The sequence below is a fragment of the Kogia breviceps genome, chromosome 7 (genome assembly GCF_026419965.1).
Source record: "Kogia breviceps isolate mKogBre1 chromosome 7, mKogBre1 haplotype 1, whole genome shotgun sequence".
NCBI classification, from domain to species: Eukaryota; Metazoa; Chordata; class Mammalia; order Artiodactyla; family Physeteridae; genus Kogia; species Kogia breviceps.
Genome location: NC_081316.1, coordinates 95064677 through 95135223, shown reverse-complemented (window position 1 = coordinate 95135223; position 70547 = coordinate 95064677).

Here is a 70547-nt window from a genome sequence, read left to right as displayed (position 1 = left end):
CTTCCCAATCCGTGCGTGTTCTCTTCGAATGGAGAGGGTAGTTTGCAGTCTGCGAAGCACAGACATGGCCCACAGCGCTGCAGGAGTGCCATCTCCAAAGTGAATGGGAAGCTGCCCTCCCTCGAGTGGGTAAAAGCCTAACCACAGCCCTGAAAGCACGTCACCGTGTGCAAAAGAAGAACAGAAAACGGACATTTTTCCCTGCACGAAAAGGGCTCTTGGTTCCTCAAACGGAAAGGCAAGCTGTCAAAAGTAAGTCAGTATTGGAGAGAGGCAGAAGGCTGTACTTGGCAGAGGCTAGGGTAAGAGGTTCCTCCAAGCCGCCTTCTCAAAGGGCATAGAAGCTGAGGCCTTCTCCAGCGGCCTCTCCACCAGAGTCTATCCACAATAGGAACACCTTGAAGCTGGCTGCGAATGCACAGCTTAGGAGGAAAGCAGTACCCGCATGCTACGAATGTGATCTCTTGATGGTGCCCCAGAAAGGAACTCTGGCACTTGTACTTCCCAAGTGAGCTTAGCTGCACAACGTTTGCCCCACAGTGGCGAGCAGAAACATTGCTAGTGGCCAGTGAGCCACCCCATACACCGGGGCAGTAGCACCACACACATCTCCCAGAGAACAGAGACTTCCCAATCCGTGCGTGTTCTCTTCGAATGGAGAGGGTAGTTTACAGTCTGCGAAGCACAGTCATGGCCCACAGCGCTGCAGGAGTGCCATCTCCAAAGTGAATGGGAAGCTGCCCTCCCTCGAGTGGGTAAAAGCCTAACCCAGGCCTGAAAGCACGTCACCGTGTGCAAAAGAAGAACAGAAAACGGACATTTTTCCCTGCACGAAAAGGGCTCTTGCTTTCTCAAACGGAAAGACAAGCTGTCAGAAGTAAGTCAGTATTGGAGAGAGTCAGAAGGCTGTAATTGGCACACGCTAGGGTAAGAGGTTCCTCAAAGAAGCCTTCTCAAAGGGCATAGAAGCAGAGGCCTTCTCCAGCGGCCTCTCCACCAGAGTCTATCCACAAAAGGAACACCTTGAAGCTGGCTGCGAATGCACAGCTTAGGAGGAAAGCAGTACCCGCATGCTACGAATGTGATCTCTTGATGGTGCCCCAGAAAGGAACTCTGGCACTTGTACTTCCCAAGTGAGCTTAGCTGCACAACGTTTGCCCCACAGTGGCGAGCAGAAACATTGCTAGTGGCCAGTGAGCCACCCCATACACCGGGGCAGTAGCACCACACACATCTCCCAGAGAACAGAGACTTCCCAATCCGTGCGTGTTCTCTTCGAATGGAGAGGGTAGTTTACAGTCTGCGAAGCACAGTCATGGCCCACAGCGCTGCAGGAGTGCCATCTCCAAAGTGAATGGGAAGCTGCCCTCCCTCGAGTGGGTAAAAGCCTAACCCAGGCCTGAAAGCACGTCACCGTGTGCAAAAGAAGAACAGAAAACGGACATTTTTCCCTGCACGAAAAGGGCTCTTGGTTTCTCAAACGGAAAGACAAGCTGTCAAAAGTAAGTCAGTATTGGAGAGAGGCAGAAGGCTGTACTTGGCAGAGGCTAGGGTAAGAGGTTCCTCAAAGCAGCCTTCTCAAAGGGCATAGAAGCAGAAGCCTTCTCCAGCGGCCTCTCCACCAGAGTCTATCCACAAAAGGAACACCTTGAAGCTGGCTGCGAATGCACAGCTTAGGAGGAAAGCAGTACCCGCATGCTACGAATGTGATCTCTTGATGGTGCCCCAGAAAGGAACTCTGGCACTTGTACTTCCCAAGTGAGCTTAGCTGCACAACGTTTGCCCCACAGTGGCGAGCAGAAACATTGCTAGTGGCCAGTGAGCCACCCCATACACCGGGGCAGTAGCACCACACACATCTCCCAGAGAACAGAGACTTCCCAATCCGTGCGTGTTCTCTTCGAATGGAGAGGGTAGTTTGCAGTCTGCGAAGCACAGACATGGCCCACAGCGCTGCAGGAGTGCCATCTCCAAAGTGAATGGGAAGCTGCCCTCCCTCGAGTGGGTAAAAGCCTAACCACAGCCCTGAAAGCACGTCACCGTGTGCAAAAGAAGAACAGAAAACGGACATTTTTCCCTGCACGAAAAGGGCTCTTGGTTTCTCAAACGGAAAGACAAGCTGTCAGAAGTAAGTCAGTATTGGAGAGAGGCAGAAGGCTGTACTTGGCAGAGGCTAGGGTAAGAGGTTCCTCAAAGCAGCCTTCTCAAAGGGCATAGAAGCAGAGGCCTTCTCCAGCGGCCTCTCCACCAGAGTCTATCAACAAAAGGAACACCTTGAAGCTGGCTGCGAATGCACAGCTTAGGAGGAAAGCAGTATCCGCATGCTACGAATGTGATCTCTTGATGGTGCCCCAGAAAGGATCTCTGGCACTTGTACTTCCCAAGTGAGCTTAGCTGCACAACGTTTGCCCCACAGTGGCGAGCAGAAACATTGCTAGTGGCCAGTGAGCCACCCCATACACCGGGGCAGTAGCACCACACACATCTCCCAGAGAACAGAGACTTCCCAATCCGTGCGTGTTTTCTTCGAATGGAGAGGGTAGTTTACAGTCTGCGAAGCACAGTCATGGCCCACAGCGCTGCAGGAGTGCCATCTCCAAAGTGAATGGGAAGCTGCCCTCCCTCGAGTGGGTAAAGGCCTAACACCAGCCGTGAAGGCACTTCACCGTGTGCAAAAGAAGGACAGAAAACGGACATTTTTCCCTGCAGGAAAAGGGCTCTTGGTTTCTCAAATGGAAAGACAAGCTGTCAGAAGTAAGTCAGTATTGGAGAGAGGCAGAAGGCTGTATTTGGCAGAGGCGAGGGTAAGAGGATCCTCAAAGCAGCCTTCTCAAAGGGCTTAGAAGCAGAAGCCTTCTCCAGCGGCCTCTCCACCAGAGTCTATCCACAAAAGGAACACCTTGAAGCTGGCTGCGAATGCAGAGCTTAGGAGGAAAGCAGTACCCGCATGCTACGAATGTGATCTCTTGATGGTGCCCCAGAAAGGAACTCTGGCACTTGTACTTCCCAAGTGAGCTTAGCTGCACAACGTTTGCCCCACAGTGGAGAGCAGAAACATTGCTAGTGGCCAGTGAGCCACCCCATACACCGGGGCAGTAGCACCACACACATCTCCCAGAGAACAGAGACTTCCCAATCCGTGCGTGTTCTCTTCGAATGGAGAGGGTAGTTTACAGTCTGCGAAGCACAGTCATGGCCCACAGCGCTGCAGGAGTGCCATCTCCAAAGTGAATGGGAAGCTGCCCTCCCTCGAGTGGGTAAAAGCCTAACCCAGGCCTGAAAGCACGTCACCGTGTGCAAAAGAAGAACAGAAAACGGACATTTTTCCCTGCATGAAAAGGGCTCTTGGTTTCTCAAACGGAAAGACAAGCTGTCAAAAGTAAGTCAGTATTGGAGAGAGGCAGAAGGCTGTACTTGGCAGAGGCTAGGGTAAGAGGTTCCTCAAAGCAGCCTTCTCAAAGGGCATGGAAGCAGAAGCCTTCTCCAGCGGCCTCTCCACCAGAGTCTATCCACAAAAGGAACACCTTGAAGCTGGCTGCGAATGCACAGCTTAGGAGGAAAGCAGTACCCGCATGCTACGAATGTGATCTCTTGATGGTGCCCCAGAAAGGAACTCTGGCACTTGTACTTCCCAAGTGAGCTTAGCTGCACAACGTTTGCCCCACAGTGGCGAGCAGAAACATTGCTAGTGGCCAGTGAGCCACCCCATACACCGGGGCAGTAGCACCACACACATCTCCCAGAGAACAAAGACTTCCCAATCCGTGCGTGTTCTCTTCGAATGGAGAGGGTAGTTTGCAGTCTGCGAAGCACAGACATGGCCCACAGCGTTGCAGGAGTGCCATCTCCAAAGTGAATGGGAAGCTGCCCTCCCTCGAGAAGGTAAAAGCCTAACCACAGCCCTGAAAGCACGTCACCGTGTGCAAAAGAAGAACAGAAAACGGACATTTTTCCCTGCACGAAAAGGGCTCTTGGTTTCTCAAACGGAAAGACAAGCTGTCAAAAGTAAGTCAGTATTGGAGAGAGGCAGAAGGCTGTACTTGGCAGAGGCTAGGGTAAGAGGTTCCTCAAAGCAGCCTTCTCAAAGGGCATAGAAGCAGAGGCCTTCTCCAGCGGCCTCTCCACCAGAGTCTATCCACAAAAGGAACACCTTGAAGCTGGCTGCGAATGCACAGCTTAGGAGGAAAGCAGTACCCGCATGCTACGAATGTGATCTCTTGATGGTGCCCCAGAAAGGAACTCTGGCACTTGTACTTCCCAAGTGAGCTTAGCTGCACAACGTTTGTCCCACAGTGGCGAGCAGAAACATTGCTAGTGGCCAGTGAGCCACCCCATAAACCGGGGCAGTAGCACCACACACAACTCCCAGAGAACAGAGACTTCCCAATCCGTGCGTGTTCTCTTCGAATGGAGAGGGTAGTTTGCAATCTGCGAAGCACAGACATGGCCCACAGCGCTGCAGGAGTGCCATCTCCAAAGTGAATGGGAAGCTGCCCTCCCTCGAGTGGGTAAAAGCCTAACCACAGCCCTGAAAGCACGTCACCGTGTGCAAAAGAAGAACAGAAAACGGACATTTTTCCCTGCACGAAAAGGGCTCTTGGTTCCTCAAACGGAAAGACAAGCTGTCAAAAATAAGTCAGTATTGGAGAGAGGCAGAAGGCTGTACTTGGCAGAGGCTAGGGTAAGAGGTTCCTCAAAGCAGCCTTCTCAAAGGGCATAGAAGCAGAGGCCTTCTCCAGCGGCCTCTCCACCAGAGTCTATCCACAAAAGGAACACCTTGAAGCTGGCTGCGAATGCACAGCTTAGGAGGAAAGCAGTACCCGCATGCTACAAATGTGATCTCTTGATGGTGCCCCAGAAAGGAAATCTGGCACTTGTACTTCCCAAGTGAGCTTAGCTGCACAACGTTTGCCCCACAGTGGCGAGCAGAAACATTGCTAGTGGCCAGTGAGCCACCCCATACACCGGGGCAGTAGCACCACACACATCTCCCAGAGAACAGAGACTTCGCAATCCGTGCGTGTTCTCTTTAAATGGAGAGGGTAGTTTACAGTCTGCGAAGCACAGTCATGGCCCACAGCGCTGCAGGAGTGCCATCTCCAAAGTGAACGGGAAGCTGCCCTCCCTCGAGTGGGTAAAAGCCTAACCACAGCCCTGAAAGCACGTCACCGTGTGCAAAAGAAGAACAGAAAACGGACATTTTTCCCTGCACGAAAAGGGCTCTTGGTTCCTCAAACGGAAAGACAAGCTGTCAAAAGTAAGTCAGTATTGGAGAGAGGCAGAAGGCTGTACTTGGCAGAGGCTAGGGTAAGAGGTTCCTCAAAGCAGCCTTCTCAAAGGGCATAGAAGCAGAAGCCTTCTCCAGCGGCCTCTCCACCAGAGTCTATCCACAAAAGGAACACCTTGAAGCGGGCTGCGAATGCACAGCTTAGGAGGAAAGCAGTACCCGCATGCTACGAATGTGATCTCTTGATGGTGCCCCAGAAAGGAACTCTGGCACTTGTACTTCCCAAGTGAGCTTAGCTGCACAACGTTTGCCCCACAGTGGCGAGCAGAAACATTGCTAGTGGCCAGTGAGCCACCCCATACACCGGGGCAGTAGCACCACACACAACTCCCAGAGAACAGAGACTTCCCAATCCGTGCGTGTTCTCTTCGAATGGAGAGGGTAGTTTGCAGTCTGCGAAGCACAGACATGGCCCACAGCGCTGCAGGAGTGCCATCTCCAAAGTGAATGGGAAGCTGCCCTCCCTCGAGTGGGTAAAAGCCTAACCACAGCCCTGAAAGCACGTCACCGTGTGCAAAAGAACAGAAAACGGACATTTTTCCCTGCACGAAAAGGGCTCTTGGTTTCTCAAACGGAAAGACAAGCTGTCAAAAGTAAGTCAGTATTGGAGAGAGGCAGAAGGCTGTACTTGACAGAGGCTAGGGTAACAGGTTCCTCAAAGCAGCCCTTTCAAAGGGCATAGAAGCAGAGGCCTTATCCAGCGGCCTCTCCACCAGAGTCTATCCACAAAAGGAACACCTTGAAGCTGGCTGCGAATGCACAGCTTAGGAGGAAAGCAGTACCCGCATGCTACGAATGTGATCTCTTGATGGTGCCCCAGAAAGGAACTCTGGCACTTGTACTTCCCAAGTGAGCTTAGCTGCACAACGTTTGCCCCACAGTGGCGAGCAGATACATTGCTAGTGGCCAGTGAGCCACCCCATACACCGGGGCAGTAGCACCACACACAACTCCCAGAGAACAGATAGTTCCCAATCCGTGCGTGTTCTCTTCGAATGGAGAGGGTAGTTTGCAGTCTGCGAAGCACAGACATGGCCCACAGCGCTGCAGGAGTGCCATCTCCAAAGTGAATGGGAAGCTGCCCTCCCTCGAGTGGGTAAAAGCCTAACCACAGCCCTGAAAGCACATCACCGTGTGCAAAAGAAGAACAGAAAACGGACATTTTTCCCTGCACGATAAGGGCTCTTGGTTCCTCAAACGGAAAGACAAGCTGTCAAAAGTAAGTCAGTATTGGAGAGAGGCAGAAGGCTGTACTTGACAGAGGCTAGGTTAACAGGTTCCTCAAAGCAGCCCTCTCAAAGGGCATAGAAGCAGAGGCCTTCTCCAGCGGCCTCTCCACCAGAGTCTATCCACAAAAGGAACACCTTGAAGCTGGCTGCGAATGCACAGCTTAGGAGGAAAGCAGTACCCGCATGCTACGAATGTGATCTCTTGATGGTGCCCCAGAAAGGAACTCTGGCACTTGTACTTCCCAAGTGAGCTTAGCTGCACAACGTTTGCCCCACAGTGGCGAGCAGAAACATTGCTAGTGGCCAGTGAGCCACCCCATACACCGGGGCAGTAGCACCACACACAACTCCCAGAGAACAGAGACTTCCCAATCCGTGCGTGTTCTCTTCGAATGGAGAGGGTAGTTTGCAGTTTGCGAAGCACAGACATGGCCCACAGCGCTGCAGGAGTGCCATCTCCAAAGTGAATGGGAAGCTGCCCTCCCTCGAGTGGGTAAAAGCCTAACCACAGCCCTGAAAGCACATCACCGTGTGCAAAAGAAGAACAGAAAACGGACATTTTTCCCTGCACGAAAAGGGCTCTTGGTTCCTCAAACGGAAAGACAAGCTGTCAAAAGTAAGTCAGTATTGGAGAGAGGCAGAAGGCTGTACTTGGCAGAGGCTAGGGTAAGAGATTCCTCAAAGCAGCCTTCTCAAAGGGCATAGAAGCAGAGGCCTTCTCCAGCGGCCTCTCCACCACAGTCTATCCACAAAAGGAACACCTTGAAGCTGGCTGCGAATGCACAGCTTAGGAGGAAAGCAGTACCCGCATGCTACGAATGTGATCTCTTGATGGTGCCCCAGAAAGGAACTCTGGCACTTGTACTTCCCAAGTGAGCTTAGCTGCACAACGTTTGCCCCACAGTGGCGAGCAGAAACATTGCTAGTGGCCAGTGAGCCACCCCATACACCGGGGCAGTAGCACCACACACAACTCCCAGAGAACAGAGACTTCCCAATCCGTGCGTGTTCTCTTCGAATGGAGAGGGTAGTTTGCAGTCTGCGAAGCACAGACATGGCCCACAGCGCTGCAGGAGTGCCATCTCCAAAGTGAATGGGAAGCTGCCCTCCCTCGAGTGGGTAAAAGCCTAACCACAGCCCTGAAAGCACGTCACCGTGTGCAAAAGAAGAACAGAAAACGGACATTTTTCCCTGCACGAAAAGGGCTCTTGGTTCCTCAAATGGAAAGACAAGCTGTCAAAGTAAGTCAGTATTGGAGAGAGGCAGAAGGGTGTACTTGGCAGAGGCTAGGGTAAGAGGTTCCTCAAAGCAGCCTTCTCAAAGGGCATAGAAGCAGAAGCCTTCTCCAGCGGCCTCTCCACCAGAGTCTATCCACAAAAGGAACACCTTGAAGCTGGCTGCGAATGCACAGCTTAGGAGGAAAGCAGTACCCGCATGCTACGAATGTGATCTCTTGATGGTGCCGCAGAAAGGACCTCTGGCACTTGTACTTCCCAAGTGAGCTTAGCTGCACAACGTTTTCCCCACAGTGGCGAGCAGAAACATTGCTAGTGGCCAGTGAGCCACCCCATACACCGGGGCAGTAGCACCACACACAACTCCCAGAGAACAGAGACTTCCCAATCCGTGCGTGTTCTCTTCGAATGGAGAGGGTAGTTTGCAGTCTGCGAAGCACAGACATGGCCCACAGCGCTGCAGGAGTGCCATCTCCAAAGTGAATGGGAAGCTGCCCTCCCTCGAGTGGGTAAAAGCCTAACCCCAGCCCTGAAAGCACGTCACCGTGTGCAAAAGAAGAACAGAAAACGGACATTTTTCCCTGCACGAAAAGGGCTCTTGGTTTCTCAAACGGAAAGACAAGCTGTCAGAAGTAAGTCAGTATTGGAGAGAGGCAGAAGGCTGTACTTGACAGAGGCTAGGGTAACAGGTTCCTCAAAGCAGCCCTCTCAAAGGGCATAGAAGCAGAGGCCTTATCCAGCGGCCTCTCCACCAGAGTCTATCCACAAAAGGAACACCTTGAAGCTGGCTGCGAATGCACAGCTTAGGAGGAAAGCAGTACCCGCATGCTACGAATGTGATCTCTTTATGGTGCCCCAGAAAGGAACTCTGGCACTTGTACTTCCCAAGTGAGCTTAGCTGCACAACGTTTGCCCCACAGTGGCGAGCAGAAACATTGCTAGTGGCCAGTGAGCCACCCCATACACCGGGGCAGTAGCACCACACACAACTCCCAGAGAACAGAGACTTCCCAATCCGTGCGTGTTCTCTTCGAATGGAGAGGGTAGTTTGCAGTCTGCGAAGCACAGACATGGCCCACAGCGCTGCAGGAGTGCCATCTCCAAAGTGAATGGGAAGCTGCCCTCCCTCGAGTGGGTAAAAGCCTAACCACAGCCCTGAAAGCACGTCACCGTGTGCAAAAGAAGAACAGAAAACGGACATTTTTCCCTGCACAAAAAGGGCTCTTGGTTTCTCAAACGGAAAGACAAGCTGTCAGAAGTAAGTCAGTATTGGAGAGAGGCAGAAGGCTGTACTTGGCAGAGGCTAGGGTAAGAGGTTCCTCAAAGCAGCCTTCTCAAAGGGCATAGAAGCAGAGGCCTTATCCAGCGGCCTCTCCACCAGAGTCTATCCACAAAAGGAACACCTTGAAGCTGGCTGCGAATGCACAGCTTAGGAGGAAAGCAGTACCCGCATGCTACGAATGTGATCTCTTGATGGTGCCCCAGAAAGGAACTCTGGCACTTGTACTTCCCAAGTGAGCTTAGCTGCACAACGTTTGCCCCACAGTGGCGAGCAGAAACATTGCTAGTGGCGAGTGAGCCACCCCATACACCGGGGCAGTAGCACCACACACATCTCCCAGAGAACAGAGACTTCCCAATCCGTGCGTGTTCTCTTCGAATGGAGAGGGTAATTTACAGTCTGCGAAGCACAATCATGGCCCACAGCGCTGCAGGAGTGCCATCTCCAAAGTGAATGGGAAGCTGCCCTCCCTCGAGTGGGTAAAAGCCTAACCCAGGCCTGAAAGCACGTCACCGTGTGCAAAAGAAGAACAGAAAACGGACATTTTTCCCTGCACGAAAAGGGCTCTTGGTTTCTCAAACGGAAAGACAAGCTGTCAAAAGTAACTCAGTATTGGAGAGAGGCAGAAGGCGGTACTTGGCAGAGGCTAGGGTAAGAGGTTTTTCAAAGCAGCCTTCTCAAAGGACATAGAAGCAGAAGCCTTCTCCAGCGGCCTCTCCACCAGAGTCTATCCACAAAAGGAACACCTTGAAGCTGGCTGCGAATGCACAGCTTAGGAGGAAAGCAGTACCCGCATGCTACGAATGTGATCTCTTGATGGTGCCCCAGAAAGGAACTCTGGCACTTGTACTTCCCAAGTGAGCTTAGCTGCACAACGTTTGCCCCACAGTGGCGAGCAGAAACATTGCTAGTGGCCAGTGAGCCACCCCATACACCGGGGCAGTAGCACCACACACATCTCCCAGAGAACAGAGACTTCCCAATCCGTGCGTGTTCTCTTCGAATGGAGAGGGTAGTTCGCAGTCTGCGAAGCACAGTCATGGCCCACAGCGCTGCAGGAGTGCCATCTCCAAAGTGAATGGGAAGCTGCCCTCCCTCGAGTGGGTAAAAGCCTAACCCAGGCCTGAAAGCACGTCACCGTGTGCAAAAGAAGAACAGAAAACGGACATTTTTCCCTGCACGAAAAGGGCTCTTGGTTTCTCAAACGGAAAGACAAGCTGTCAAAAGTAAGTCAGTATTGGAGAGAGGCAGAAGGCTGTACTTGGCAGAGGCTAGGGTAAGAGGTTTTTCAAAGCAGCCTTCTCAATGGGCATAGAAGCAGAAGCCTTCTCCAGCGGCCTCTCCACCACAGTCTATCCACAAAAGGAACACCTTGAAGCTGGCTGCGAATGCACAGCTTAGGAGGAAAGCAGTACCCGCATGCTACGAATGTGATCTCTTTATGGTGCCCCAGAAAGGAACTCTGGCACTTGTACTTCCCAAGTGAGCTTAGCTGCACAACGTTTGCCCCACAGTGGCGAGCAGAAACATTGCTAGTGGCCAGTGAGCCACCCCATACACCGGGGCAGTAGCACCACACACAACTCCCAGAGAACAGAGACTTCCCAATCCGTGCGTGTTCTCTTCGAATGGAGAGGGTAGTTTGCAGTCTGCGAAGCACAGACATGGCCCACAGCGCTGCAGGAGTGCCATCTCCAAAGTGAATGGGAAGCTGCCCTCCCTCGAGTGGGTAAAAGCCTAACCACAGCCCTGAAAGCACGTCACCGTGTGCAAAAGAAGAACAGAAAACGGACATTTTTCCCTGCACGAAAAGGGCTCTTGGTTTCTCAAACGGAAAGACAAGCTGTCAGAAGTAAGTCAGTATTGGAGAGAGGCAGAAGGCTGTACTTGGCAGAGGCTAGGGTAAGAGGTTCCTCAAAGCAGCCTTCTCAAAGGGCATAGAAGCAGAGGCCTTATCCAGCGGCCTCTCCACCAGAGTCTATCCACAAAAGGAACACCTTGAAGCTGGCTGCGAATGCACAGCTTAGGAGGAAAGCAGTACCCGCATGCTACGAATGTGATCTCTTGATGGTGCCCCAGAAAGGAACTCTGGCACTTGTACTTCCCAAGTGAGCTTAGCTGCACAAAGTTTGCCCCACAGTGGCGAGCAGAAACATTGCTAGTGGCGAGTGAGCCACCCCATACACCGGGGCAGTAGCACCACACACATCTCCCAGAGAACAGAGACTTCCCAATCCGTGCGTGTTCTCTTCGAATGGAGAGGGTAATTTACAGTCTGCGAAGCACAATCATGGCCCACAGCGCTGCAGGAGTGCCATCTCCAAAGTGAATGGGAAGCTGCCCTCCCTCGAGTGGGTAAAAGCCTAACCCAGGCCTGAAAGCACGTCACCGTGTGCAAAAGAAGAACAGAAAACGGACATTTTTCCCTGCACGAAAAGGGCTCTTGGTTTCTCAAACGGAAAGACAAGCTGTCAAAAGTAACTCAGTATTGGAGAGAGGCAGAAGGCGGTACTTGGCAGAGGCTAGGGTAAGAGGTTTTTCAAAGCAGCCTTCTCAAAGGACATAGAAGCAGAAGCCTTCTCCAGCGGCCTCTCCACCAGAGTCTATCCACAAAAGGAACACCTTGAAGCTGGCTGCGAATGCACAGCTTAGGAGGAAAGCAGTACCCGCATGCTACGAATGTGATCTCTTGATGGTGCCCCAGAAAGGAACTCTGGCACTTGTACTTCCCAAGTGAGCTTAGCTGCACAACGTTTGCCCCACAGTGGCGAGCAGAAACATTGCTAGTGGCCAGTGAGCCACCCCATACACCGGGGCAGTAGCACCACACACATCTCCCAGAGAACAGAGACTTCCCAATCCGTGCGTGTTCTCTTCGAATGGAGAGGGTAGTTCGCAGTCTGCGAAGCACAGTCATGGCCCACAGCGCTGCAGGAGTGCCATCTCCAAAGTGAATGGGAAGCTGCCCTCCCTCGAGTGGGTAAAAGCCTAACCCAGGCCTGAAAGCACGTCACCGTGTGCAAAAGAAGAACAGAAAACGGACATTTTTCCCTGCACGAAAAGGGCTCTTGGTTTCTCAAACGGAAAGACAAGCTGTCAAAAGTAAGTCAGTATTGGAGAGAGGCAGAAGGCTGTACTTGGCAGAGGCTAGGGTAAGAGGTTTTTCAAAGCAGCCTTCTCAATGGGCATAGAAGCAGAAGCCTTCTCCAGCGGCCTCTCCACCACAGTCTATCCACAAAAGGAACACCTTGAACCTGGCTGCGAATGCACAGCTTAGGAGGAAAGCAGTACCCGCATGCTACGAATGTGATCTCTTGATGGTGCCCCAGAAAGGAACTCTGGCACTTGTACTTCCCAAGTGAGCTTAGCTGCACAACGTTTGCCCCACAGTGGCGAGCAGAAACATTGCTAGTGGCCAGTGAGCCACCCCATACACCGGGGCAGTAGCACCACACACAACTCCCAGAGAACAGAGACTTCCCAATCGGTGCGTGTTCTCTTCGAATGGAGAGGGTAGTTTGCAGTCTGCGAAGCACAGACATGGCCCACAGCGCTGCAGGAGTGCCATCTCCAAAGTGAATGGGAAGCTGCCCTCCCTCGAGTGGGTAAAAGCCTAACCACAGCCCTGAAAGCACGTCACCGTGTGCAAAAGAAGAACAGAAAACGGACATTTTTCCCTGCACGAAAAGGGCTCTTGGTTCCTCAAACGGAAAGACAAGCTGTCAAAGTAAGTCAGTATTGGAGAGAGGCAGAAGGCTGTACTTGGCAGAGGCTAGGGTAAGAGGTCCCTCAAAGCAGCCTTCTCAAAGGGCATAGAAGCAGAAGCCTTCTCCAGCGGCCTCTCCACCAGAGTCTATCCACAAAAGGAAGACCTTGAAGCTGGCTGCGAATGCACAGCTTAGGAGGAAAGCAGTACCCGCATGCTACGAATGTGATCTCTTGATGGTGCCGCAGAAAGGAACTCTGGCACTTGTACTTCCCAAGTGAGCTTAGCTGCACAACGTTTGCCCCACAGTGGCGAGCAGAAACATTGCTAGTGGCCAGTGAGCCACCCCATACACCGGGGCAGTAGCACCACACACAACTCCCAGAGAACAGAGACTTCCCAATCCGTGCGTGTTCTCTTAGAATGGAGAGGGTAGTTTGCAGTCTGCGAAGCACAGACATGGCCCACAGCGCTGCAGGAGTGCCATCTCCAAAGTGAATGGGAAGCTGCCCTCCCTCGAGTGGGTAAAAGCCTAACCACAGCCCTGAAAGTACGTCACCGTGTGCAAAAGAAGAACAGAAAACGGACATTTTTCCCTGCACGAAAAGGGCTCTTGGTTTCTCAAACGGAAAGACAAGCTGTCAGAAGTAAGTCAGTATTGGAGAGAGGCAGAAGGCTGTACTTGACAGAGGCTAGGGTAACAGGTTCCTCAAAGCAGCCCTCTCAAAGGGCATAGAAGCAGAGGCCTTATCCAGCGGCCTCTCCACCAGAGTCTATCCAAAAAAGGAACACCTTGAAGCTGGCTGCGAATGCACAGCTTAGGAGGAAAGCAGTACCCGCATGCTACGAATGTGATCTCTTGATGGTGCCCCAGAAAGGAACTCTGGCACTTGTACTTCCCAAGTGAGCTTAGCTGCACAACGTTTGCCCCACAGTGGCGAGCAGAATCATTGCTAGTGGCCAGTGAGCCACCCCATACACCGGGGCAGTAGCACCACACACATCTCCCAGAGAACAGAGACTTCCCAATCCGTGCGTGTTCTCTTCGAATGGAGAGGGTAGTTTGCAGTCTGCGAAGCACAGTCATGGCCCACAGCGCTGCAGGAGTGCCATCTCCAAAGTGAATGGGAAGCTGCCCTCCCTCGAGTGGGTAAAAGCCTAACCCAGGCCTGAAAGCACGTCACCGTGTGCAAAAGAAGAACAGAAAACGGACATTTTTCCCTGCACGAAAAGGGCTCTTGGTTTCTCAAACGGAAAGAGAAGCTGTCAAAAGTAAGTCAGTATTGGAGAGAGGCAGAAGGCTGTACTTGGCAGAGGCTAGGGTAAGACGTTTTTCAAAGCAGCCTTCTCAATGGGCATAGAAGCAGAAGCCTTCTCCAGCGGCCTCTCCACCAGAGTCTATCCACAAAAGGAACACCTTGAAGCTGGCTGCGAATGCACAGCTTAGGAGGAAAGCAGTACCCGCATGCTACGAATGTGATCTCTTGATGGTGCCCCAGAAAGGAACTCTGGCACTTGTACTTCCCAAGTGAGCTTAGCTGCACAACGTTTGCCCCACAGTGGCGAGCAGAAACATTGCTAGTGGCCAGTGAGCCACCCCATACACCGGGGCAGTAGCACCACACACATCTCCCAGAGAACAGAGACTTCCCAATCCGTGCGTGTTCTCTATGAATGGAGAGGGTAGTTTGCAGTCTGCGAAGCACAGACAAGGCCCACAGCGCTGCAGGAGTGCCATCTCCAAAGTGAATGGGAAGCTGCCCTCCCTCGAGTGGGTAAAAGCCTAACCCCAGCCCTGAAATCACGTCACCGTGTGCAAAAGAAGAACAGAAAACGGACATTTTTCCCTGCACGAAAAGGGCTCTTGGTTTCTCAAACGGAAAGACAAGCTGTCAGAAGTAAGTCAGTATTGGAGAGAGGCAGAAGGCTGTACTTGGCAGAGGCTAGGGTAAGAGGTTCCTCAAAGCAGCCCTCTCAAAGGGCATAGAAGGAGATGCCTTATCCAGCGGCCTCTCCTCCAGAGTCTATCCACAAAGGAACACCTTGAAGCTGGCTGCGAATGCACAGCTTAGGAGGAAAGCAGTACCCGCATGCTACGAATGTGATCTCTTGATGGTGCCCCAGAAAGGAACTCTGGCACTTGTACTTCCCAAGTGAGCTTAGCTGCACAACGTTTGCCCCACAGTGGCGAGCAGAAACAGTGCTAGTGGCCAGTGAGCCACCGCATACACCGGGGCAGTAGCACCACATACAACTCCCAGAGAACAGAGACTTCCCAATCCGTGCGTGTTCTCTTCGAATGGAGAGGGTAGTTTGCAGTCTGCGAAGCACAGACATGGCCCACAGCGCTGCAGGAGTGCCATCTCCAAAGTGAATGGGAAGCTGCCCTCCCTCGAGTGGGTAAAAGCCTAACCCAGGCCTGAAAGCACGTCACCGTGTGCAAAAGAAGAACAGAAAACGGACATTTTTCCCTGCACGAAAAGGGCTCTTGGTTTCTCAAACGGAAAGACAAGCTGTCAAAAGTAAGTCAGTATTGGAGAGAGGCAGAAGGCTGTACTTGGCAGAGGCTAGGGTAAGAGGTTCCTCAAAGCAGCCTTCTCAAAGGGCATAGAAGCAGAAGCCTTCTCCAGCGGCCTCTCCACCAGAGTCTATCCACAAAAGGAACACCTTGAAGCTGGCTGCGAATGCACAGCTTAGGAGGAAAGCAGTACCCGCATGCTACGAATGTGATCTCTTGATGGTGCCGCAGAAAGGAACTCTGGCACTTGTACTTCCCAAGTGAGCTTAGCTGCACAACGTTTGCCCCACAGTGTCGAGCAGAAACATTGCTAGTGGCCAGTGAGCCACCCCATACACCGGGGCAGTAGCACCACACACATCTCCCAGAGAACAGAGACTTCCCAGTCCGTGCGTGTTCTCTTCGAATGGAGAGGGTAGTTTGCAGTCTGCGAAGCACAGACATGGCCCACAGCGCTGCAGGAGTGCCATCTCTAAAGTGAATGGGAAGCTGCCCTCCCTCGAGTGGGTAAAAGCCTCACCACAGCCCTGAAAGCACGTCACCGTGTGCAAAAGAAGAACAGAAAACGGACATTTTTCCCTGCACGAAAAGGGCTCTTGGTTTCTCAAACGGAAAGACAAGCTGTCAAAAGTAAGTCAGTATTGGAGAGAGGCAGAAGGCTGTACTTGGCAGAGGCTAGGGTAAGAGGTTCCTCAAAGCAGCCCTCTCAAAGGGCATAGAAGCAGAGGCCTTCTCCAGCGGCCTCTCCTCCAGAGTCTATCCACAAAAAGAACACCTTGAAGCTGGCTGCGAATGCAAAGCTTAGGAGGAAAGCAGTACCCGCATGCTACGAATGTGATCTCTTGATGGTGCCCCAGAAAGGAACTCTGGCACTTGTACTTCCCAAGTGAGCTTAGCTGCACAACGTTTGCCCCACAGTGGCGAGCAGAAACATTGCTAGTGGCCAGTGAGCCACCCCATACACCGGGGCAGTAGCACCACACACATCTCCCAGAGAACAGAGACTTCCCAATCCGTGCGTGTTTTCTTCGAATGGAGAGGGTAGTTTACAGTCTGCGAAGCACAGTCATGGCCCACAGCGCTGCAGGAGTGCCATCTCCAAAGTGAATGGGAAGATGCCCTCCCTCGAGTGGGTAAAAGCCTAACCCAGGCCTGAAAGCACGTCACCGTGTGCAAAAGAAGAACAGAAAACGGACATTTTTCCCTGCACGAAAAGGGCTCTTGGTTTCTCAAACGGAAAGACAAGCTGTCAAAAGTAAGTCAGTATTGGAGAGAGGCAGAAGGCTGTACTTGGCAGAGGCTAGGGTAAGAGGTTCCGCAAAGCAGCCTTCTCAAAGGGCAAAGAAGCAGAAGCCTTCTCCAGCGGCCTCTCCACAAGAGTCTATCCACAAAAGGAACACCTTGAAGCTGCTGCGAATGCACAGCTTAGGAGGAAAGCAGTACCCGCATGCTACGAATGTGATCTCTTGATGGTGCCCCAGAAAGGAACTCTGGCACTTGTACTTCCCAAGTGAGCTTAGCTGCACAACGTTTGCCCCACAGTGGCGAGCAGAAACATTGCTAGTGGCCAGTGAGCCACCCCATACACCGGGGCAGTAGCACCACACACAACTCCCAGAGAACAGAGACTTCCCAATCCGTGCGTGTTCTCTTCGAATGGAGAGGGTAGTTTGCAGTCTGCGAAGCACAGACATGGCCCACAGCGCTGCAGGAGTGCCATCTGCAAAGTGAATGGGAAGCTGCCCTCCCTCGAGTGGGTAAAAGCCTAACTCCAGCCCTGAAAGCACGTCACCGTTTGCAAAAGAAGAACAGAAAACGGACATTTTTCCCTGCACGAAAAGGGCTCTTGGTTTCTCAAACGGAAAGACAAGCTGTCAAAAGTAAGTCAGTATTGGAGAGAGGCAGAAGGCTGTACTTGGCAGAGGCTAGGGTAAGAGGTTCCGCAAAGCAGCCTTCTCAAAGGGCATAGAAGCAGAAGCCTTCTCCAGCGACCTCTCCACAAGAGTCTATCCACAAAAGGAACACCTTGAAGCTGGATGCGAATGCACAGCTTAGGAGGAAAGCAGTACCCGCATGCTACGAATGTGATCTCTTGATGGTGCCCCAGAAAGTAACTCTGGCACTTGTACTTCCCATGTGAGCTTAGCTGCACAACGTTTGCCCCACAGTGGCGAGCAGAAACATTGCTAGTGGCCAGTGAGCCACCCCATACACCGGGGCAGTAGCACCACACACAACTCCCAGAGAACAGAGACTTCCCAATCCGTGCGTGTTCTCTTCGAATGGAGAGGGTAGTTTGCAGTCTGCGAAGCACAGACATGGCCCACAGCGCTGCAGGAGTGCCATCTCCAAAGTGAATGGGAAGCTGCCCTCCCTCGAGTGGGTAAAATCCTAACCCCAGCCCTGAAAGCACGTCACCGTTTGCAAAAGAAGAACAGAAAACGGACATTTTTCCCTGCACGAAAAGGGCTCTTGGTTTCTCAAACGGAAAGACAAGCTGTCAAAAGTAAGTCAGTATTGGAGAGAGGCAGAAGGCTGTACTTGGCAGAGGGTAGGGTAAGAGGTTCCTCAAAGCAGCCTTCTCAAAGGGCATAGAAGCAGAAGCCTTCTCCAGCGGCCTCTCCACAAGAGTCTATCCACAAAAGGAACACCTTGAAGCTGCTGCCAATGCACAGCTTAGGAGGAAAGCAGTACCCGCATGCTACGAATGTGATCTCTTGATGGTGCCCCAGAAAGGAACTCTGGCACTTGTACTTCCCAAGTGAGCTTAGCTGCACAACGTTTGCCCCACAGTGGCGAGCAGAAACATTGCTAGTGGCCAGTGAGCCACCCCATACACCGGGGCAGTAGCACCACACACATCTCCCAGAGAACAGAGACTTCCCAATCCGTGCGTGTTCTCTTCGAATGGAGAGGCTAGTTTGCAGTCTGCGAAGCACAGACATGGCCCACAGCGCTGCAGGAGTGCCATCTCCAAAGTGAATGGGAAGCTGCCCTCCCTCGAGTGGGTAAAAGCCTAACCCCAGCCCTGAAAGCACGTCACCGTGTGCAAAAGAAGAACAGAAAACGGACATTTTTCCCTGCACGAAAAGGGCTCTTGGTTTCTCAAACGGAAAGACAAGCTGTCAGAAGAAAGTCAGTATTGGAGAGAGGCAGAAGGCTGTACTTGGCAGAGGCTAGGGTAAGAGGTTCCTCAAAGCACCCCTCTCAAAGGGCATAGAAGCAGAGGCCTTATCCAGCGGCCTCTCCTCCAGAGTATATCCACAAAAGGAACACCTTGAAGCTGGCTGCGAATGCACAGCTTAGGAGGAAAGCAGTACCCGCATGCTACGTATGTGATCTCTTGATGGTGCCCCAGAAAGGAACTCTGGCACTTGTACTTCCCAAGTGAGCTTAGCTGCACAACGTTTGCCCCACAGTGGCGAGCAGAAACATTGCTAGTGGCCAGTGAGCCACCCCATACACCGGGGCAGTAGCACCACACACATCTCCCAGAGAACAGAGACTTCCCAATCCGTGCGTGTTTTCTTCGAATGGAGAGGGTAGTTTACAGTCTGCGAAGCACAGTCATGGCCCACAGCGCTGCAGGAGTGCCATCTCCAAAGTGAATGGGAAGCTGCCCTCCCTCGAGTGGGTAAAAGCCTAACCCAGGCCTGAAAGCACGTCACCGTGTGCAAAAGAAGAACAGAAAACGGACATTTTTCCCTGCACGAAAAGGGCTCTTGGTTTCTCAAACGGAAAGACAAGCTGTCAAAAGTAAGTCTGTATTGGAGAGAGGCAGAAGGCTGTACTTGGCAGAGGCTAGGGTAAGAGGTTCCGCAAAGCAGCCTTCTCAAAGGGCATAGTAGCAGAAGCCTTCTCCAGCGGCCTCTCCACAGGAGTCTATCCACAAAAGGAACACCTTGACGCTGGCTGCGAATGCACAGCTTAGGAGGAAAGCAGTACCCGCATGCTACGAATGTGATCTCTTGATGGTGCCCCAGAAAGGAACTCTGGCACTTGTACTTCCCAAGTGAGCTTAGCTGCACAACGTTTGCCCCACAGTGGCGAGCAGAAACATTGCTAGTGGCCAGTGAGCCACCCCATACACCGGGGCAGTAGCACCACACACAACTCCCAGAGAACAGAGACTTCCCAATCCGTGCGTGTTCTCTTCGAATGGAGAGGGTAGTTTGCAGTCTGCGAAGCACAGACATGGCCCACAGCGCTGCAGGAGTGCCATCTCCAAAGTGAATGGGAAGCTGCCCTCCCTCGAGTGGGTAAAAGCCTAACCCCAGCCCTGAAAGCACGTCACCGTTTGCAAAAGAAGAACAGAAAACGGACATTTTTCCCTGCACGAAAAGGGCTCTTGGTTTCTCAAACGGAAAGACAAGCTGTCAAAAGTAAGTCAGTATTGGAGAGAGGCAGAAGGCTGTACTTGGCAGAGGCTGGGGTAAGAGGTTCCGCAAAGCAGCCTTCTCAAAGGGCATAGAAGCAGAAGCCTTCTCCAGCGGCCTCTCCACAAGAGTCTATCCACAAAAGGAACACCTTGAAGCTGGCTGCGAATGCACAGCTTAGGAGGAAAGCAGTACCCGCATGCTACGAATGTGATCTCTTGATGGTGCCCCAGAAAGTAACTCTGGCACTTGTACTTCCCAAGTGAGCTTAGCTGCACAACGTTTGCCCCACAGTGGCGAGCAGAAACATTGCTAGTGGCCAGTGAGCCACCCCATACACCGGGGCAGTAGCACCACACACAACTCCCAGAGAACAGAGACTTCCCAATCCGTGCGTGTTCTCTTCGAATGGAGAGGGTAGTTTGCAGTCTGCAAAGCACAGACATGGCCCACAGCGCTGCAGGAGTGCCATCTCCAAAGTGAATGGGAAGCTGCCCTCCCTCGAGTGGGTAAAAGCCTAACCCCAGCCCTGAAAGCACGTCACCGTTTGCAAAAGAAGAACAGAAAACGGACATTTTTCCCTGCACGAAAAGGGCTCTTGGTTTCTCAAACGGAAAGACAAGCTGTCAAAAGTAAGTCAGTATTGGAGAGAGGCAGAAGGCTGTACTTGGCAGAGGGTAGGGTAAGAGGTTCCTCAAAGCAGCCTTCTCAAAGGGCATAGAAGCAGAAGCCTTCTCCAGCGGCCTCTCCACCAGAGTCTATCCACAAAAGGAACACCTTGAAGCTGCTGCCAATGCACAGCTTAGGAGGAAAGCAGTACCCGCATGCTACGAATGTGATCTCTTGATGGTGCCCCAGAAAGGAACTCTGGCACTTGTACTTCCCAAGTGAGCTTAGCTGCACAACGTTTGCCCCACAGTGGCGAGCAGAAACATTGCTAGTGGCCAGTGAGCCACGCCATACACCGGGGCAGTAGCACCACACACAACTCCCAGAGAACAGAGACTTCCCAATCCGTGCGTGTTCTCTTCGAATGGAGAGGGTAGTTTGCAGTCTGCGAAGCACAGACATGGCCCACAGCGCTGCAGGAGTGCCATCTCCAAAGTGAATGGGAAGCTGCCCTCCCTCGAGTGGGTAAAAGCCTAACCCCAGCCCTGAAAGCACGTCACCGTGTGCAAAAGAAGAACAGAAAACGGACATTTTTCCCTGCACGAAAAGGGCTCTTGGTTTCTCAAACGGAAAGACAAGCTGTCAAAAGTAAGTCAGAATTGGAGAGAGGCAGAAGGCTGTACTTGGCAGAGGCTAGGGTAAGAGGTTCCTCAAAGCAGCTTTCTCAAAGGGCATAGAAGCAGAAGCCTTCTCCAGCGGCCTCTCCACCAGAGTCTATGCACAAAAGGAACACCTTGAAGCTGGCTGCGAATGCACAGCTTAGGAGGAAAGCAGTACCCGCATGCTACGAATGTGATCTCTTGATGGTGCCCCAGAAAGGAACTCTGGCACTTGTACTTCCCAACTGAGCTTACCTGCACAACGTTTGCCCCACAGTGGCGAGCAGAAACATTGCTAGTGGCCAGTGAGCCACCCCATACACCGGGGCAGTAGCACCACACACAACTCCCAGAGAACAGAGACTTCCCAATCCGTGCCTGTTCTCTTCGAGTGGAGAGGGTAGCTTGCAGTCTGCGAAGCACTCACATGGCCCACAGCGCTGCAGGAGTGCCATCTCCAAAGTGAACGGGAAGCTGCCCTCCCTCGAGTGGGTAAAAGCCTAACCCCAGCCCTGAAAGCACGTAACCGTGTGCAAAAGAAGAACAGAAAACGGACATTTTTCCCTGCAGGAAAAGAGCTCTTGGTTTCTCAAACGGAAAGACAAGCTGTCAAAAGTAAGTCAGTATTGGAGAGAGGCAGAAGGCTGTACTTGGCAGAGGCTAGGGTAAGAGGTTCCTCAAAGCAGCCTTCTCAAAGGGCATAGAAGCAGAGGCCTTCTCCAGCGGCCTCTCCACCAGAGTCTATCCACAAAAGGAACACCTTGAAGCTGGCTGCGAATGCACAGCTTAGGAGGAAAGCAGTACCCGCATGCTACGAATGTGATCTCTTGATGGTGCCCCAGAAAGGAACTCTGGCACTTGTACTTCCCAAGTGAGCTTAGCTGCACAACGTTTGCCCCACAGTGGCGAGCAGAAACATTGCTAGTGGCCAGTGAGCCACCCCATACACCGGGGCATTAGCACCACACACAACTCCCAGAGAACAGAGACTTCCCAATCCGTGCGTGTTCTCTTCGAATGGAGACGGTAGTTTGCAGTCTGCGAAGCACAGACATGGCCCACAGCGCTGCAGGAGTGCCATCTCCAAAGTGAATGGGAAGCTGCCCTCCCTCGAGTGGGTAAAAGCCTAACCCAGGCCTGAAAGCATGTCACCGTGTGCAAAAGAAGAACAGAAAACGGACATTTTTCCCTGCACGAAAAGGGCTCTTGGTTTCTCAAACGGAAAGACAAGCTGTCAAAAGTAAGTCAGTATTGGAGAGAGGCAGAAGGCTGTACTTGGCAGAGGCTAGGGTAAGAGGTTCCTCAAAGCAGCCTTCTCAAATGGCATAGAAGCAGAGGCCTTCTCCAGCGGCCTCTCCACCAGAGTCTATCCACAAAAGGAACACCTTGAAGCTGGCTGCGAATGCACAGCTTAGGAGGAAAGCAGTAACCGCATGCTACGAATGTGATCTCTTGATGGTGCCCCAGAAAGGAACTCTGGCACTTGTACTTCCCAAGTGAGCTTAGCTGCACAACGTTTGCCCCACAGTGGCGAGCAGAAACATTGCTAGTGGCCAGTGAGCCACCCCATACACCGGGGCAGTAGCACCACACACATCTCCCAGAGAACAGAGACTTCCCAATCCGTGCGTGTTCTCTTCGAATGGAGAGGGTAGTTTGCAGTCTGCGAAGCACAGGCATGGCCCACAGCGCGGCAGGAGTGCCATCTCCAAAGTGAATGGGAAGCTGCCCTCCCTCGAGTGGGTAAAAGCCTAACCCCAGCCCTGAAAGCAAGTCACCGTGTGCAAAAGAAGAACAGAAAACGGACATTTTTCCCTGCACGAAAAGGGCTCTTGGTTTCTGAAACGGAAAGACAAGCTGTCAAAAGTAAGTCAGTATTGGAGAGAGGCAGAAGGCTGTACTTGGCAGAGGCTAGGGTAAGAGGTTCCTCAAAGCAGCCTTCTCAAAGGGCATAGAAGCAGAAGCCTTCTCCAGCGGCCTCTCCACCAGAGTCTATCCACAAAAGGAACACCTTGAAGCTGCTGCCAATGCACAGCTTAGGAGGAAAGCAGTACCCGCATGCTACGAATGTGATCTCTTGATGGTGCCCCAGAAAGGAACTCTGGCACTTGTACTTCCCAAGTGAGCTTAGCTGCACAACGTTTGCCCCACAGTGGCGAGCAGAAACATTGCTAGTGGCCAGTGAGCCACGCCATACACCGGGGCAGTAGCACCACACACAACTCCCAGAGAACAGAGACTTCCCAATCCGTGGGTGTTCTCTTCGAATGGAGAGGGTAGTTTGCAGTCTGCGAAGCACAGACATGGCCCACAGCGCTGCACTAGTGCCATCTCCAAAGTGAATGGGAAGCTGCCCTCCCTCGAGTGGGTAAAAGCCTAACCCAGGCCTGAAAGCACGTCACCGTGTGCAAAAGAAGAACAGAAAACGGACATTTTTCCCTGCACGAAAAGGGCTCTTGGTTTCTCAAACGGAAAGACAAGCTGTCAAAAGTAAGTCAGTATTGGAGAGAGGCAGAAGGCTGTACTTGGCAGAGGCTAGGGTAAGAGGTTCCGCAAAGCAGCCTTCTCAAAGGGCATACAAGCAGAAGCCTTCTCCAGCGGTCTCTCCACAAGAGTCTATCCACAAAAGGAACACCTTGAAGCTGGCTGCGAATGCACAGCTTAGGAGGAAAGCAGTACCCGCATGCTACGAATGTGATCTCTTGATGGTGCCCCAGAAAGGAACTCTGGCACTTGTACTTCCCAAGTGAGCTTAGCTGCACAACGTTTGCCCCACAGTGGCGAGCAGAAACATTGCTAGTGGCCAGTGAGCCACCCCATACACCGGGGCAGTAGCACCACAGACAACTCCCAGAGAACAGAGACTTCCCAATCCGTGCGTGTTCTCTTCGAATGGAGAGGGTAGTTTGCAGTCTGCGAAGCACAGACATGGCCCACAGCGCTGCAGGAGTGCTATCTCCAAAGTGAATCGGAAGCTGCCCTCCCTCGAGTGGGTAAAAGCCTAACCCCAGCCCTGAAAGCACGTCACCGTTTGCAAAAGAAGAACAGAAAACGGACATTTTTCCCTGCACGAAAAGGGCTCTTGGTTTCTCAAACGGAAAGACAAGCTGTCAAATGTAAGTCAGTATTGGAGAGAGGTAGAAGGCTGTACTTGGCAGAGGCTACGGTAAGAGGTTCCTCAAAGCAGCTTTCTCAAACGGCATAGAAGCAGAAGCCTTCTCCAGCGGCCTCTCCACCAGAGTCTATCCACAAAAGGAACACCTTGAAGCTGGCTGCGAATGCACAGCTTAGGAGGAAAGCAGTACCCGCATGCTACTAATGTGATCTCTTGATGGTGCCCCAGAAAGGAACTCTGGCACATGTACTTCCCAAGTGAGCTTAGCTGCACAACGTTTGCCCCACAGTGGCGAGCAGAAACATTGCTAGTGGCCAGTGAGCCACCCCATACACCGGGGCAGTAGCACCACACACAACTCCCAGAGAACAGAGACTTCCCAATCCGTGCGTGTTCTCTTCGAATGGAGAGAGTAGTTTGCAGTCTGCGAAGCACAGACATGGCCCACAGCGCTGCAGGAGTGCCCTCTCCAAAGTGAATGGGAAGCTGCCCTCCCTCGTGTGGGTAAAAGCCTAACCCCAGCCCTGAAAGCACGTCACCGTTTGCAAAAGAAGAACAGAAAACGGACATTTTTCCCTGCACGAAAAGGGCTCTTGGTTTCTCAAACGGAAAGACAAGCTGTCAAAAGTAAATCAGTATTGGAGAGAGGCAGAAGGCTGTACTTGGCAGAGGCTACGGTAAGAGGTTCCTAAAAGCAGCTTTCTCAAAGGGCATAGAAGCAGAAGCCTTCTCCAGCGGCCTCTCCACCAGAGTCTATCCACAAAAGGAACACCTTGAAGCTGGCTGCCAATGCACAGCTTAGGAGGAAAGCAGTACCCGCATGCTACGAATGTGATCTCTTGATGGTGCCCCAGAAAGGAACTCTGGCACTTGTACTTCCCAAGTGAGCTTAGCTGCACAACGTTTGCCCCACAGTGGCGAGCAGAAACATTGCTAGTGGCCAGTGAGCCACCCCATACACCGGGGCAGTAGCACCACACACAACTCCCAGAGAACAGAGACTTCCCAATCCGTGCGTGTTCTCTTCGAATGGAGAGGGTAGTTTGCAGTCTGCGAAGCACAGACATGGCCCACAGCGCTGCAGGAGTGCCATCTCCAAAGTGAATGGGAAGCTGCCCTCCCTCGAGTGGGTAAAAGCCTAACCCAGGCCTGAAAGCACGTCACCGTGTGCAAAAGAACAGAAAACGGACATTTTTCCCTGCACGAAAAGGGCTCTTGGTTTCTCAAACGGAAAGACAACCTGTCAAAAGTAAGTCAGTATTGGAGAGAGGCAGAAGGCTATACTTGGCAGAGGCTAGGGTAAGAGGTTCCACAAAGCAGCCTTCTCAAAGGGCATAGAAGCAGAAGCCTTCTCCAGCGGCCTCTCCACAAGAGTCTATCCACAAAAGGAACACCTTGAAGCTGGCTGCGAATGCACAGCTTAGGAGGAAAGCAGTACCCGCATGCTACGAATGTGATCTCTTGATGGTGCCCCAGAAAGGAACTCTGGCACTTGTACTTCCCAAGTGAGCTTAGCTGCACAACGTTTGCCCCACAGTGGCGAGCAGAAACATTGCTAGTGGCCAGTGAGCCACCCCATACACCGGGGCAGTAGCACCACACACAACTCCCAGAGAACAGAGACTTCCCAATCCGTGCGTGTTCTCTTCGAATGGAGAGGGTAGTTTGCAGTCTGCGAAGCACAGACATGGCCCACAGCGCTGCAGGAGTGCCATCTCCAAAGTGAATGGGAAGCTGCCCTCCCTCGAGTGGGTAAAAGCCTAACCCAGGCCTGAAAGCACGTCACCGTGTGCAAAAGAAGAACAGAAAACGGACATTTTTCCCTGCACGAAAAGGGCTCTTGGTTTCTCAAACGGAAAGACAAGCTGTCAAAAGTAAGTCAGTATTGGAGAGAGGCAGAAGGCTGTACTTGACAGAGGCTAGGGTAAGAGGTTCCTCAAAGCAGCCTTCTCAAAGGGCATAGAAGCAGAGGCCTTATCCAGCGGCCTCTCCTCCAGAGTCTATCCACAAAAGGAACACCTTGAAGATGGCTGCGAATGCACAGCTTAGGAGGAAAGCAGTACCCGCATGCTACGAATGTGATCTCTTGATGGTGCCGCAGAAAGGAACTCTGTTACTTGTACTTCCCAAGTGAGCTTAGCTGCACAACGTTTGCCCCACAGTGGCGAGCAGAAACATTGCTAGTGGCCAGTGAGCCACCCCATACACCGGGGCAGTAGCACCACACACATCTCCTAAAGAACAGAGACTTCCCAATCCGTGCGTGTTTTCTTCGAATGGAGAGGGTAGTTTACAGTCTGCGAAGCACAGTCATGGCCCACAGCGCTGCAGGAGTGCCATCTCCAAAGTGAATGGGAAGCTGCCCTCCCTCGAGTGGGTAAAAGCCTAACCCCAGCCCTGAAAGCACGTCACCGTGTGCAAAAGAAGAACAGAAAACGGACATTTTTCCCTGCACGAAAAGGGCTCTTGCTTTCTCAAACGGAAAGACAAGCTGTCAGAAGAAAGTCAGTATTGGAGAGAGGCAGAAGGCTGTACTTGGCAGAGGCTAGGGTAAGAGGTTCCTCAAAGCACCCCTCTCAAAGGGCATAGAAGCAGAGGCCTTATCCAGCGGCCTCTCCTCCAGAGTCTATCCACAAAAGGAACACCTTGAAGCTGGCTGCGAATGCACAGCTTAGGAGGAAAGCAGTACCCGCATGCTACGTATGTGATCTCTTGATGGTGCCCCAGAAAGGAACTCTGGCACTTGTACTTCCCAAGTGAGCTTAGCTGCACAACGTTTGCCCCACAGTGGCGAGCAGAAACATTGCTAGTGGCCAGTGAGCCACCCCATACACCGGGGCAGTAGCACCACACACATCTCCCAGAGAACAGAGACTTCCCAATCCGTGCGTGTTTTCTTCGAATGGAGAGGGTAGTTTACAGTCTGCGAAGCACAGTCATGGCCCACAGCGCTGCAGGAGTGCCATCTCCAAAGTGAATGGGAAGCTGCCCTCCCTCGAGTGGGTAAAAGCCTAACCCAGGCCTGAAAGCACGTCACCGTGTGCAAAAGAAGAACAGAAAACGGACATTTTTCCCTGCACGAAAAGGGCTCTTGGTTTCTCAAACGGAAAGACAAGCTGTCAAAAGTAAGTCTGTATTGGAGAGAGGCAGAAGGCTGTACTTGGCAGAGGCTAGGGTAAGAGGTTCCGCAAAGCAGCCTTCTCAAAGGGCATAGTAGCAGAAGCCTTCTCCAGCGGCCTCTCCACAGGAGTCTATCCACAAAAGGAACACCTTGACGCTGGCTGCGAATGCACAGCTTAGGAGGAAAGCAGTACCCGCATGCTACGAATGTGATCTCTTGATGGTCCCCCAGAAAGGAACTCTGGCACTTGTACTTCCCAAGTGAGCTTAGCTGCACAACGTTTGCCCCACAGTGGCGAGCAGAAACATTGCTAGTGGCCAGTGAGCCACCCCATACACCGGGGCAGTAGCACCACACACAACTCCCAGAGAACAGAGACTTCCCAATCCGTGCGTGTTCTCTTCGAATGGAGAGGGTAGTTTGCAGTCTGCGAAGCACAGACATGGCCCACAGCGCTGCAGGAGTGCCATCTCCAAAGTGAATGGGAAGCTGCCCTCCCTCGAGTGGGTAAAAGCCTAACCCCAGCCCTGAAAGCACGTCACCGTTTGCAAAAGAAGAACAGAAAACGGACATTTTTCCCTGCACGAAAAGGGCTCTTGGTTTCTCAAACGGAAAGACAAGCTGTCAAAAGTAAGTCAGTATTGGAGAGAGGCAGAAGGCTGTACTTGGCAGAGGCTGGGGTAAGAGGTTCCGCAAAGCAGCCTTCTCAAAGGGCATAGAAGCAGAAGCCTTCTCCAGCGGCCTCTCCACAAGAGTCTATCCACAAAAGGAACACCTTGAAGCTGGCTGCGAATGCACAGCTTAGGAGGAAAGCAGTACCCGCATGCTACGAATGTGATCTCTTGATGGTGCCCCAGAAAGGAACTCTGGCACTTGTACTTCCCAAGTGAGCTTAGCTGCACAACGTTTGCCCCACAGTGGCGAGCAGAAACATTGCTAGTGGCCAGTGAGCCACCCCATACACCGGGGCAGTAGCACCACAGACAACTCCCAGAGAACAGAGACTTCCCAATCCGTGCGTGTTCTCTTCGAATGGAGAGGGTAGTTTGCAGTCTGCGAAGCACAGACATGGCCCACAGCGCTGCAGGAGTGCTATCTCCAAAGTGAATCGGAAGCTGCCCTCCCTCGAGTGGGTAAAAGCCTAACCCCAGCCCTGAAAGCACGTCACCGTTTGCAAAAGAAGAACAGAAAACGGACATTTTTCCCTGCACGAAAAGGGCTCTTGGTTTCTCAAACGGAAAGACAAGCTGTCAAAAGTAAGTCAGTATTGGAGAGAGGTAGAAGGCTGTACTTGGCAGAGGCTACGGTAAGAGGTTCCTCAAAGCAGCTTTCTCAAACGGCATAGAAGCAGAAGCCTTCTCCAGCGGCCTCTCCACCAGAGTCTATCCACAAAAGGAACACCTTGAAGCTGGCTGCGAATGCACAGCTTAGGAGGAAAGCAGTACCCGCATGCTACGAATGTGATCTCTTGATGGTGCCCCAGAAAGGAACTCTGGCACATGTACTTCCCAAGTGAGCTTAGCTGCACAACGTTTGCCCCACAGTGGCGAGCAGAAACATTGCTAGTGGCCAGTGAGCCACCCCATACACCGGGGCAGTAGCACCACACACAACTCCCAGAGAACAGAGACTTCCCAATCCGTGCGTGTTCTCTTCGAATGGAGAGAGTAGTTTGCAGTCTGCGAAGCACAGACATGGCCCACAGCGCTGCAGGAGTGCCCTCTCCAAAGTGAATGGGAAGCTGCCCTCCCTCGTGTGGGTAAAAGCCTAACCCCAGCCCTGAAAGCACGTCACCGTTTGCAAAAGAAGAACAGAAAACGGACATTTTTCCCTGCACGAAAAGGGCTCTTGGTTTCTCAAACGGAAAGACAAGCTGTCAAAAGTAAATCAGTATTGGAGAGAGGCAGAAGGCTGTACTTGGCAGAGGCTACGGTAAGAGGTTCCTAAAAGCAGCTTTCTCAAAGGGCATAGAAGCAGAAGCCTTCTCCAGCGGCCTCTCCACCAGAGTCTATCCACAAAAGGAACACCTTGAAGCTGGCTGCCAATGCACAGCTTAGGAGGAAAGCAGTACCCGCATGCTACGAATGTGATCTCTTGATGGTGCCCCAGAAAGGAACTCTGGCACTTGTACTTCCCAAGTGAGCTTAGCTGCACAACGTTTGCCCCACAGTGGCGAGCAGAAACATTGCTAGTGGCCAGTGAGCCACCCCATACACCGGGGCAGTAGCACCACACACAACTCCCAGAGAACAGAGACTTCCCAATCCGTGCGTGTTCTCTTCGAATGGAGAGGGTAGTTTGCAGTCTGCGAAGCACAGACATGGCCCACAGCGCTGCAGGAGTGCCATCTCCAAAGTGAATGGGAAGCTGCCCTCCCTCGAGTGGGTAAAAGCCTAACCCAGGCCTGAAAGCACGTCACCGTGTGCAAAAGAAGAACAGAAAACGGACATTTTTCCCTGCACGAAAAGGGCTCTTGGTTTCTCAAACGGAAAGACAAGCTGTCAAAAGTAAGTCAGTATTGGAGAGAGGCAGAAGGCTGTACTTGACAGAGGCTAGGGTAAGAGGTTCCTCAAAGCAGCCTTCTCAAAGGGCATAGAAGCAGAGGCCTTATCCAGCGGCCTCTCCTCCAGAGTCTATCCACAAAAGGAACACCTTGAAGATGGCTGCGAATGCACAGCTTAGGAGGAAAGCAGTACCCGCATGCTACGAATGTGATCTCTTGATGGTGCCGCAGAAAGGAACTCTGTTACTTGTACTTCCCAAGTGAGCTTAGCTGCACAACGTTTGCCCCACAGTGGCGAGCAGAAACATTGCTAGTGGCCAGTGAGCCACCCCATACACCGGGGCAGTAGCACCACACACATCTCCTAAAGAACAGAGACTTCCCAATCCGTGCGTGTTTTCTTCGAATGGAGAGGGTAGTTTACAGTCTGCGAAGCACAGTCATGGCCCACAGCGCTGCAGGAGTGCCATCTCCAAAGTGAATGGGAAGCTGCCCTCCCTCGAGTGGGTAAAAGCCTAACCCCAGCCCTGAAAGCACGTCACCGTGTGCAAAAGAAGAACAGAAAACGGACATTTTTCCCTGCACGAAAAGGGCTCTTGCTTTCTCAAACGGAAAGACAAGCTGTCAGAAGAAAGTCAGTATTGGAGAGAGGCAGAAGGCTGTACTTGGCAGAGGCTAGGGTAAGAGGTTCCTCAAAGCACCCCTCTCAAAGGGCATAGAAGCAGAGGCCTTATCCAGCGGCCTCTCCTCCAGAGTCTATCCACAAAAGGAACACCTTGAAGCTGGCTGCGAATGCACAGCTTAGGAGGAAAGCAGTACCCGCATGCTACGTATGTGATCTCTTGATGGTGCCCCAGAAAGGAACTCTGGCACTTGTACTTCCCAAGTGAGCTTAGCTGCACAACGTTTGCCCCACAGTGGCGAGCAGAAACATTGCTAGTGGCCAGTGAGCCACCCCATACACCGGGGCAGTAGCACCACACACATCTCCCAGAGAACAGAGACTTCCCAATCCGTGCGTGTTTTCTTCGAATGGAGAGGGTAGTTTACAGTCTGCGAAGCACAGTCATGGCCCACAGCGCTGCAGGAGTGCCATCTCCAAAGTGAATGGGAAGCTGCCCTCCCTCGAGTGGGTAAAAGCCTAACCCAGGCCTGAAAGCACGTCACCGTGTGCAAAAGAAGAACAGAAAACGGACATTTTTCCCTGCACGAAAAGGGCTCTTGGTTTCTCAAACGGAAAGACAAGCTGTCAAAAGTAAGTCTGTATTGGAGAGAGGCAGAAGGCTGTACTTGGCAGAGGCTAGGGTAAGAGGTTCCGCAAAGCAGCCTTCTCAAAGGGCATAGTAGCAGAAGCCTTCTCCAGCGGCCTCTCCACAGGAGTCTATCCACAAAAGGAACACCTTGACGCTGGCTGCGAATGCACAGCTTAGGAGGAAAGCAGTACCCGCATGCTACGAATGTGATCTCTTGATGGTCCCCCAGAAAGGAACTCTGGCACTTGTACTTCCCAAGTGAGCTTAGCTGCACAACGTTTGCCCCACAGTGGCGAGCAGAAACATTGCTAGTGGCCAGTGAGCCACCCCATACACCGGGGCAGTAGCACCACACACAACTCCCAGAGAACAGAGACTTCCCAATCCGTGCGTGTTCTCTTCGAATGGAGAGGGTAGTTTGCAGTCTGCGAAGCACAGACATGGCCCACAGCGCTGCAGGAGTGCCATCTCCAAAGTGAATGGGAAGCTGCCCTCCCTCGAGTGGGTAAAAGCCTAACCCCAGCCCTGAAAGCACGTCACCGTTTGCAAAAGAAGAACAGAAAACGGACATTTTTCCCTGCACGAAAAGGGCTCTTGGTTTCTCAAACGGAAAGACAAGCTGTCAAAAGTAAGTCAGTATTGGAGAGAGGCAGAAGGCTGTACTTGGCAGAGGCTGGGGTAAGAGGTTCCGCAAAGCAGCCTTCTCAAAGGGCATAGAAGCAGAAGCCTTCTCCAGCGGCCTCTCCACAAGAGTCTATCCACAAAAGGAACACCTTGAAGCTGGCTGCGAATGCACAGCTTAGGAGGAAAGCAGTACCCGCATGCTACGAATGTGATCTCTTGATGGTGCCCCAGAAAGGAACTCTGGCACTTGTACTTCCCAAGTGAGCTTAGCTGCACAACGTTTGCCCCACAGTGGCGAGCAGAAACATTGCTAGTGGCCAGTGAGCCACCCCATACACCGGGGCAGTAGCACCACACACAACTCCCAGAGAACAGAGACTTCCCAATCCGTGCGTGTTCTCTTCGAATGGAGAGGGTAGTTTGCAGTCTGCAAAGCACAGACATGGCCCACAGCGCTGCAGGAGTGCCATCTCCAAAGTGAATGGGAAGCTGCCCTCCCTCGAGTGGGTAAAAGCCTAACCCCAGCCCTGAAAGCACGTCACCGTTTGCAAAAGAAGAACAGAAAACGGACATTTTTCCCTGCACGAAAAGGGCTCTTGGTTTCTCAAACGGAAAGACAAGCTGTCAAAAGTAAGTCAGTATTGGAGAGAGGCAGAAGGCTGTACTTGGCAGAGGGTAGGGTAAGAGGTTCCTCAAAGCAGCCTTCTCAAAGGGCATAGAAGCAGAAGCCTTCTCCAGCGGCCTCTCCACCAGAGTCTATCCACAAAAGGAACACCTTGAAGCTGCTGTCAATGCACAGCTTAGGAGGAAAGCAGTACCCGCATGCTACGAATGTGATCTCTTGATGGTGCCCCAGAAAGGAACTCTGGCACTTGTACTTCCCAAGTGAGCTTAGCTGCACAACGTTTGCCCCACAGTGGCGAGCAGAAACATTGCTAGTGGCCAGTGAGCCACGCCATACACCGGGGCAGTAGCACCACACACAACTCCAAGAGAACAGAGACTTCCCAATCCGTGCGTGTTCTCTTCGAATGGAGAGGGTAGTTTGCAGTCTGCGAAGCACAGACATGGCCCACAGCGCTGCAGGAGTGCCATCTCCAAAGTGAATGGGAAGCTGCCCTCCCTCGAGTGGGTAAAAGCCTAACCCCAGCCCTGAAAGCACGTCACCGTGTGCAAAAGAAGAACAGAAAACGGACATTTTTCCCTGCACGAAAAGGGCTCTTGGTTTCTCAAACGGAAAGACAAGCTGTCAAAAGTAAGTCAGAATTGGAGAGAGGCAGAAGGCTGTACTTGGCAGAGGCTAGGGTAAGAGGTTCCTCAAAGCAGCTTTCTCAAAGGGCATAGAAGCAGAAGCCTTCTCCAGCGGCCTCTCCACCAGAGTCTATCCACAAAAGGAACACCTTGAAGCTGGCTGCGAATGCACAGCTTAGGAGGAAAGCAGTACCCGCATGCTACGAATGTGATCTCTTGATGGTGCCCCAGAAAGGAACTCTGGCACTTGTACTTCCCAACTGAGCTTACCTGCACAACGTTTGCCCCACAGTGGCGAGCAGAAACATTGCTAGTGGCCAGTGAGCCACCCCATACACCGGGGCAGTAGCACCACACACAACTCCCAGAGAACAGAGACTTCCCAATCCGTGCCTGTTCTCTTCGAGTGGAGAGGGTAGTTTGCAGTCTGCGAAGCACTCACATGGCCCACAGCGCTGCAGGAGTGCCATCTCCAAAGTGAACGGGAAGCTGCCCTCCCTCGAGTGGGTAAAAGCCTAACCCCAGCCCTGAAAGCACGTAACCGTGTGCAAAAGAAGAACAGAAAACGGACATTTTTCCCTGCAGGAAAAGAGCTCTTGGTTTCTCAAACGGAAAGACAAGCTGTCAAAAGTAAGTCAGTATTGGAGAGAGGCAGAAGGCTGTACTTGGCAGAGGCTAGGGTAAGAGGTTCCTCAAAGCAGCCTTCTCAAAGGGCATAGAAGCAGAGGCCTTCTCCAGCGGCCTCTCCACCAGAGTCTATCCACAAAAGGAACACCTTGAAGCTGGCTGCGAATGCACAGCTTAGGAGGAAAGCAGTACCCGCATGCTACGAATGTGATCTCTTGATGGTGCCCCAGAAAGGAACTCTGGCACTTGTACTTCCCAAGTGAGCTTAGCTGCACAACGTTTGCCCCACAGTGGCGAGCAGAAACATTGCTAGTGGCCAGTGAGCCACCCCATACACCGGGGCATTAGCACTACACACAACTCCCAGAGAACAGAGACTTCCCAATCCGTGCGTGTTCTCTTCGAATGGAGAGGGTAGTTTGCAGTCTGCGAAGCACAGACATGGCCCACAGCGCTGCAGGAGTGCCATCTCCAAAGTGAATGGGAAGCTGCCCTCCCTCGAGTGGGTAAAAGCCTAACCCAGGCCTGAAAGCACGTCACCGTGTGCAAAAGAAGAACAGAAAACGGACATTTTTCCCTGCACGAAAAGGGCTCTTGGTTTCTCAAACGGAAAGACAAGCTGTCAAAAGTAAGTCAGTATTGGAGAGAGGCAGAAGGCTGTACTTGGCAGAGGCTAGGGTAAGAGGTTCCTCAAAGCAGCCTTCTCAAATGGCATAGAAGCAGAGGCCTTCTCCAGCGGCCTCTCCACCAGAGTCTATCCACAAAAGGAACACCTTGAAGCTGGCTGCGAATGCACAGCTTAGGAGGAAAGCAGTAACCGCATGCTACGAATGTGATCTCTTGATGGTGCCGCAGAAAGGAACTCTGGCACTTGTACTTCCCAAGTGAGCTTAGCTGCACAACGTTTGCCCCACAGTGGCGAGCAGAAACATTGCTAGTGGCCAGTGAGCCACCCCATACACCGGGGCAGTAGCACCACACACATCTCCCAGAGAACAGAGACTTCCCAATCCGTGCGTGTTCTCTTCGAATGGAGAGGGTAGTTTGCAGTCTGCGAAGCACAGGCATGGCCCACAGCGCGGCAGGAGTGCCATCTCCAAAGTGAATGGGAAGCTGCCCTCCCTCGAGTGGGTAAAAGCCTAACCCCAGCCCTGAAAGCAAGTCACCGTGTGCAAAAGAAGAACAGAAAACGGACATTTTTCCCTGCACGAAAAGGGCTCTTGGTTTCTGAAACGGAAAGACAAGCTGTCAAAAGTAAGTCAGTATTGGAGAGAGGCAGAAGGCTGTACTTGGCAGAGGCTAGGGTAAGAGGTTCCTCAAAGCAGCCTTCTCAAAGGGCATAGAAGCAGAAGCCTTCTCCAGCGGCCTCTCCACCAGAGTCTATCCACAAAAGGAACACCTTGAAGCTGCTGCCAATGCACAGCTTAGGAGGAAAGCAGTACCCGCATGCTACGAATGTGATCTCTTGATGGTGCCCCAGAAAGGAACTCTGGCACTTGTACTTCCCAAGTGAGCTTAGCTGCACAACGTTTGCCCCACAGTGGCGAGCAGAAACATTGCTAGTGGCCAGTGAGCCACGCCATACACCGGGGCAGTAGCACCACACACAACTCCCAGAGAACAGAGACTTCCCAATCCGTGCGTGTTCTCTTCGAATGGAGAGGGTAGTTTGCAGTCTGCGAAGCACAGACATGGCCCACAGCGCTGCACGAGTGCCATCTCCAAAGTGAATGGGAAGCTGCCCTCCCTCGAGTGGGTAAAAGCCTAACCCAGGCCTGAAAGCACGTCACCGTGTGCAAAAGAAGAACAGAAAACGGACATTTTTCCCTGCACGAAAAGGGCTCTTGGTTTCTCAAACGGAAAGACAAGCTGTCAAAAGTAAGTCAGTATTGGAGAGAGGCAGAAGGCTGTACTTGGCAGAGGCTAGGGTAAGAGGTTCCGCAAAGCAGCCTTCTCAAAGGGCATACAAGCAGAAGCCTTCTCCAGCGGTCTCTCCACAAGAGTCTATCCACAAAAGGAACACCTTGAAGCTGGCTGCGAATGCACAGCTTAGGAGGAAAGCAGTACCCGCATGCTACGAATGTGATCTCTTGATGGTGCCCCAGAAAGGAACTCTGGCACTTGTACTTCCCAAGTGAGCTTAGCTGCACAACGTTTGCCCCACAGTGGCGAGCAGAAACATTGCTAGTGGCCAGTGAGCCACCCCATACACCGGGGCAGTAGCACCACACACAACTCCCAGAGAACAGAGACTTCCCAATCCGTGCGTGTTCTCTTCGAATGGAGAGGGTAGTTTGCAGTCTGCGAAGCACAGACATGGCCCACAGCGCTGCAGGAGTGCTATCTCCAAAGTGAATCGGAAGCTGCCCTCCCTCGAGTGGGTAAAAGCCTAACCCCAGCCCTGAAAGCACGTCACCGTTTGCAAAAGAAGAACAGAAAACGGACATTTTTCCCTGCACGAAAAGGGCTCTTGGTTTCTCAAACGGGAAGACAAGCTGTCAAAAGTAAGTCAGTATTGGAGAGAGGTAGAAGGCTGTACTTGGCAGAGGCTACGGTAAGAGGTTCCTCAAAGCAGCTTTCTCAAAGGACATAGAAGCAGAAGCCTTCTCCAGCGGCCTCTCCACCAGAGTCTATCCACAAAAGGAACACCTTGAAGCTGGCTGCGAATGCACAGCTTAGGAGGAAAGCAGTACCCGCATGCTACGAATGTGATCTCTTGATGGTGCCCCAGAAAGGAACTCTGGCACTTGTACTTCCCAAGTGAGCTTAGCTGCACAACGTTTGCCCCACAGTGGCGAGCAGAAACATTGCTAGTGGCCAGTGAGCCACCCCATACACCGGGGCAGTAGCACCACACACAACTCCCAGAGAACAGAGACTTCCCAATCCGTGCGTGTTCTCTTCGAATGGAGAGAGTAGTTTGCAGTCTGCGAAGCACAGACATGGCCCACAGCGCTGCAGGAGTGCCCTCTCCAAAGTGAATGGGAAGCTGCCCTCCCTCGTGTGGGTAAAAGCCTAACCCCAGCCCTGAAAGCACGTCACCGTTTGCAAAAGAAGAACAGAAAACGGACATTTTTCCCTGCACGAAAAGGGCTCTTGGTTTCTCAAACGGAAAGACAAGCTGTCAAAAGTAAATCAGTATTGGAGAGAGGCAGAAGGCTGTACTTGGCAGAGGCTACGGTAAGAGGTTCCTAAAAGCAGCTTTCTCAAAGGGCATAGAAGCAGAAGCCTTCTCCAGCGGCCTCTCCACCAGAGTCTATCCACAAAAGGAACACCTTGAAGCTGGCTGCCAATGCACAGCTTAGGAGGAAAGCAGTACCCGCATGCTACGAATGTGATCTCTTGATGGTGCCCCAGAAAGGAACTCTGGCACTTGTACTTCCCAAGTGAGCTTAGCTGCACAACGTTTGCCCCACAGTGGCGAGCAGAAACATTGCTAGTGGCCAGTGAGCCACCCCATACACCGGGGCAGTAGCACCACACACAACTCCCAGAGAACAGAGACTTCCCAATCCGTGCGTGTTCTCTTCGAATGGAGAGGGTAGTTTGCAGTCTGCGAAGCACAGACATGGCCCACAGCGCTGCAGGAGTGCCATCTCCAAAGTGAATGGGAAGCTGCCCTCCCTCGAGTGGGTAAAAGCCTAACCCAGGCCTGAAAGGACGTCACCGTGTGCAAAAGAACAGAAAACGGACATTTTTCCCTGCACGAAAAGGGCTCTTGGTTTCTCAAACGGAAAGACAACCTGTCAAAAGTAAGTCAGTATTGGAGAGAGGCAGAAGGCTATACTTGGCAGAGGCTAGGGTAAGAGGTTCCACAAAGCAGCCTTCTCAAAGGGCATAGAAGCAGAAGCCTTCTCCAGCGGCCTCTCCACAAGAGTCTATCCACAAAAGGAACACCTTGAAGCTGGCTGCGAATGCACAGCTTAGGAGGAAAGCAGTACCCGCATGCTACGAATGTGATCTCTTGATGGTGCCCCAGAAAGGAACTCTGGCACTTGTACTTCCCAAGTGAGCTTAGCTGCACAACGTTTGCCCCACAGTGGCGAGCAGAAACATTGCTAGTGGCCAGTGAGCCACCCCATACACCGGGGCAGTAGCACCACACACAACTCCCAGAGAACAGAGACTTCCCAATCCGTGCGTGTTCTCTTCGAATGGAGAGGGTAGTTTGCAGTCTGCGAAGCACAGACATGGCCCACAGCGCTGCAGGAGTGCCATCTCCAAAGTGAATGGGAAGCTGCCCTCCCTCGAGTGGGTAAAAGCCTAACCCAGGCCTGAAAGCACGTCACCGTGTGCAAAAGAAGAACAGAAAACGGACATTTTTCCCTGCACGAAAAGGGCTCTTGGTTTCTCAAACGGAAAGACAAGCTGTCAAAAGTAAGTCAGTATTGGAGAGAGGCAGAAGGCTGTACTTGACAGAGGCTAGGGTAAGAGGTTCCTCAAAGCAGCCTTCTCAAAGGGCATAGAAGCAGAGGCCTTATCCAGCGGCCTCTCCTCCAGAGTCTATCCACAAAAGGAACACCTTGAAGATGGCTGCGAATGCACAGCTTAGGAGGAAAGCAGTACCCGCATGCTACGAATGTGATCTCTTGATGGTGCCGCAGAAAGGAACTCTGTTACTTGTACTTCCCAAGTGAGCTTAGCTGCACAACGTTTGCCCCACAGTGGCGAGCAGAAACATTGCTAGTGGCCAGTGAACCACCCCATACACCGGGGCAGTAGCACCACACACATCTCCTAAAGAACAGAGACTTCCCAATCCGTGCGTGTTTTCTTCGAATGGAGAGGGTAGTTTACAGTCTGCGAAGCACAGTCATGGCCCACAGCGCTGCAGGAGTGCCATCTCCAAAGTGAATGGGAAGCTGCCCTCCCTCGAGTGGGTAAAAGCCTAACCCAGGCCTGAAAGCACGTCACCGTGTGCAAAAGAAGAACAGAAAACGGACATTTTTCCCTGCACGAAAAGGGCTCTTGCTTTCTCAAACGGAAAGACAAGCTGTCAAAAGTAAGTCAGTATTGGAGAGAGGCAGAAGGCTGTACTTGGCAGAGGCTAGGGTAAGAGGTTCCTCAAAGCAGCTTTCTCAAAGGGCATAGAAGCAGAAGCCTTCTCCAGCGGCCTCTCCACCAGAGTCTATCCACAAAAGGAATACCTTGAAGCTGGCTGCGAATGCACAGCTTAGGAGGAAAGCAGTACCCGCATGCTACGAATGTGATCTCTTGATGGTGCCCCAGAAAGGAACTCTGGCACTTGTACTTCCCAAGTGAGCTTAGCTGCACAACGTTTGCCCCACAGTGGCGAGCAGAAACATTGCTAGTGGCCAGTGAGCCACCCCATACACCGGGGCAGTAGCACCACACACAACTCCCAGAGAACAGAGACTTCACAATCCGTGCGTGTTCTCTTCGAATGGAGAGGGTAGTTTGCAGTCTGCGAAGCACAGACATGGCCCACAGCGCTGCAGGAGTGCCATCTCCAAAGTGAATGGGAAGCTGCCCTCCCTCGAGTGGGTAAAAGCCTAACCCAGGCCTGAAAGCACGTCACCGTGTGCAAAAGAAGAACAGAAAACGGACATTTTTCCCTGCACGAAAAGGGCTCTTGGTTTCTCAAACGGAAAGACAAGCTGTCAAAAGTAAGTCAGTATTGGAGAGAGGCAGAAGGCTGTACTTGGCAGAGGCTAGGGTAAGAGGTTCCTCAAAGCAGCCTTCTCAAAGGGCATAGAAGCAGAGGCCTTCTCCAGCGGCCTCTCCACCAGAGTCTATCCACAAAAGGAACACCTTGAAGCTGGCTGCGAATGCACAGCTTAGGAGGAAAGCAGTACCCGCATGCTACGAATGTGATCTCTTGATGGTGCCCCAGAAAGGAACTCTGGCACTTGTACTTCCCAAGTGAGCTTAGCTGCACAACGTTTGCCCCACAGTGGCGAGCAGAAACATTGCTAGTGGCCAGTGAGCCACCCCATACACCGGGGCAGTAGCACCACACACATCTCCCAGTGAACAGAGACTTCCCAATCCGTGAGTGTTCTCTTCGAATGGAGAGGGTAGTTTGCAGTCTGCGAAGCACAGGCATGGCCCACAGCGCGGCAGGAGTGCCATCTCCAAAGTGAATGGGAAGCTGCCCTCCCTCGAGTGGGTAAAAGCCTAACCCCAGCCCTGAAAGCAAGTCACCGTGTGCAAAAGAAGAACAGAAAACGGACATTTTTCCCTGCACGAAAAGGGCTCTTGGTTTCTCAAACGGAAAGACAAGCTGTCAAAAGTAAGTCAGTATTGGAGAGAGGCAGAAGGCTGTACTTGAGAGAGGCTAGGGTAAGAGGTTCCTCAAAGCAGCCTTCTCAAATGGCATAGAAGCAGAGGCCTTCTCCAGCGGCCTCTCCTCCAGAGTCTATCCACAAAAGGAACACCTTGAAGCTGGCTGCGAATGCACAGCTTAGGAGGAAAGCAGTACCCGCATGCTACGAATGTGATCTCTTGATGGTGCCGCAGAAAGGAACTCTGGCACTTGTACTTCCCAAGTGAGCTTAGCTGCACAACGTTTGCCCCACAGTGGCGAGCAGAAACATTGCTAGTGGCCAGTGAGCCACCCCATACACCGGGGCAGTAGCACCACACACAACTCCCAGAGAACAGAGACTTCCCAATCCGTGCGTGTTCTCTTCGAATGGAGAGGGTAGTTTGCAGTCTGCGAAGCACAGACATGGCCCACAGCGCTGCAGGAGTGCCATCTCCAAAGTGATTGGGAAGCTGCCCTCCCTCGAGTGGATAAAAGCCTAACCCAGGCCTGAAAGCACGTCACCGTGTGCAAAAGAAGAACAGAAAACGGACAATTTTCCCTGCACGAAAAGGGCTTTTGGTTTCTCAAACGGAAAGACAAGCTGTCAGAAGTAAGTCAGTATTGGAGAGAGGCAGAAGGCTGTACTTGACAGAGGCTAGGGTAAGAGGTTCCTCAAAGCAGCCTTCTCAAAGGGCATAGAAGCAGAGGCCTTCTCCAGCGGCCTCTCCTCCAGAGTCTATCCACAAAAGGAACACCTTGAAGCTGGCTGCGAATGCACAGCTTAGGAGGAAAGCAGTACCCGCATGCTACGAATGTGATCTCTTGATGGTGCCGCAGAAAGGAACTCTGGCACTTGTACTTCCCAAGTGAGCTTAGCTGCACAACGTTTGCCCCACAGTGGCGAGCAGAAACATTGCTAGTGGCCAGTGAGCCACCCCATACACCGGGGCAGTAGCACCACACACAACTCCCAGAGAACAGAGACTTCCCAATCCGTGCGTGTTCTCTTCGAATGGAGAGGGTAGTTTGCAGTCTGCGAAGCACAGACATGGCCCACAGCGCTGCAGGAGTGCCATCTCCAAAGTGAATGGGAAGCTGCCCTCCCTCGAGTGGGTAAAAGCCTAACCCCAGCCCTGAAAGCACCTCACCGTCTGCAAAAGAAGAACAGAAAACGGACATTTTTCCCTGCACGAAAAGGGCTCTTGGTTTCTCAAACGGAAAGACAAGCTGTCAAAAGTAAGTCAGTATTGGAGAGAGGCAGAAGGCTGTACTTGGCAGAGGCTACGGTAAGAGGTTCCTCAAAGCAGCTTTCTCAAAGGGCATAGAAGCAGATGCCTTCTACAGCGGCCTCTCCACCAGAGTCTATCCACAAAAGGAACACCTTGAAGCTGGCTGCCAATGCACAGCTTAGGAGGAAAGCAGTACCCGCATGCTACGAATGTGATCTCTTGATGGTGCCGCAGAAAGGAACTCTGGCACTTGTACTTCCCAAGTGAGCTTAGCTGCACAACGTTTGCCCCACAGTGGCGAACAGAAACATTGCTAGTGGCCAGTGAGCCACCCCATACACCGGGGCAGTAGCACCACACACAACTCCCAGAGAACAGAGACTTCCCAATCCGTGCGTGTTCTCTTCGAATGGAGAGGGTAGTTTGCAGTCTGCGAAGCACAGACATGGCCCACAGCGCTGCAGGAGTGCCATCTCCAAAGTGAATGGGAAGCTGCCCTCCCTCGAGTGGGTAAAAGCCTAACCCCAGCCCTGAAAGCACGTCACCGTTTGCAAAAGAAGAACAGAAAACGGACATTTTTCCCTGCACGAAAAGGGCTCTTGGTTTCTCAAACGGAAAGACAAGCTGTCAAAAGTAAGTCAGTATTGGAGAGAGGCAGAAGGCTGTACTTGGCAGAGGCTACGGTAAGAGGTTCCTCAAAGCAGCTTTCTCAAAGGGCATAGAAGCAGAAGCCTTCTCCAGCGGCCTCTCCACCAGAGTCTATCCACAAAAGGAACACCTTGAAGCTGGCTGCCAATGCACAGCTTAGGAGGAAAGCAGTACCCGCATGCTACGAATGTGATCTCTTGATGGTGCCGCAGAAAGGAACTCTGGCACTTGTACTTCCCAAGTGAGCTTAGCTGCACAACGTTTGCCCCACAGTGGCGAGCAGAAACATTGCTAGTGGCCAGTGAGCCACCCCATACACCGGGGCAATAGCACCACACACAACTCCCAGAGAACAGAGACTTCCCAATCCGTGCGTGTTCTCTTCGAATGGAGAGTGTAGTTTGCAGTCTGCGAAGCACAGACATGGCCCACAGCGCTGCAGGAGTGCCATCTCCAAAGTGAATGGGAAGCAGCCCTCCCTCGAGTGGGTAAAAGCCTAACCCCAGCCATGAAAGCACGTCACCGTTTGCAAAAGAAGAACAGAAAACGGACATTTTTCCCTGCACGAAAAGGGCTCTTGGTTTCTCAAACGGAAAGACAAGCTGTCAAAAGTAAGTCAGTGTTGGAGAGAGGCAGAAGGCTGTACTTGACAGAGGCTAGGGTAAGAGGTTCCTCAAAGCAGCCTTCTCAAAGGGCATAGAAGCAGAGGCCTTCTCCAGCGGCCTCTCCTCCAGAGTCTATCCACAAAAGGAACACCTTGAAGCTGGCTGCGAATGCACAGCTTAGGAGGAAAGCAGTACCCGCATGCTACGAATGTGATCTCTTGATGGTGCCGCAGAAAGGAACTCTGGCACTTGTACTTCCCAAGTGAGCTTAGCTGCACAACGTTTGCCCCACAGTGGCGAGCAGAAACATTGCTAGTGGCCAGTGAGCCACCCCATACACCGGGGCAGTAGCACCACACAACTCCCAGAGAAGAGAGACTTCCCAATCCGTGCGTGTTCTCTTCGAATGGAGAGGGTAGTTTGCAGTCTGCGAAGCACAGACATGGCCCACAGCGCTGCAGGAGTGCCATCTCCAAAGTGAATGGGAAGCTGCCCTCCCTCGAGTGGATAAAAGCCTAACCCAGGCCTGAAAGCACGTCACCGTGTGCAAAAGAAGAACAGAAAACGGACATTTTTCCCTGCACGAAAAGGGCTCTTGGTTTCTCAAACGGAAAGACAAGCTGTCAGAAGTAAGTCAGTATTGGAGAGAGGCAGAAGGCTGTACTTGACAGAGGCTAGGGTAAGAGGTTCCTCAAAGCAGCCTTCTCAAAGGGCATAGAAGCAGAGGCCTTCTCCAGCGGCCTCTCCTCCAGAGTCTATCCACAAAAGGAACACCGTGAAGCTGGCTGCAAATGCACAGCTTAGGAGGAAAGCAGTACCCGCATGCTACGAATGTGATCTCTTGATGGTGCCGCAGAAAGGAACTCTGGCACTTGTACTTCCCAAGTGAGCTTAGCTGCACAACGTTTGCCCCACAGTGGCGAGCAGAAACATTGCTAGTGGCCAGTGAGCCACCCCATACACCGGGGCAGTAGCACCACACACAACTCCCAGAGAACAGAGACTTCCCAATCCGTGCGTGTTCTCTTCGAATGGAGAGGGTAGTTTGCAGTCTGCGAAGCACAGACATGGCCCACAGCGCTGCAGGAGTGCCATCTCCAAAGTGAATGGGAAGCTGCCCTCCCTCGAGTGGGTAAAAGCCTAACCCCAGCCCTGAAAGCACGTCACCGTTTGCAAAAGAAGAACAGAAAACGGACATTTTTCCCTGCACGAAAAGGGCTCTTGGTTTCTCAAACGGAAAGACAAGCTGTCAAAAGTAAGTCAGTATTGGAGAGAGGCAGAAGGCTGTACTTGACAGAGGCTAGGGTAAGAGGTTCCTCAAAGCAGCCTTCTCAAAGGGCATAGAAGCAGAGGCCTTCTCCAGCGGCCTCTCCTCCAGAGTCTATCCACAAAAGGAACACCTTGAAGCTGGCTGCGAATGCACAGCTTAGGAGGAAAGCAGTACCCGCATGCTACGAATGTGATCTCTTGATGGTGCCGCAGAAAGGAACTCTGGCACTTGTACTTCCCAAGTGAGCTTAGCTGCACAACGTTTGCCCCACAGTGGCGAGCAGAAACATTGCTAGTGGCCAGTGAGCCACCCCATACACCGGGGCAGTAGCACCACACACAACTCCCAGAGAACAGAGACTTCCCAATCCGTGCGTGTTCTCTTCGAATGGAGAGGGTAGTTTGCACTCTGCGAAGCACAGACATGGCCCACAGCGCTGCAGGAGTGCCATCTCCAAAGTGAATGGGAAGCTGCCCTCCCTCGAGTGGATAAAAGCCTAACCCAGGCCTGAAAGCACGTCACCGTGTGCAAAAGAAGAACAGAAAACGGACATTTTTCCCTGCACGAAAAGGGCTCTTGGTTTCTCAAACGGAAAGACAAGCTGTCAGAAGTAAGTCAGTATTGGAGAGAGGCAGAAGGCTGTACTTGAGAGAGGCTAGGGTAAGAGGTTCCTCAAAGCAGCCTTCTCAAAGGGCATAGAAGCAGAGGCCTTCTCCAGCGGCCTCTCCTCCAGAGTCTATCCACAAAAGGAACACCTTGAAGCTGGCTGCGAATGCACAGCTTAGGAGGAAAGCAGTACCCGCATGCTACGAATGTGATCTCTTGATGGTGCCGCAGAAAGGAACTCTGGCACTTGTACTTCCCAAGTGAGCTTAGCTGCACAACGTTTGCCCCACAGTGGCGAGCAGAAACATTGCTAGTGGCCAGTGAGCCACCCCATACACCGGGGCAGTAGCACCACACACAACTCCCAGAGAACAGAGACTTCCCAATCCGTGCGTGTTCTCTTCGAATGGAGAGGGTAGTTTGCAGTCTGCGAAGCACAGACATGGCCCACAGCGCTGCAGGAGTGCCATCTCCAAAGTGAATGGGAAGCTGCCCTCCCTCGAGTGGATAAAAGCCTAACCCAGGCCTGAAAGCACGTCACCGTGTGCAAAAGAAAAACAGAAAACGGACATTTTTCCCTGCACGAAAAGGGCTCTTGGTTTCTCAAACGGAAAGACAAGCTGTCAGAAGTAAGTCAGTATTGGAGAGAGGCAGAAGGCTGTACTTGGCAGAGGCTAGGGTAAGAGGTTTTCCAAGCAGCCTTCTCAAAGGGCATAGAAGCAGAGGCCTTCTCCAGCGGCCTCTCCTCCAGAGTCTATCCACAAAAGGAACACCTTGAAGCTGGCTGCCAATGCACAGCTTAGGAGGAAAGCAGTACCCGCATGCTACGAATGTGATCTCTTGATGGTGCCCCAGAAAGGAACTCTGGCACTTGTACTTCCCAAGTGAGCTTAGCTGCACAACGTTTGCCCCACAGTGGCGAGCAGAAACATTGCTAGTGGCCAGTGAGCCACCCCATACACCGGGGCAGTAGCACCACACACAACTCCCAGAGAACAGAGACTTCCCAATCCGTGCGTGTTCTCTTCGAATGGAGAGGGTAGTTTGCAGTCTGCGAAGCACAGACATGGCCCACAGCGCTGCAGGAGTGCCATCTCCAAAGTGAATGGGAAGCTGCCCTCCCTCGAGTGGGTAAAAGCCTAACCCAGGCCTGAAAGCACGTCACCGTGTGCAAAAGAACAGAAAACGGACATTTTTCCCTGCACGAAAAGGGCTCTTGGTTTCTCAAACGGAAAGACAAGCTGTCAAAAGTAAGTCAGTATTGGAGAGAGGCAGAAGGCTGTACTTGACAGAGGCTAGGGTAAGAGGTTCCTCAAAGCAGCCTTCTAAAAGGGCATAGAAGCAGAGGCCTTATCCAGCGGCCTCTCCACAAGAGTCTATCCACAAAAGGAACACCTTGAAGCTGGCTGCGAATGCACAGCTTAGGAGGAAAGCAGTACCCGCATGCTACGAATGTGATCTCTTGATGGTGCCCCAGAAAGGAACTCTGGCACTTGTACTTCCCAAGTGAGCTTAGCTGCACAACGTTTGCCCCACAGTGGCGAGCAGAAACATTGCTAGTGGCCAGTGAGCCACCCCATACACCGGGGCAGTAGCACCACACACAACTCCCAGAGAACAGAGACTTCCAAATCCGTGCGTGTTCTCTTCGAATGGAGAGGGTAGTTTGCAGTCTGCGAAGCACAGACATGGCCCACAGCGCTGCAGGAGTGCCATCTCCAAAGTGAATGGGAAGCTGCCCTCCCTCGAGTGGGTAAAAGCCTAACCCCAGTCCTGAAAGCACTTCACCGTTTGCAAAAGAAGAACAGAAAACGGACATTTTTCCCTGCACGAAAAGGGCTCTTGGTTTCTCAAACGGAAAGACAAGCTGTCAAAAGTAAGTCAGTATTGGAGAGAGGCAGAAGGCTGTACTTGACAGAGGTTAGGGTAAGAGGTTCCTCAAAGCAGCCCTCTCAAAGGGCATAGAAGCAGAGGCCTTCTCCAGCGGCCTCTCCTCCAGAGTCTATCCACAAAAGGAACACCTTGAAGCTGGCTGCGAATGCACAGCTTAGGAGGAAAGCAGTACCCGCATGCTACGAATGTGATCTCTTGATGGTGCCGCAGAAAGGAACTCTGGCACTTGTACTTCCCAAGTGAGCTTAGCTGCACAACGTTTGCCCCACAGTGGCGAGCAGAAACATTGCTAGTGGCCAGTGAGCCACCCCATACACCGGGGCAGTAGCACCACACACAACTCCCAGAGAACAGAGACTTCCCAATCCGTGCGTGTTCTCTTCGAATGGAGAGGGTAGTTTGCAGTCTGCGAAGCACAGACATGGCCCACAGCGCTGCAGGAGTGCCATCTCCAAAGTGAATGGGAAGCTGCCCTCCCTCGAGTGGATAAAAGCCAAACCCAGGCCTGAAGGCACGTCACCGTGTGCAAAAGTAGAACAGAAAACGGACATTTTTCCCTGCACGAAAAGGGCTCTTGGTTCCTCAAACGGAAAGACAAGCTGTCAAAGTAAGTCAGTATTGGAGAGAGGCAGAAGGCTGTACTTGGCAGAGGCTAGGGTAAGAGGTTCCTCAAAGCAGCCTTCTCAAAGGGCATAGAAGCAGAAGCCTTCTCCAGGGGCCTCTCCACCAGAGTCTATCCACAAAAGGAACACCTTGAAGCTGGCGGGGAATGCACAGCTTAGGAGGAAAGCAGTACCCGCATGCTACGAATGTGATCTCTTGATGGTGCCCCAGAAAGGAACTCTGGCACTTGTACTTCCCAAGTGAGCTTAGCTGCACAACGTTTGCCCCACAGTGGCGAGCAGAAACATTGCTAGTGGCCAGTGAGCCACCCCATACACCGGGGCAGTAGCACCACACACATCTCCCAGAGAACAGAGACTTCCCAATCCGTGCGAGTTCTCTTCGAATGGAGAGGGTAGTTTGCAGTCTGCGAAGCACAGACATGGCCCACAGCGCTGCAGGAGTGCCATCTCCAAAGTGAATGGGAAGCTGCCCTCCCTCGAGTGGGTAAAAGCCTAACCCCAGCCCTGAAAGCACGTCACCGTGTGCAAAAGAAGAACAGAAAACGGACATTTTTCCCTGCACGAAAAGGGCTCTTGGTTTCTCAAACGGAAAGACAAGCTGTCAGAAGTAAGTCAGTATTGGAGAGAGGCAGAAGGCTGTACTTGGCAGAGGCTAGGGTAAGAGGTTCCTCAAAGCAGCCCTCTCAAAGGGCATAGAAGCAGAGGCCTTATCCAGCGGCCTCTCCTCCAGAGTCTATCCACAAAAGGAACACCTTTAAGCTGGCTGCGAATGCACAGCATAGGAGGAAAGCAGTACCCGCATGCTACGAATGTGATCTCTTGATGGTGCCCCAGAAAGGAACTCTGGCACTTGTACTTCCCAAGTGAGCTTAGCTGCACAACGTTTGCCCCACAGTGGCGAGCAGAAACATTGCTAGTGGCCAGTGAGCCACCCCATACACCGGGGCAGTAGCACCACACACAACTCCCAGAGAACAGAGACTTCTTAATCCGTGCGTGTTCTCTTCGAATGGAGAGGGTAGTTTGCAGTCTGCGAAGCACAGACATGGCCCACAGCGCTGCAGGAGTGCCATCTCCAAAGTGAATGGGAAGCTGCCCTCCCTCGAGTGGGTAAAAGCCTAACCCAGGCCTGAAAGCACGTCACCGTGTGCAAAAGAAGAACAGAAAACGGACATTTTTCCCTGCACGAAAAGGGCTCTTGGTTTCTCAAACGGAAAGACAAACTGTCAAAAGTAAGTCAGTATTGGAGAGAGGCAGAAGGCTGTACTTGGCAGACGCTAGGGTAAGAGGTTCCTCAAAGCAGCTTTCTCAAAGGGCATAGAAGCAGAAGTCTTCTCCAGCGGCCTCTCCACAAGAGTCTATCCACAAAAGGAACACCTTGAAGCTGGCTGCGAATGCACAGCTTAGGAGGAAAGCAGTACCCGCATGCTACGAATGTGATCTCTTGATGGTGCCCCAGAAAGGAACTCTGGCACTTGTACTTCCCAAGTGAGCTTAGCTGCACAACGTTTGCCCCACAGTGGCGAGCAGAAACATTGCTAGTGGCCAGTGAGCCACCCCATACACCGGGGCAGTAGCACCACACACAACTCCCAGAGAACAGAGACTTCCCAATCCGTGCGTGTTCTCTTCGAATGGAGAGGGTAGTTTGCAGTCTGCGAAGCACAGACATGGCCCACAGCGCTGCAGGAGTGCCATCTACAAAGTGAATGGGAAGCTGCCCTCCCTCGAGTGGGTAAAAGCCTAACACAGGCCTGAAAGCACGTCACCGTGTGCAAAAGAAGAACAGAAAACGGACATTTTTCCCTGCACGAAAAGGGCTCTTGGTTTCTCAAACGGAAAGACAAGCTGTCAAAAGTAAGTCAGTATTGGAGAGAGGCAGAAGGCTGTACTTGGCAGAGGCTAGGGTAAGAGGTTCCTCAAAGCAGCCTTCTCAAAGGGCATAGAAGCAGAGGCCTTCTCCAGCGGCCTCTCCACCAGAGTCTATCCACAAAAGCAACACCTTGAAGCTGGCTGCGAATGCACAGCTTAGGAGGAAAGAAGTACCCGCATGCTACGAATGTGATCTCTTGATGGTGCCCCAGAAAGGAACTCTGGCACTTGTACTTCCCAAGTGAGCTTAGCTGCACAACGTTTGCCCCACAGTGGCGAGCAGAAACATTGCTAGTGGCCAGTGAGCCACCCCATACACCGGGGCAGTAGCACCACACACAACTCCCAGAGAACAGAGACTTCCCAATCCGTGCGTGTTGTCTTCGAATGGAGAGGGTAGTTTGCAGTCTGCGAAGCACAGACATGGCCCACAGCGCTGCAGGAGTGCCATCTCCAAAGTGAATGGGAAGCTGCCCTCCCTCGAGTGGGTAAAAGCCTAACCCCAGCCCTGAAAGCACGTCACCGTGTGCAAAAGAAGAACAGAAAACGGACATTTTTCCCTGCACGAAAAGGGCTCTTGGTTTCTCAAACGGAAAGACAAGCTGCCAAAAGTAAGTCAGTATTGGAGAGAGGCAGAAGGCTGTACTTGGCAGAGGCTAGGGTAAGAGGTTCCTCAAAGCAGCCTTCTCAAAGGGCATAGAAGCAGAAGCCTTCTCCAGCGGCCTCTCCACCAGAGTCTATCCACAAAAGGAACACCTTGAAGCTGCTGCCAATGCACAGCTTAGGAGGAAAGCAGTACCCGCATGCTACGAATGTGATCTCTTGATGGTGCCCCAGAAAGGAACTCTGGCACTTGTACTTCCCAAGTGAGCTTAGCTGCACAACGTTTGCCCCACAGTGGCGAGCAGAAACATTGCTAGTGGCCACTGAGCCACCCCATACACCGGGGCAGTAGCACCACACACATCTCCTAAAGAACAGAGACTTCCCAATCCGTGCGTGTTTTCTTCGAATGGAGAGGGTAGTTTACAGTCTGCGAAGCACAGTCATGACCCACAGCGCTGCAGGAGTGCCATCTCCAAAGTGAATGGGAAGCTGCCCTCCCTCGAGTGGGTAAAAGCCTAACCCAGGCCTGAAAGCACGTCACCGTGTGCAAAAGAAGAACAGAAAACGGACATTTTTCCCTGCACGAAAAGGGCTCTTGGTTTCTCAAACGGAAAGACAAGCTGTCAAAAGTAAGTCAGTATTGGAGAGAGGCAGAAGGCTGTACTTGGCAGAGGCTAGGGTAAGAGGTTCCTCAAAGCAGCTTTCTCAAAGGGCATAGAAGCAGAAGCCTTCTCCAGTGGCCTCTCCACCAGAGTCTATCCACAAAAGGAACACCTTGAAGCTGGCTGCGAATGCACAGCTTAGGAGGAAAGCAGTACCCGCATGCTACGAATGTGATCTCTTGATGGTGCCCCAGAAAGGAACTCTGGCACTTGTACTTCCCAAGTGAGCTTAGATGCACAACGTTTGCCCCACAGTGGCGAACAGAAACATTGCTAGTGGCCAGTGAGCCACCACATACACCGGGGCAGTAGCACCACACACAACTCCCAGAGAACAGAGACTTCCCAATCAGTGCGTGTTCTCTTCGAATGGAGAGGGTAGTTTGCAGTCTGCGAAGCACAGACATGGCCCACAGCGCTGCAGGAGTGCCATCTCCAAAGTGAATGGGAAGCTGCACTCCCTCGAGTGGGTAAAAGCCTAACCCCAGCACTGAAAGCACGTCACCGTTTGCAAAAGAAGAACAGAAAACGGACAGTTTTCCCTGCACGAAAAGGGCTCTTGGTTTCTCAAACGGAAAGACAAGCTGTCAAAAGTAAGTCAGTATTGGAGAGAGGCAGAAGGCTATACTTGGCAGAGGCTACGGTAAGAGGTTCCTCAAAGCAGCCTTCTCAAAGGGCATAGAAGCAGAAGCCTTCTCCAGCGGCCTCTCCACCAGAGTCTATCCACAAAAGGAACACCTTGAAGCTGCTGCCAATGCACAGCTTAGGAGGAAAGCAGTACCCGCATGCTACGAATGTGATCTCTTGATGGTGCCCCAGAAAGGAACTCTGGCACTTGTACTTCCCAAGTGAGTTTAGCTGCACAACGTTTGCCCCACAGTGGCGAGCAGAAACATTGCTAGTGGCCAGTGAGCCACGCCATACACCGGGGCAGTAGCACCACACACAACTCCCAGAGAACAGAGACTTCCCAATCCGTGCGTGTTCTCTTCGAATGGAGAGGGTAGTTTGCAGTCTGCGAAGCACAGACATGGCCCACAGCGCTGCACGAGTGCCATCTCCAAAGTGAATGGGAAGCTGCCCTCCCTCGAGTGGGTAAAAGCCTAACCACAGCCCTGAAAGCACGTCACCGTGTGCAAAAGAAGAACAGAAAACGGACATTTTTCCCTGCACGAAAAGGGCTCTTGGTTTCTCAAACGGAAAGACAAGCTGTCAAAAGTAAGTCAGTATTGGAGAGAGGCAGAAGGCTGTACTTGGCAGAGGCTAGGGTAAGAGGTTCCTCAAAGCAGCCTTCTCAAAAGGGCATAGAAGCAGAGGCCTTCTCCAGCGGCCTCTCCACCAGAGTCTATCCACAAAAGGAACACCTTGAAGCTGGCTGCGAATGCACAGCTTAGGAGGAAAGCAGTACCCGCATGCTACGAATGTGATCTCTTGATGGTGCCCCAGAAAGGAACTCTGGCACTTGTACTTCCCAAGTGAGCTTAGCTGCACAACGTTTGCTCCACAGTGGCGAGCAGAAACATTGCTAGTGGCGAGTGAGCCACCCCATACACCTGGGCAGTAGCACCACACACAACTCCCAGAGAACAGAGACTTCCCAATCCGTGCGTGTTGTCTTCGAATGGAGAGGGTAGTTTGCAGTCTGCGAAGCACTGACATGGCCCACAGCGCTGCAGGAGTGCCATTTCCAATGTGAACGGGAAGCTACCCTCCCTCGAGTGGGTAAAAGCCTAACCCAGGCCTGAAAGCACGTCACCGTGTGCAAAAGAAGAACAGAAAACGGACATTTTTCCCTGCAGGAAAAGGGCTCTTCGTTTCTCAAACGGAAAGACAAGCTGTCAAAAGTAAGTCAGTATTGGAGAGAGGCAGAATGCTGTACTTGGCAGAGGCTAGGGTAAGAGGTTCCTCAAAGCAGCCTTCTCAAAGGGCATAGAAGCAGAGGCCTTCTCCAGCGGCCTCTCCACCAGAGTCTATCCACAAAAGGAACACCTTGAAGCTGGCTGCGAATGCACAGCTTAGGAGGAAAGCAGTACCCGCATGCTACGAATGTGATCTCTTGATGGTGCCCCAGAAAGGAACTCTGGCACTTGTACTTCCCAAGTGAGCTTAGCTGCACAACGTTTGCCCCACAGTGGCCAGCAGAAACATTGCTAGTGGCCACTGAGCCACCCCATACACCGGGGCAGTAGCACCACACACAACTCCAAGAGAACAGAGACTTCCCAATCCGTGCGTGTTCTCTTCGAATGGAGAGGGTAGTTTGCAGTCTGCGAAGCACAGACATGGCCCACAGCGCTGCAGGAGTGCCATCTCCAAAGTGAATGGGAAGCTGCCCTCCCTCGAGTGGGTAAAAGCCTAACCCCAGCCCTGAAAGCACGTAACCGTGTGCAAAAGAAGAACAGAAAACGGACATTTTTCCCTGCCCGAAAAGGGCTCTTGGTTTCTCAAACGGAAAGACAAGCTGCCAAAAGTAAGTCAGTATTGGAGAGAGGCAGAAGGCTGTACTTGGCAGAGGCTAGGGTAAGAGGTTCCTCAAAGCAGCCTTCTCAAAGGGCATAGAAGCAGAAGCCTTCTCCAGCGGCCTCTCCACCAGAGTCTATCCACAAAAGGAACACCTTGAAGCTGCTGCCAATGCACAGCTTAGGAGGAAAGCAGTACCCGCATGCTACGAATGTGATCTCTTGATGGTGCCCCAGAAAGGAACTCTCGCACTTGTACTTCCCAAGTGAGCTTAGCTGCACAACGTTTGCCCCACAGTGGCGAGCAGAAACATTGCTAGTGGCCAGTGAGCCACCCCATACACCGGGGCAGTAGCACCACACACATCTCCTAAAGAACAGAGACTTCCCAATCCGTGCGTGTTTTCTTCGAATGGAGAGGGTAGTTTACAGTCTGCGAAGCACAGTCATGGCCCACAGCGCTGCAGGAGTGCCATCTCCAAAGTGAATGGGAAGTTGCCCTCCCTCGAGTGGGTAAAAGCCTAACCCAGGCCTGAAAGCACGTCACCGTGTGCAAAAGAAGAACAGAAAACGGACATTTTTCCCTGCACGAAAAGGGCTCTTGGTTTCTCAAACGGAAAGACAAGCTGTCAAAAGTAAGTCAGTATTGGAGAGAGGCAGAAGGCTGTACTTGGCAGAGGCTAGGGTAAGAGGTTCCTCAAAGCAGCTTTCTCAAAGGGCATAGAAGCAGAAGCCTTCTCCAGCGGCCTCTCCACCAGAGTCTATCCACAAAAGGAACACCTTGAAGCTGGCTGCGAATGCACAGCTTAGGAGGAAAGCAGTACCCGCATGCTACGAATGTGATCTCTTGATGGTGCCCCAGAAAGGAACTCTGGCACTTGTACTTCCCAAGTGAGCTTAGATGCACAACGTTTGCCCCACAGTGGCGAACAGAAACATTGCTAGTGGCCAGTGAGCCACCCCATACACCGGGGCAGTAGCACCACACACAACTCCCAGAGAACAGAGACTTCCCAATCCGTGCGTGTTCTCTTCGAATGAAGAGGGTAGTTTGCAGTCTGCGAAGCACTGACAAGGCCCACAGCGCTGCAGGAGTGCCATGTCCAAAGTGAACGGGAAGCTGCCCTCCCTCGAGTGGGTAAAAGCCTAACCCCAGCCCTGAAAACACGTCACCGTGTGCAAAAGAAGAACAGAAAACGGACATTTTTCCCTGCACGAAAAGGGCTCTTGGTTTCTCAAACGGAAAGACAAGCTGTCAGAAGTAAGTCAGTATTGGAGAGAGGCAGAAGGCTGTACTTGGCAGAGGCTAGGGTAAGAGGTTCCTCAAAGCAGTCTTCTCAAAGGCATAGAAGCAGAAGCCTTCTCCAGCGGCCTCTCCACCAGAGTCTATCCACAAATGGAACACCTTGAAGCTGGCTGCCAATGCACAGCTTAGGAGGAAAGCAGTACCCGCATGCTACGAATGTGATCTCTTCATGGTGCCCCAGAAAGGAACTCTGGCACTTGTACTTCCCAAGTGAGCTTAGCTGCACAACGTTTGCCCCACAGTGGCGAGCAGAAACATTGCTAGTGGCCAGTGAGCCACCCCATACACCGGGGCAGTAGCACCACACACAACTCCCAGAGAACAGAGACTTCCCAATCCGTGCGTGTTCTCTTCGAATGGAGAGGGTAGTTTGCAGTCTGCGAAGCACAGACATGGCCCACAGCGCTGCAGGAGTGCCATCTCCAAAGTGAATGGGAAGCTGCCCTCCCTCGAGTGGGTAAAAGCCTAACCCCAGCCCTGAAAGCACGTCACCGTGTGCAAAAGAAGAACAGAAAACGGACATTTTTCCCTGCACGAAAAGGGCTCTTGGTTTCTCAAACGGAAAGACAAGCTGTCAAAAGTAAGTCAGTATTGGAGAGAGGCAGAAGGCTGTACTTGGCAGAGGCTAGGGTAAGAGGTTCCTCAAAGCAGCCTTCTCAAAGGGCATAGAAGCAGAGGCCTTCTCCAGCGGCCTCTCCACCAGAGTCTATCCACAAAAGGAACACCTTGAAGCTGGCTGCGAATGCACAGCTTAGGAGGAAAGCAGTAACCGCATGCTACGAATGTGATCTCTTGATGGTGCTCCAGAAAGGAACTCTGGCACTTGTACTTCCCAAGTGAGCTTAGCTGCACAACGTTTGCCCCACAGTGGCGAGCAGAAACATTGCTAGTGGCCAGTGAGCCACCCCATACACCGGGGCAGTAGCACCACACACAACTCCCAGAGAACAGAGACTTCCCAATCCGTGCGTGTTCTCTTCGAATGGAGAGGGTAGTTTGCAGTCTGCGAAGCACTGACATGGCCCACAGCGCTGCAAGAGTGCCATCTCCAAAGTAAATGGGAAGTTGCCCTCCCTCGAGTGGGTAAAAGCCTAACCCAGGCCTGAAAGCACGTCACCGTGTGCAAAAGAACAGAAAACGGACATTTTTCCCAGCACGAAAAGGGCTCTTGGTTTCTCAAACGAAAAGACAAGCTGTCAAAAGTAAGTCAGTATTGGAGAGAGGCAGAAGGCTGTACTTGGCAGAGGCTAGGGTAAGAGGTTCCGCAAAGCAGCCTTCTCAAAGGGCATAGAAGCAGAAGCCTTCTCCAGCGGCCTCTCCACAAGAGTCTATCCACAAAAGGAACACCTTGAAGCTGGCTGCGAATGCACAGCTTAGGAGGAAAGCAGTACCCGCATGCTACGAATGTGATCTCTTGATGGTGCCCCAGAAAGGAACTCTGGCACTTGTACTTCCCAAGTGAGCTTAGCTGCACAACGTTTGCCCCACAGTGGCGAGCAGAAACATTGCTAGTGGCCAGTGAGTCACCCCATACACCGGGGCAGTAACACCACACAAAACTCCCAGAGAACAGAGACTTCCCAATCCGTGCGTGTTTTCTTCGAATGGAGAGGGTAGTTTACCGTCTGCGAAGCTCAGTCATGGCCCACAGCGCTGCAGGAGTGCCATATCCAAAGTGAATGGGAAGCTGCCCTCCCACGAGTGGGTAAAATCCTAACCCAGGCCTGAAAGCACGTCACCGTGTGCAAAAGAAGAACAGAAAACGGACATTTTTCCCTGCACGAAAAGGGCTCTTGGTTTCTCAAACGGAAAGACAAGCTGTCAAAAGTAAGTCAGTATTGGAGAGAGGCAGAAGGCTGTACTTGGCAGAGGCTAGGGTAAGAGGTTCCTCAAAGCAGCTTTCTCAAAGGGCATAGAAGCAGAAGCCTTCTCCAGCGACCTCTCCACCAGAGTCTATCCACAAAAGGAACACCTTGAAGCTGGCTGCCAATGCACAGCTTAGGAGGAAAGCAGTACCCGCATGCTACGAATGTGATCTCTTGATGGTGCCCCAGAAAGGAACTCTGGCACTTGTACTTCCCAAGTGAGCTTAGCTGCACAACGTTTGCCCCACAGTGGCGAGCAGAAACATTGCTAGTGGCCAGTGAGCCACGCCATACACCGGGGCAGTAGCACCACACACAACTCCAAGAGAACATAGACTTCCCAATCCGTGCGTGTTCTCTTCGAATGGAGAGGGTAGTTTGCAGTCTGCGAAGCACAGACATGGCCCACAGCGCTGCACGAGTGCCATCTCCAAAGTGAATGGGAAGCTGCCCTCCCTCGAGTGGGTAAAAGCCTAACCACAGCCCTGAAAGCACGTCACCGTGTGCAAAAGAAGAACAGAAAACGGACATTTTTCCCTGCACGAAAAGGGCTCTTGGTTTCTCAAACGGAAAGACAAGCTGTCAAAAGTAAGTCAGTATTGGAGAGAGGCAGAAGGCTGTACTTGGCAGAGGCTAGGGTAAGAGGTTCCTCAAAGCAGCCTTCTCAAAGGGCATAGAAGCAGAGGCCTTCTCCAGCGGCCTCTCCACCAGAGTCTATCCACAAAAGGAACACATTGAAGCTGGCTGCGAATGCACAGCTTAGGAGGAAAGCAGTACCCGCATGCTACGAATGTGATCTCTTGATGGTGCCCCAGAAAGGAACTCTGGCACTTGTACTTCCCAAGTGAGCTTAGCTGCACAACGTTTGCCCCACAGTGGCGAGCAGAAACATTGCTACTGGCCAGTGAGCCACCCCATACACCGGGGCAGTAGCACCACACACATCTCCTAAAGAACAGAGACTTCCCAATCCGTGCGTGTTTTCTTCGAATGGAGAGGGTAGTTTACAGTCTGCGAAGCACAGTCATGGCCCACAGCGCTGCAGGAGTGCCATCTCCAAAGTGAATGGGAAGCTGCCCTCCCTCGAGTGGGTAAAAGCCTAACCCAGGCCTGAAAGCACGTCACCGTGTGCAAAAGAAAAACAGAAAACGGACATTTTTCCCTGCACGAAAAGGGCTCTTGGTTCCTCAAACGGAAAGACAAGCTGTCAAAAGTAAGTCAGTATTGGAGAGAGGCAGAAGGCTGTACTGGGCAGAGGCTAGGGTAAGAGGTTCCTCAAAGCAGCCTTCTCAAAGGGCATAGAAGCAGAGGCCTTCTCCAGCGGCCTCTCCACCAGAGTCTATCCACAAAAGGAACACCTTGAAGCTGGCTGCGAATGCACAGCTTAGGAGGAAAGCAGTACCCGCATGCTACGAATGTGATCTCTTGATGGTTCCCCAGAAAGGAACTCTGGCACTTGTACTTCCCAAGTGAGCTTAGCTGCACAACGTTTGCCCCACAGTGGCGAGCAGAAACATTGCTAGTGGCCAGTGAGCCACGCCATACACCGGGGCAGTAGCACCACACACAACTCCAAGAGAACAGAGACTTCCCAATCCGTGCGTGTTCTCTTCGAATGGAGAGTGTCGTTTGCAGTCTGCGAAGCACAGACATGGCCCACAGCGCTGCAGGAGTGCCATCTCCAAAGTGAATGGGAAGCTGCCCTCCCTCGAGTGGGTAAAAGCCTAACCCAGGCCTGAAAGCACGTCACCGTGTGCAAAAGAAAAACAGAAAACGGACATTTTTCCCTGCCCGAAAAGGGCTCTTGGTTTCTCAAACGGAAAGACAAGCTGTCAAAAGTAAGTCAGTATTGGAGAGAGGCAGAAGGCTGTACTTGGCAGAGGCTAGGGTAAGTGGTTCCTCAAAGCAGCCTTCTCAAAGGGCATAGAAGCAGAGGCCTTCTCCAGTGGCCTCTCCACCAGAGTCTATCCACAAAAGGAACACCTTGAAGCTGGCTGCGAATGCACAGCTTAGGAGGAAAGCAGTACCCGCATGCTACGAATGTGATCTCTTGATGGTGCCCAAGAAAGGAACTCTGGCACTTGTACTTCCCAAGTGAGCTTAGCTGCACAACGTTTGCCCCACAGTGGCGAGCAGAAACATTGCTAGTGGCCAGTGAGCCACCCCATACACCTGGGCAGTAACACCACACACAACTCCCAGAGAACAGAGACTTCCCAATCCGTGCGTGTTCTCTTCGAATGGAGAGGGTAGTTTGCAGTCTGCGAAGCACAGACATGGCCCACAGCGCTGCAGGAGTGCCATCTCCAAAGTGAATGGGAAGCTGCCCTCCCTCGAGTGGGTAAAAGCCTAACCACAGCGCTGAAAGCACATCACCGTGTGCAAAAGAAGAACAGAAAACGGACATTTTTCCCTGCACGAAAAGGGCTCTTGGTTTCTCAAACGGAAAGACAAGCTGTCAAAAGTAAGTCAGTATTGGAGAGAGGCAGAAGGCTGTACTTGGCAGAGGCTAGGGTAAGAGGTTCCTCAAAGCAGCCTTCTCAAAGGGCATAGAAGCAGAGGCCTTCTCCAGCGGCCTCTCCACCAGAGTCTATCCACAAAAGGAACACCTTGAAGCTGGCTGCGAATGCACAGCTTAGGAGGAAAGCAGTACCCGCATGCTACGAATGAGTTCTCTTGACGGTGCCCCGGAAAGGAACTCTGGCACTTGTACTTCCCAAGTGAGCTTAGCTGCACAACGTTTGCCCCACAGTGGCGATCAGAAACATTGCTAGTGGCCAGTGAGCCACGCCATACACCGGGGCAGTAGCACCACACACAACTCCAAGAGAACAGAGACTTCCCAATCCGTGCGTGTTCTCTTCGAATGGAGAGGGTAGTTTGCAGTCTGCGAAGCACAGACATGGCCCACAGCGCTGCAGGAGTGCCATCTCCAAAGTGAATGGGAAGCTGCCCTCCCTCGAGTGGGTAAAAGCCTAACCACAGCCCTGAAAGCACGTCACCGTGTGCAAAAGAAGAACAGAAAACGGACATTTTTCCCTGCACGAAAAGGGCTCTTGGTTTCTCAAACAGAAAGACAAGCTGTCAAAAGTAAGTCAGTATTGGAGAGAGGCAGAAGGCTGTACTTGGCAGAGGCTAGGGTAAGAGGTTCCTCAAAGCAGCCCTCTCAAAGGGCATAGAAGCAGAGGCCTTCTCCAGCGGCCTCTCCACCAGAGTCTATCCACAAAAGGAACACCTTGAAGCTGGCTGCGAATGCACAGCTTAGGAGGAAAGCAGTACCCGCATGCTACGAATGTGATCACTTGATGGTGCCAAAGAAAGGAACTCTGGCACTTGTACTTCCCAAGTGAGCTTAGCTGCACAACGTTTGCCCCACAGTGGCGAGCAGAAACATTGCTAGTGGCCAGTGAGCCACCCCATACACCGAGTCAGTAGCACCACACACATCTCCTAAAGAACAGAGACTTCCCAATCCGTGCGTGTTTTCTTCGAATGGAGAGGGTAGTTTACAGTCTGCGAAGCACAGTCATGGCCCACAGCGCTGCAGGAGTGCCATCTCCAAAGTGAATGGGAAGCTGCCCTCCCTCGAGTGGGTAAAAGCCTAACCCAGGCCTGAAAGCACGTCACCGTGTGCAAAAGAAGAACAGAAAACGGACATTTTTCCCTGCACGAAAAGGGCTCTTGGTTTCTCAAACGGAAAGACAAGCTGTCAAAAGTAAGTCAGTATTGGAGAGAGGCAGAAGGCTGTACTTGGCGGAGGCTAGGGTAAGAGGTTCCTCAAAGCAGCTTTCTCAAAGGGCATAGAAGCAGAAGCCTTCTCCAGCGGCCTCTCCACCAGAGTCTATCCACAAAAGGAACACCTTGAAGCTGGCTGCCAATGCACAGCTTAGGAGGAAAGCAGTACCCGCATGCTACGAATGTGATCTCTTGATGGTGCCCCAGAAAGGAACTCTGGCACTTGTACTTCCCAAGTGAGCTTAGCTGCACAACGTTTGCCCCACAGTGGCGAGCAGAAACATTGCTAGTGGCCAGTGAGCCACCCCATACACCGGGGCAGTAGCACCACACACAACTCCCAGAGAACAGAGACTTCCCAATCCGTGCGTGTTTTCTTCGAATGGAGAGGGTAGTTTGCAGTCTGCGAAGCACAGACATGGCCCACAGCGCTGCAGGAGTGCCATCTCCAAAGTGAACGGGAAGCTGCCCTCCCTCGAATGGGTAAAAGCCTAACCCCAGCCCTGAAAGCGCGTAACCGTGTGCAAAAGAAGAACAGAAAAAGGACATTTTTCCCTGCACGAAAAGGGCTCTTGGTTTCTCAAACGGAAAGACAAGCTGTCAAAAGTAAGTCAGTATTGGAGAGAGGCAGAAGGCTGTACTTGGCAGAGGCTAGGGTAAGAGGTTCCTCAAAGCAGCCTTCTCAAAGGGCATAGAAGCAGAAGCCTTCTCCAGCGGCCTCTCCACCAGAGTCTATCCACAAAAGGAACACCTTGAAGCTGGCTGCGAATGCACAGCTTAGGAGGAAAGCAGTACCCGCATGTTACGAATGTGATACCTTGATGGTGCCCCAGAAAGGAACTCTGGCACTTGTACTTCCCAAGTGAGCTTAGCTGCACAACGTTTGCCCCACAGTGGCGAGCAGAAACATTGCTAGTGGCCAGTGAGCCACCCCATACACCGGGGCAGTAGCACCAAACACAACTCCCAGAGAACAGAGACTTCCCAATCCGTGCGTGTTCTCTTCGAATGGAGAGGGTAGTTTGCAGTCTGCGAAGCACAGACATGGCCCACAGCGCTGCAGGAGTGCCATCTCCAAAGTGAATGGGAAGCTGCCCTCCCTCGAGTGGGTAAAAGCCTAACCCAGGCCTGAAAGCACGTCACCGTGTGCAAAAGAAGAACAGAAAACGGACATTTTTCCCTGCACGAAAAGGGCTCTTGGTTTCTCAAACGGAAAGACAAGCTGTCAAAAGTAAGTCAGTATTGGAGAGAGGCAGAAGGCTGTACTTGGCAGAGGCTAGGGTAAGAGGTTCCTCAAAGCAGCCTTCTCAAAGGGCATAGAAGCAGAGGCCTTCTCCAGCGGCCTCTCCACCAGAGTCTATCCACAAAAGGAACACCTTGAAGCTGGCTGCGAATGCACAGCTTAGGAGGAAAGCAGTACCCGCATGCTACGAATGAGTTCTCTTGACGGTGCCCCGGAAAGGAACTCTGGCACTTGTACTTCCCAAGTGAGCTTAGCTGCACAACGTTTGCCCCACAGTGGCGAGCAGAAACATTGCTAGTGGCCAGTGAGCCACGCCATACACCGGGGCATTAGCACCACACACAACTCCAAGAGAACAGAGACTTCCCAATCCGTGCGTGTTCTCTTCGAATGGAGCGGGTAGTTTGCAGTCTGCGAAGCACAGACATGGCCCACAGCGCTGCAGGAGTGCCATCTCCAAAGTGAATGGGAAGCTGCCCTCCCTCGAGTGGGTAAAAGCCTAACCACAGCCCTGAAAGCACGTCACCGTGTGCAAAAGAAGAACAGAAAACGGACATTTTTCCCTGCACGAAAAGGGCTCTTGGTTTCTCAAACGGAAAGACAAGCTGTCAAAAGTAAGTCAGTATTGGAGAGAGGCAGAAGGCTGTACTTGGCGGAGGCTAGGGTAAGAGGTTCCTCAAAGCAGCTTTCTCAAAGGGCATAGAAGCAGAAGCCTTCTCCAGCGGCCTCTCCACCAGAGTCTATCCACAAAAGGAACACCTTGAAGCTGGCTGCCAATGCACAGCTTAGGAGGAAAGCAGTACCCGCATGCTACGAATGTGATCTCTTGATGGTGCCCCAGAAAGGAACTCTGGCACTTGTACTTCCCAAGTGAGCTTAGCTGCACAACGTTTGCCCCACAGTGGCGAGCAGAAACATTGCTAGTGGCCAGTGAGCCACCCCATACACCGGGGCAGTAGCACCACACACAACTCCCAGAGAACAGAGACTTCCCAATCCGTGCGTGTTCTCTTCGAATGGAGAGGGTAGTTTGCAGTCTGCGAAGCACAGACATGGCCCACAGCGCTGCAGGAGTGCCATCTCCAAAGTGAACGGGAAGCTGCCCTCCCTCGAATGGGTAAAAGCCTAACCCCAGCCCTGAAAGCACGTAACCGTGTGCAAAAGAAGAACAGAAAAAGGACATTTTTCCCTGCACGAAAAGGGCTCTTGGTTTCTCAAACGGAAAGACAAGCTGTCAAAAGTAAGTCAGTATTGGAGAGAGGCAGAAGGCTGTACTTGGCAGAGGCTAGGGTAAGAGGTTCCTCAAAGCAGCCTTCTCAAAGGGGATAGAAGCACAAGCCTTCTCCAGCGGCCTCTCCACCAGAGTCTATCCACAAAAGGAACACCTTGAAGCTGGCTGCGAATGCACAGCTTAGGAGGAAAGCAGTACCCGCATGCTACGAATGTGATCTCTTGATGGTGCCCCAGAAAGGAACTCTGGCACTTGTACTTCCCAAGTGAGCTTAGCTGCACAACGTTTGCCCCACAGTGGCGAGCAGAAACATTGCTAGTGGCCAGTGAGCCACCCCATACACCGGGGCAGTAGCACCAAACACAACTCCCAGAGAACAGAGACTTCCCAAACCGTGCGTGTTCTCTTCGAATGGAGAGTGTAGTTTGCAGTCTGCGAAGCACAGACATGGCCCACAGCGCTGCAGGAGTGCCATCTCCAAAGTGAATGGGAAGCTGCCCTCCCTCGAGTGGGTAAAAGCCTAACCCAGGCCTGAAAGCACGTCACCGTGTGCAAAAGAAGAACAGAAAACGGACATTTTTCCCTGCACGAAAAGGGCTCTTGGTTTCTCAAACGGAAAGACAAGCTGTCAAAAGTAAGTCAGTATTGGAGAGAGGCAGAAGGCTGTACTTGGCAGAGGCTAGGGTAAGAGGTTCCTCAAAGCAGCCCTCTCAAAGGGCATAGAAGCAGAGGCCTTCTCCAGCGGCCTCTCCACCAGAGTCTATCCACAAAAGGAACACCTTGAAGCTGGCTGCGAATGCACAGCTTAGGAGGAAAGCAGTACCCGCATGCTACGAATGAGTTCTCTTGACGGTGCCCCGGAAAGGAACTCTGGCACTTGTACTTCCCAAGTGAGCTTAGCTGCACAACGTTTGCCCCACAGTGGCGAGCAGAAACATTGCTAGTGGCCAGTGAGCCACCCCATACACCGGGGCAGTAGCACCACACACATCTCCTAAAGAACAGAGACTTCCCAATCCGTGCGTGTTTTCTTCGAATGGAGAGGGTAGTTTACAGTCTGCGAAGCACAGTCATGGCCCACAGCGCTGCAGGAGTGCCATCTCCAAAGTGAACGGGAAGCTGCTCTCCCTCGAGTGGGTAAAAGCCTAACCCAGGCCTGAAAGCACGTCACCGTGTGCAAAAGAAAAACAGAAAACGGACATTTTTCCCTGCACGAAAAGGGCTCTTGTTTTCTCAAACGGAAAGACAAGCTGTCAAAAGTAAGTCAGTATTGGAGAGAGGCAGAAGGCTGTACTTGGCAGAGGCTAGGGTAAGAGGTTCCTCAAAGCAGCCTTCTCAAAGGGCATAGAAGCAGAGGCCTTCTCCAGTGGCCTCTCCACCAGAGTCTATCCACAAAAGGAACACCTTGAAGCTGGCTGCGAATGCACAGCTTAGGAGGAAAGCAGTACCCGCATGCTACGAATGTGATCTCTTGATGGTGCCCAAGAAAGGAACTCTGGCACTTGTACTTCCCAAGTGAGCTTAGCTGCACAACGTTTGCCCCACAGTGGCGATCAGAAACATTGCTAGTGGCCAGTGAAGCACGCCATACACCGGGGCAGCAGCACCACACACAACTCCCAGAGAACAGAGACTTCCCAATCCGTGCGTGTTCTCTTCGAATGGAGAGGGTAGTTTGCAGTCTGCGAAGCACAGACATGGCCCACAGCGCTGCAGGAGTGCCATCTCCAAAGTGAATGGGAAGCTGCCCTCCCTCGAGTGGGTAAAAGCCTAACCACAGCCCTGAAAGCACGTCACCGTGTGCAAAACAAGAACAGAAAACGGACATTTTTCCCTGCACGAAAAGGGCTCTTGGTTTCTCAAACAGAAAGACAAGCTGTCAAAAGTAAGTCAGTATTGGAGAGAGGCAGAAGGCTGTACTTGGCAGAGGCTAGGGTAAGAGGTTCCTCAAAGCAGCCCTCTCAAAGGGCATAGAAGCAGAGGCCTTCTCCAGCGGCCTCTCCACCAGAGTCTATCCACAAAAGGAACACCTTGAAGCTGGCTGCGAATGCACAGCTTAGGAGGAAAGCAGTACCCGCATGCTACGAATGTGATCACTTGATGGTGCCCCAGAAAGGAACTCTGGCACTTGTACTTCCCAAGTGAGCTTAGCTGCACAACGTTTGCCCCACAGTGGCGAGCAGAAACATTGCTAGTGGCCAGTGAGCCACCCCATACACCGGGGCAGTAGCACCACACACATCTCCTAAAGAACAGAGACTTCCCAATCCGTGCGTGTTTTCTTCGAATGGAGAGGGTAGTTTACAGTCTGCGAAGCACAGTCATGGCCCACAGCGCTGCAGGAGTGCCATCTCCAAAGTGAATGGGAAGCTGCCCTCCCACGAGTGGGTAAAAGCCTAACCCAGGCCTGAAAGCACGTCACCGTGTGCAAAAGAAGAACAGAAAACGGACATTTTTCCCTGCACGAAAAGGGCTCTTGGTTTCTCAAACGGAAAGACAAGCTGTCAAAACTAAGTCAGTATTGGAGAGAGGCAGAAGGCTGTAGTTGGCGGAGGCTAGGGTAAGAGGTTCCTCAAAGCAGCTTTCTCAAAGGGCATAGAAGCAGAAGCCTTCTCCAGCGGCCTCTCCACCAGAGTCTATCCACAAAAGGAACACCTTGAAGCTGGCCACGAATGCACAGCTTAGGAGGAAAGCAGTACCCGCATGCTACGAATGTGATCTCTTGATGGTGCCCCAGAAAGGAACTCTGGCACTTGTACTTCCCAAGTGAGCTTAGCTGCACAACGTTTGCCCCACAGTGGCGAGCAGAAACATTGCTAGTGGCCAGTGAGCCACCCCATACACCGGGGCAGTAGCACCACACACAACTCCCAGAGAACAGAGACTTCCCAATCCGTGCGTGTTCTCTTCGAATGGAGAGGGTAGTTTGCAGTCTGCGAAGCACAGACATGGCCCACAGCGCTGCAGGAGTGCCATCTCCAAAGTGAACGGGAAGCTGCCCTCCCTCGAATGGGTAAAAGCCTAACCCCAGCCCTGAAAGCACGTAACCGTGTGCAAAAGAAGAACAGAAAACGGACATTTTTCCCTGCACGAAAAGGGCTCTTGGTTTCTCAAACGGAAAGACAAGCTGTCAAAAGTAAGTCAGTATTGGAGAGAGGCAGAAGGCTGTACTTGGCAGAGGCTAGGGTAAGAGGTTCCTCAAAGCAGCCTTCTCAAAGGGCATAGAAGCAGAGGCCTTCTCCAGCGGCCTCTCCACCAGAGTCTATCCACAAAAGGAACACCTTGAAGCTGGCTGCGAATGCACAGCTTAGGAAGAAAGCAGTACCCGCATGCTACGAATGAGTTCTCTTGACGGTGCCCCGGAAAGGAACTCTGGCACTTGTACATCCCAAGTGAGCTTAGCTGCACAACGTTTGCCCAACAGTGGCGATCAGAAACATTGCTAGTGGCCAGTGAGCCACGCCATACACCGGGGCAGTAGCACCACACACAACTCCCAGAGAACAGAGACTTCCCAATCCGTGCGTGTTCTCTTCGAATGGAGAGGGTAGTTTGCAGTCTGCGAAGCACAGACATGGCCCACAGCGCTGCAGGAGTGCCATCTCCAAAGTGAATGGGAAGCTGCCCTCCCTCGAGTGGGTAAAAGCCTAACCACAGTCCTGAAAGCACGTCACCGTGTGCAAAAGAAGAACAGAAAACGGACATTTTTCCCTGCACGAAAAGGGCTCTTGGTTTCTCAAACGGAAAGACAAGCTGTCAAAAGTAAGTCAGTATTGGAGAGAGGCAGAAGGCTGTACTTGGCAGAGGCTAGGGTAAGAGGTTCCTCAAAGCAGCCTTCTCAAAGGGCATAGAAGCAGAAGCCTTCTCCAGCGGCCTCTCCACCAGAGGCTATCCACAAAAGGAACACCTTGAAGCTGGCTGCGAATGCACAGCTTAGGAGGAAAGCAGTACCCGCATGTTACGAATGTGATCCCTTGATGGTGCCCCAGAAAGGAACTCTGGCACTTGTACTTCCCAAGTGAGCTTAGCTGCACAACGTTTGCCCCACAGTGGCGAGCAGAAATATTGCTAGTGGCCAGTGAGCCACCCCATACACCGGGGCAGTAGCACCAAACACAACTCCCAGAGAACAGAGACTTCCCAATCCGTGCGTGTTCTCTTCAAATGGAGAGGGTAGTTTGCAGTCTGCGAAGCACAGACATGGCCCACAGCGCTGCAGGAGTGCCATCTCCAAAGTGAATGGGAAGCTGCCCTCCCTCGAGTGGGTAAAAGCCTAACCACAGGCCTGAAAGCACGTCACCGTGTGCAAAAGAAGAACAGAAAACGGACATTTTTCCCTGCACGAAAAGGGCTCTTGGTTTCTCAAACGGAAAGACAAGCTGTCAAAAGTAAGTCAGTATTGGAGAGAGGCAGAAGGCTGTACTTGGCGGAGGCTAGGGTAAGAGGTTCCTCAAAGCAGCTTTCTCAAAGGGCATAGAAGCAGAAGCCTTCTCCAGCGGCCTCTCCACCAGAGTCTATCCACAAAAGGAACACCTTGAAGCTGGCTGCGAATGCACAGCTTAGGAGGAAAGCAGTACCCGCATGCTACGAATGTGATCACTTGATGGTGCCCCAGAAAGGAACTCTGGCACTTGTACTTCCCAAGTGAGCTTAGCTGCACAACGTTTGCCCCACAGTGGCGAGCAGAAACATTGCTAGTGGCCAGTGAGCCACCCCATACACCGGGGCAGTAGCACCACACACATCTCCTAAAGAACAGAGACTTCCCAATCCGTGCGTGTTTTCTTCGAATGGAGAGGGTAGGTTACAGTCTGCGAAGCACAGTCATGGCCCACAGCGCTGCAGGAGTGCCATCTCCAAAGTGAATGGGAAGCTGCCCTCCCACGAGTGGTTAAAAGCCTAACCCAGGCCTGAAAGCACGTCACCGTGTGCAAAAGAAGAACAGAAAACGGACATTTTCCCCTGCACGAAAAGGGCTCTTGGTTTCTCAAACGGAAAGACAAGCTGTCAAAAGTAAGTCAGTATTGGAGAGAGGCAGAAGGCTGTACTTGGCGGAGGCTAGGGTAAGAGGTTCCTCAAAGCAGCTTTCTCAAAGGGCATAGAAGCAGAAGCCTTCTCCAGCGGCCTCTCCACCAGAGTCTATCCACAAAAGGAACACCTTGAAGCTGGCTGCCAATGCACAGCTTAGGAGGAAAGCAGTACCCGCATGCTACGAATGTGATCTCTTGATGGTGCCCCAGAAAGGAACTCTGGCACTTGTACTTCCCAAGTGAGCTTAGCTGCACAACGTTTGCCCCACAGTGGCGAGCAGAAACATTGCTAGTGGCCAGTGAGCCACCCCATACACCGGGGCAGTAGCACCACACACAACTCCCAGAGAACAGAGACTTCCCAATCCGTGCGTGTTCTCTTCGAATGGAGAGGGTAGTTTGCAGTCTGCGAAGCACAGACATGGCCCACAGCGCTGCAGGAGTGCCATCTCCAAAGTGAACGGGAAGCTGCCCTCCCTCGAATGGGTAAAAGCCTAACCCCAGCCCTGAAAGCACGTAACCGTGTGCAAAAGAAGAACAGAAAAAGGACATTTTTCCCTGCACGAAAAGGGCTCTTGGTTTCTCAAACGGAAAGACAAGCTGTCAAAAGTAAGTCAGTATTGGAGAGAGGCAGAAGGCTGTACTTGGCAGAGGCTAGGGTAAGAGGTTCCTCAAAGCAGCCTTCTCAAAGGGCATAGAAGCAGAAGCCTTCTCCAGCGGCCTCTCCACCAGAGTCTATCCACAAAAGGAACACCTTGAAGCTGGCTGCGAATGCACAGCTTAGGAGGAAAGCAGTACCCGCATGTTACGAATGTGATCCCTTGATGGTGCCCCAGAAAGGAACTCTGGCACTTGTACTTCCCAAGTGAGATTAGCTGCACAACGTTTGCCCCACAGTGGCGAGCAGAAACATTGCTAGTGGCCAGTGAGCCACCCCATACACCGGGGCAGTAGCACCAAACACAACTCCCAGAGAACAGAGACTTCCCAATCCGTGCGTGTTCTCTTCGAATGGAGAGGGTAGTTTGCAGTCTGCGAAGCACAGACATGGCCCACAGCGCTGCAGGAGTGCCATCTCCAAAGTGAATGGGAAGCTGCCCTCCCTCGAGTGGGTAAAAGCCTAACCCAGGCCTGAAAGCACGTCACCGTGTGCAAAAGAAGAACAGAAAACGGACATTTTTCCCTGCACGAAAAGGGCTCTTGGTTTCTCAAACGGAAAGACAAGCTGTCAAAAGTAAGTCAGTATTGGAGAGAGGCAGAAGGCTGTACTTGGCAGAGGCTAGGGTAAGAGGTTCCTCAAAGCAACCCTCTCAAAGGGCATAGAAGCAGAGGCCTTCTCCAGCGGCCTCTCCACCAGAGTCTATCCACAAAAGGAACACCTTGAAGCTGGCTGCGAATGCACAGCTTAGGAGGAAAGCAGTACCCGCATGCTACGAATGAGTTCTATTGACGGTGCCCCGGAAAGGAACTCTGGCACTTGTACTTCCCAAGTGAGCTTAGCTGCACAACGTTTGCCCCACAGTGGCGAGCAGAAACATTGCTAGTGGCCAGTGAGCCACCCCATACACCGGGGCAGTAGCACCACACACAACTCCCAGAGAACAGAGACTTCCCAATCCGTGCGTGTTTTCTTCGAATGGAGAGGGTAGTTTGCAGTCTGCGAAGCACAGACATGGCCCACAGCGCTGCAGGAGTGCCATCTCCAAAGTGAATGGGAAGCTGCCCTCCCTCGAGTGGGTAAAAGCCTAACCCAGGCCTGAAAGCACGTCACCGTGTGCAAAAGAAAAACAGAAAACGGACATTTTTCCCTGCACGAAAAGGGCTCTTGGTTTCTCAAACGGAAAGACAAGCTGTCAAAAGTAAGTCAGTATTGGAGAGAGGCAGAAGGCTGTACTTGGCAGAGGCTAGGGTAAGAGGTTCCTCAAAGCAGCCTTCTCAAAGGGCATAGAAGCAGAGGCCTTCTCCAGCGGCCTCTCCACCAGAGTCTATCCACAAAAGGAACACCTTGAAGCTGGCTGCGAATGCACAGCTTAGGAGGAAAGCAGTACCCGCATGCTACGAATGTGATCTCTTGATGGTGCCCAAGAAAGGAACTCTGGCACTTGTACTTCCCAAGTGAGCTTAGCTGCACAACGTATGCCCCACAGTGGCGAGCAGAAACATTGCTAGTGGCCAGTGAGCCACCCCATACACCTGGGCAGTAACACCACACACAACTCCCAGAGAACAGAGACTTCCCAATCCGTGCGTGTTCTCTTCGAATGGAGAGGGTAGTTTGCAGTCTGCGAAGCACAGACATGGCCCACAGCGCTGCAGGAGTGCCATCTCCAAAGTGAATGGGAAGCTGCCCTCCCTCGAGTGGGTAAAAGCCTAACCACAGGCCTGAAAGCACGTCACCGTGTGCAAAAGAAGAACAGAAAACGGACATTTTTCCCTGCACGAAAAGGGCTCTTGGTTTCTCAAACGGAAAGACAAGCTGTCAAAAGTAAGTCAGTATTGGAGAGAGGAAGAAGGCTGTACTTGGCAGAGGCTAGGGTAAGAGGTTCCTCAAAGCAGCCTTCTCAAAGGGCATAGAAGCAGAGGCCTTCTCCAGCGGCCTCTCCACCAGAGTCTATCCACAAAAGGAACACCTTGAAGCTGGCTGCGAATGCACAGCTTAGGAGGAAAGCAGTACCCGCATGCTACGAATGAGTTCTCTTGACGGTGCCCCGGAAAGGAACTCTGGCACTTGTACTTCCCAAGTGAGCTTAGCTGCACAACGTTTGCCCCACAGTGGCGATCAGAAACATTGCTAGTGGCCAGTGAGCCACGCCATACACCGGGGCAGTAGCACCACACACAACTCCCAGAGAACAGAGACTTCACAATCCGTGCGTGTTCTCTTCGAATGGAGAGGGTAGTTTGCAGTCTGCGAAGCACAGACATGGCCCACAGCGCTGCAGGAGTGCCATCTCCAAAGTGAATGGGAAGCTGCCCTCCCTCGAGTGGGTAAAAGCCTAACCACAGCCCTGAAAGCACGTCACCGTGTGCAAAAGAAGAACAGAAAACGGACATTTTTCCCTGCACGAAAAGGGCTCTTGGAAAGTTTCTCAAACAGAAAGACAAGCTGTCAAAAGTAAGTCAGTATTGGAGAGAGGCAGAAGGCTGTACTTGGCAGAGGCTAGGGTAAGAGGTTCCTCAAAGCAGCCTTCTCAAAGGGCATAGAAGCAGAAGCCTTCTCCAGCGGCCTCTCCACCAGAGTCTATCCACAAAAGGAACACCTTGAAGCTGGCTGCGAATGCACAGCTTAGGAGGAAAGCAGTACCCGCATGCTACGAATGTGATCACTTGATGGTGCCCCAGAATGGAACTCTGGCACTTGTACTTCCCAAGTGAGCTTAGCTGCACAACGTTTGCCCCACAGTGGCGAGCAGAAACATTGCTAGTGGCCAGTGAGCCACCCCATACACCGGGGCAGTAGCACCACACACATCTCCTAAAGAACAGAGACTTCCCAATCCGTGCGTGTTTTCTTTGAATGGAGAGGGTAGTTTACAGTCTGCGAAGCACAGTCATGGCCCACAGCGCTGCAGGAGTGCCATCTCCAAAGTGAATGGGAAGCTGCCCTCCCTCGAGTGGGTAAAAGCCTAACGAAGGCCTGAAAGCACGTCACCGTGTGCAAAAGAAGAACAGAAAACGGACATTTTTCCCTGCACGAAGAGGGCTCTTGGTTTCTCAAACGGAAAGACAAGCTGTCAAAAGTAAGTCAGTATTGGAGAGAGGCAGAAGGCTGTACTTGGCAGAGGCTAGGGTAAGAGGTTCCGCAAAGCAGCCTTCTCAAAGGGCATAGAAGCAGAGGCCTTCTCCAGCGGCCTCTCCACCAGAGTCTATCCACAAAAGGAACAACTTGAAGCTGGCTGCGAATGCACAGCTTAGGAGGAAAGCAGTACCCGCATGCTACGAATGTGATCTCTTGATGGTGCCCCAGAAAGGAACTCTGGCACTTGTACTTCCCAAGT